Source organism: Myodes glareolus, chromosome X (assembly GCF_982192425.1).
Source record: "Myodes glareolus chromosome X, mMyoGla1.1, whole genome shotgun sequence".
Lineage (NCBI taxonomy): Eukaryota > Metazoa > Chordata > Mammalia > Rodentia > Cricetidae > Myodes > Myodes glareolus.
The window spans coordinates 2,576,624-2,647,229 of record NC_142053.1 but is presented as its reverse complement, the minus strand read 5'-3'; the positions used below and the strand labels follow the sequence as shown (position 1 = coordinate 2,647,229).

At 45.1% G+C, this 70,606-nt stretch overlaps 4 protein-coding genes and 1 pseudogene across 5 annotated transcripts in view; 1 reads left to right on the top strand and 4 right to left on the bottom strand.

The window, feature by feature from the left end:
* The window catches only part of Pnma6e (PNMA family member 6E), a 6,405-nt gene extending 5,703 nt beyond the window's left edge, over positions 1 to 702 (bottom strand). The window contains exon 1 of the mRNA XM_048457618.3: positions 557 to 702. The gene's annotated coding sequence lies outside the window, so the exon portion shown is untranslated. The remainder of the gene's footprint in view (positions 1 to 556) is intronic.
* An 11,976-nt stretch (positions 703 to 12,678) lies between these two features.
* Positions 12,679 to 26,142, top strand: Zfp92 (ZFP92 zinc finger protein). 2 transcript variants are annotated; one of them, XM_048457732.3, is made up of 6 exons: positions 12,679 to 12,785; positions 13,192 to 13,241; positions 22,352 to 22,421; positions 22,738 to 22,864; positions 24,061 to 24,159; positions 24,522 to 26,142. In XM_048457732.3, the coding sequence occupies exons 3-6, from the start codon at positions 22,389 to 22,391 to the stop codon at positions 25,730 to 25,732; spliced, it is 1,470 nt and encodes a 489-aa protein (XP_048313689.1). In that variant the 5' UTR covers positions 12,679 to 12,785; positions 13,192 to 13,241; positions 22,352 to 22,388; the 3' UTR covers positions 25,733 to 26,142. The 2 variants fall into 2 exon arrangements, with proteins under 2 accessions (XP_048313689.1, XP_048313688.1); XM_048457731.3 differs by having other exon boundaries at positions 12,679 to 12,923.
* A 14,929-nt stretch (positions 26,143 to 41,071) lies between these two features.
* Trex2 (three prime repair exonuclease 2) lies at positions 41,072 to 42,752 on the bottom strand. Its single transcript, XM_085684570.2, has 2 exons — positions 42,629 to 42,752; positions 41,072 to 42,009 (listed from the first exon to the last, which is right to left on the bottom strand). The coding sequence occupies exon 2, from the start codon at positions 41,979 to 41,981 to the stop codon at positions 41,271 to 41,273; it is 711 nt and encodes a 236-aa protein (XP_085540696.1). The 5' UTR covers positions 41,982 to 42,009; positions 42,629 to 42,752; the 3' UTR covers positions 41,072 to 41,270.
* A 1,748-nt stretch (positions 42,753 to 44,500) lies between these two features.
* Positions 44,501 to 65,316, bottom strand: Haus7 (HAUS augmin like complex subunit 7). The gene is made up of 10 exons (XM_048457529.3): positions 65,075 to 65,316; positions 64,193 to 64,308; positions 62,141 to 62,208; positions 59,638 to 59,699; positions 54,769 to 54,860; positions 54,129 to 54,287; positions 53,898 to 53,994; positions 53,000 to 53,209; positions 51,975 to 52,089; positions 44,501 to 44,760 (listed from the first exon to the last, which is right to left on the bottom strand). The coding sequence occupies exons 1-10, from the start codon at positions 65,189 to 65,191 to the stop codon at positions 44,690 to 44,692; spliced, it is 1,107 nt and encodes a 368-aa protein (XP_048313486.3). The 5' UTR covers positions 65,192 to 65,316; the 3' UTR covers positions 44,501 to 44,689.
* Positions 45,584 to 46,554, bottom strand: LOC148117195 (small ribosomal subunit protein uS5 pseudogene; annotated as a pseudogene).
* Positions 65,317 to 70,606: the final 5,290 nt, after the last annotated feature.

The following is a 70,606-nucleotide window of genomic DNA, read 5'->3' as shown; positions in this document are numbered from 1 at the left end:
GAGCGCGCATGCCTACTCCACAGTGAGGCGTCTGTGCTGTGTCAGCACCATTTGTTCAGGGGCTCGGCGTTTCACCATCATACCACACCCTTCCTTCCATAGCTAGGCATTCACATGCGGGCAGGCAAGCAGAGAACCCACACACACACGCGCGCGCACACACACGCGCGCGCACGTGAACACACACACACACACCAGGGCCCAGGGCCCAGTCCCATGCCGCCTGACATACTGAGCACCTAAGGCCTAGACCACGGCACCTCGTCACTCTCCCTGCGTGATTGTCTGCACGCAACGGCTCTGGCTCCGGCTCCCGTCTGATCTCTCCCTCAGAGTCTGCAGACAGACTACCACCCCACAGCCTTCTGTGTCCTGTACCCAAGCAACCTCTTCTCATCCACCCTGGGGCCACAAGGGACTAGACTAGGCCTGACCTAGTTCAGGTGGGTCCAACAAGGCCCTCGACACACCCTCGTCATACCCCACCCTGGCAGCCCCGGAGCACCCTGCCTGGGCGCCAGAGGTAACTAGTGTTTAGACCAACCAATGTCCCTACCTGACTGTTGGCTTTCCCTGACTTTGCTCTCCTCAGGAATCCCAAGCGCTAATGTCCAGTCACCTCGGCAGCGGAGCCGAGCGGACGAGCGGAGCGGAGCGGCGACGAGACGTGTTAAGCTCGCAATCAGCCCACGAACTCCCAGAATCCCGTGTTTCTCCCAGAAACCCCCTCTGTATCTTGAAGAAAATTCTGGACCACTCTATGGCAAATGATTGGATCAACAGCTCTCGGGGGCGGAGCCAGTGTTAACAGGGAACATATCCACCAATGTGAAGGCTTGACATGGCAAAGCTTGAAATGTCCAGAAGTAATAGACATGCTCATTGGTCCTTCCTCCGGTCCTTTAGAAACAGGCGTAAAGAGGCTTACTTTTCTGTAATCGATTTTGATTCTTATTTAGTTGAAAAACATGAATTTTACATGTTCCTAATAAATTTACCCACATATCATGGTGAAGTTTAATCTTAGCTGATAGGTTTTTGGGGGGATTTTTGTTTGTTTGTTTTTGTTTTTAAAGACAGGGTTTCTCTGTGTGGTGTCAGCTGTCCTGGAACTCACTTTGTAGAACAGGCTGGCCTTAAACTCACTGAAATCTGCTTGCCTCTGCCTTCCGAGTGCTGGAATTATAAGGCATGTGCCCCCTTAGCTGATAATTTTTAGTCTTTATTTCTATTATTAGCATTATGTTTAGATGTGACTTTCATGAAGCCCCAGGTTTGAGCACAAACCCAGGAGTGGCTGTGGACACTGGTCATGGAAGTTGAGGGAGGTAGATCAGGAGTTCAGGGTCATTCTCAGCTACACAAAGAGTTTGAGGCCAGCTTCGGCTATGTGACTCTATCTGTAAAAACCAAAAAGGAATAAAAAGTTAATCCTTGCCAGGCACGATGGTGCAAATCTACAATTCTAGGTGCTGGGAAGGGTAGGTTCAATTAGTCAAAGCTAGATTGCACAATTTAGAAGAGTTGATGAAATAAAGTGGAAAAAGAAAACAAATGAAGGTAGAGCTCACGGGCACAGATCCTGGGTTCACTTCTCAGGGTCACAGGAACGGGTACGAGTTGTTTCCATTTTCTTTTACTTACTTTTTGTGTGTTGTGCTATTGTGCATCTCTTACTATCACCCCATTGGAAATTTTTTACTCTCTTAGAAACCAAAAGCTTTAAGGTTTTTTTTCCCACCCATACCAAACTTTGGATCCTTCTGTCTCAACTCCAGAGTAGTTGGATTTACATCAGATCTGGCCGCCTACTTTTCTTCAAGAATTTTGTTTTTCCAGGGCTCTGTCCTCTCTCCTTGGATTCTTTGTACACATTTATTAGACCTTATATCTCACACAGAACATCACAGGCCTATTTTTTAAGTTTCTTTCTTTTTTCTTTTATTTTCTTATCTTTTTAAAAATCTCTTATCCTCTCAGCTATTCAGAATGGATAATTTCTCTACATCTATGTTCAGGAAATTTTATTCCTTTTTCTGAAATCTACAATCTTTTTAGAATAATCAGGTGAAAATTACACTATGCTTTTTTTTCAATTCTGGATTCATAATTAATTTTTTTATCTTTGACATGGTGGATTGTTTTAGAAATACTCTCAGTGTATAGCCTTAAGATGTCCTGTAACTCACTATGTAGCCCAGCCTGGCCACAGAATTGCTGCAATCCTTCTATCTTGGCCTTTGAGAACTGAGTTTACAGGCATATACCACTATACCTAACTCATAGCTGGTCCTTTTCAATACTTTTTCTCTGCTGAAATTTTTTTGAAATCATTATAAGCATAATTTATGTCAATAAAAATATATATTTAAATATTTCTTACTTTGTAAACTAGCATACAAGATATTACATATCATTGTGGAATTTTTTAACACAAGTGTATTTTAGTAGATTCTCCCTCTAGCCACTCAAATCCATCCTTGTAACCTCCTCTTAGTCTCTTTTCCTCATCCTTCTTATCACCTATTTTTAGCCTCACATGGTCTACTTTCTAATTGTTGTTGTTAGGTTTTACCTATATTTACACATTACATTTATATGTTACATATATAGAGTATAGTTTAGGTACAAAATATGAGAGAAAATACAGGTTTTAATTTTAAGTTTGAGTCACATATAACTTATTATACTTACCTAATCCAGCTACTTGCTGAAACTTTTATTTTTTTACAGAGGTATAAAATTCAATTGTATATACATTCATCTGTTTATGGCCATCTAGATTGTTTCCTTTTCCTTGCTATGATGGATAGAGCACCAATAAACATGGATATGCAAGTATCTCTATGTAAGCATCTCTATCTGATAGGTGTGCAAACTAGAGCAGCTATTATGTAAATCAGTAGTGAATAAAGGTTCCTCCCCCACCCCATCCTGACAAACATTTGTTCTCAGATTTCTTTGTGGTAGCCATTCTGACCGGGGTGAGGTGAAATTTCAAAGTGGTTTTAATTTGTATATCACTAATGGCTAGGGACATTGAACACTTTTTAAAATCACTTATTGGGCATTTATAGAACAGTTTATCCTTTCACTAACCAAATTTTCAATTGCCAGGGGACTTGTTCGTATGTTTAGCCTTTGTCATTCTTTTCAAATTCTGAATATTAGCTCTTGACTGAAATATAGCTGCCAAAGTTTCCTTTGCTGTGGAGAAACTTTCAATTTTCATTTTTCTCATACTTCTTTTAGTATTATTATTTACTTTATATTGTTGGCATTTTGACCTTGGTGTGTCATAGAGTTTCTTCTTTGATAATGTCAGGTGGGACTGTAAATGCCTCTTGTGTTTGTATTTATACTTCATCCTCTAGATTTGGGGAGTTTTCTGCTGCAATTTCTCTAGGTAATCTGTCTATTTCTTTATATTTTCTCTGAGCATCTTCTACACCATGAATTCACAGACTTAGTCTCTTGAATGTATCCCAGACTTATTAGAAATATTGTTCATGTTTAACTTTTATCCTTACTGCTTGTATTATGTCTTCACTAAGTCCTCCATCCTGAAATTTGTTCTTCTCCATGGTCTTATGTTTCCACAAAGTTTTCCAGTATGGTTTTATTTGATTAGCCATTTATTTCATTTCCTGAGTTTCTGTTCAGAACTTTTAAAATATTTTGGTTTTCTTACTGAATTTTTCCTTTAATTTTTTTTCCTCAAAATTGTTAACTTTTGCCAGGCGGTGGTGGTACACACCTTTAATCCCAGCACTCAGAATGCAGAGGCAGGAGGATCTCTATGAGTTCGAGGCCAGCCTGGTCTGCAGAGCAAGTTTCAGGACAGTTAGGACTGTAACACAGAGAAACCCTGTCTTAAAAAACAACAGCAACAAAATACTAACTGTTTAATTCAGTTTCACAAAGGTCTCATTCGGGTCTTGGATAGATTGCCTTAGTTCATTCATTTTCTTGTTTAAATTTTCTATATGGTTCTTAATTCTTTTTAAAGGACTGAATTCTTTCTCAGACATTTCAGCTACTTCTGTGATTTTTTTTTATTACATGTGTTGTGAATCTTCTGGAATGGGTTTATCTTCCTGTTTTCACTTTCCCTTCTTTCAACTTCATTTGACTATTTTTTTGTGAGTCTCCCTAAAAACATGTATATACACAAAGTTCAGCTATGGAGACTGATGAGGCTTGATGTTTATTCCAGGTAAGGTCACTAAGGTGATCTCAGTTAAGAGACACCAGGACCATTGTTGTGGAATATTATTCTAAGACGTGTTACATTGGTTTATGCTGTGGAATATTAGTTTAGTGATGCAAAAAATGTGTTGCATTCTTTTATGTTGCATTTGTTTAACTCTGTGAAACTGTGATACTTTGCCTGTCTAAAACAACTGATTGAGCTAATGAAGTACTGAACAGCCAATAGCAAGGCAGGAGAAAGGATAGGTGGGGCTGGCAGGCAGAGAGAATAAATAGGAGGTGAAATCTGGGAAGAAGAGATCAAGGAGCAAGAAAGAGGAGGAGAGGAAGACACTAGGGGCCAGTCACCCAGCTACACAACAAGGCACAGACTAAGAAGTAAAGAAAGGGATAGAGAAATAGGAAAAGTTAAAAGCCCAGAGATGAAAAATAGACAAGATAATTTAGGAAAATCTGACTAGAAACAAGGCAAGCTAAAGCCAGACATTCATAAGTAAGAATAAGTCTCTGTGTGATTTATTTGGGATCTAGATGGGAGATTTTCCCAAAAGAGTAAAAAAGTAAAAACAACCAACTATATTTCAGCGTTTCAACATGGGCCCAAATTTCCACTTAGGGCTGAGAAAGCTGGGAAAGAAAAAAAGAAAGAAAGAAAACAGCCCCTTTAAGAAACTCTGCCTTAGATATCCTGTCTCAAAAAACAAAAGAGAAAAAAAAAAGAAACTCTGCCTTACAGCACAGAACTTAAACAGCTTTTTCCCACACTAAGTAGAAACAAACAAACAAACAAAAAACTAAGTAAAAACCTGTCACAATGCAACCATCAGCCTTCTAGAGATTTGGGGATCAAATGCAGTTTCTGGTCTTGCACCTGTGACTGGGCTGCCAGATTTAGGCTTGGCTTTCACAAACCAAGAAGTAGGTAAAGTCAGCTGATAAAGCCGCATGGAGGACCCACCTGTAGCTTAACAGTTTTAAGTTTTCTCACAAAGGTCAAAAAAGACTAGAGAAAAGCAGTAAAAGAGGTCAAAATCAAAAAACCTTCAAACAGCTTCCAGGGTGTTTAACAGTGGCATAGGCTTAAGAAAGAAAAGAAAATGGGTATAGAGAATCGTGGAAAGAAAGAAATAGTTTAAAAATAATAAAGTCTTAGAGAGTAAAAGTAATTTTAAAAATTCACATAAAATGGTAAATAGACAGGGAGTCCTATATGTTATTGTGTTCATTTTGAATGCTTTGATTGCTGATAAATGGCAGCTGCTAAGAGACCTGGAATTAAGATAAACCAGCTTAGATACTTTAGGAATGCCTTACATTTTAAAATGGAAGTCAAGAACTGTATTTGTCAAATGGAATCAAAAATGCTTTGGGGAAAAGTTTCACGTTTGTTTCCACAGGAAACGAGAAGTGATGGGGAACCCACTGATAAAGCATATGGTGTCTGGACTGGACAAGCAGGACACAAGGAAAAAGATTGCCAAACCTTGCCAAGACAGGTTAAGACAGTTCTAAAAATTTTCCTGCCTCTGAAAATGGTCTGTCAGTTACGCTAGGCCTTAGCCAAAGTTGGTTGCTTCAACATTGCAAATGAGACTTTGGGTGACTACCCAGGTAGCCAGTTGTCTCTGTCATCTACTGCACGATTTGGAAGCTGCTTGATTGCACTTCCTGCCCACTCAAGTAACAATATTCTCCTTTTTCACATCTTCTATGGGTTGAAGATTAGATAGTCTTAGTTATTGTCCTCTTACAATCTAGCCAAGTCGTTTCCAATGCAAGACTTAGACTCCATAAGATAGAATGTTTATTAAAACATTTAGCACATGTTTCTTGTTTAATATTGTTTGTGCTGGATGTGATTCTAATTTTATACTTGACATCTGTTCCTAGTGTATATAATTTTGTATTGGATTTGGAACTCTCTTATTTAGACAAAAGGGGGAGGTGATGGGAAACCTCCATCAGCCAGTGATCTTTAAGAGGTTGGACCAGGTTAGGGCGTAGCCTTTTGGGTACCCAGAGAAAATTACTGACCTGCCCTGGGCTTGCTCTCTCTCTGGTTCCCGCATCACACACCTGAGGCTAGACTTATCATTCCTGTTCCGTGAATTAGCCTATTATAATAAAGAAAATATAAGTGAAACCTTTTGGTATTATCTTGGAATTCTTTGACCCACGTCCTCAACCCCAAACAGAGAGGTTGTGTATTCCTTCCATGTTAATATGGATCTGGTTTGATCAAGGGAGACATCCTGAAACTTGACAAGTGATATCTATCAGCAAAGATTACAGCTGGTCTTCTCAGAACTTGACCATTATCTCAAAGTTCTCTCAGGGACCCTTAATCATATCTTTACACACAGACAACAGGAAGCAGTCTGGAAAACATGACACCCACGTTCCCAAGAGATGGTATGGGAGGTTTTTGATTATTTTGTGGATCATGAATGTTTGTTACCATTTAGGGTAATATAGAAATATAGAATAAAAAGACAATTATTAATCTCAGATATTTTGCATTGGCATGGATTTTGGTATACTGATACAAATTTAAAGTTATTTTGCTACATTGTATATATGTTTCTACTTTTGTTTATGGAAATGTGCTTATGTGGCTCATTTAAAAATGCAATGTATAATTAAGAAATGAGGTTAGTAGTTAATCTATAAAATCAAACTTGTAGTCACTTAGGTATGTTTTCAAGGTTAAATAGGTTTATTTTAGACAGATAGATGATTTTCAAACTCTTAAAAGACCTACGGATTATGGCACTTAAACTGTTTAATAGACTAAGGTTTTTCATGACAATGACACAATCTGCTCTTGGCAGCACCAATTTACTTCATAAAAGGATGATGGGCATTAAAGAAACTCCATAGGAGTTTGCTTTCATTATGGCAAAGGTTAGCCACTGGGAAAGAAGCTGCTCTTTCCTTGACTTCTTGACTGTGTGGCTTGCTTACAATGTCAGAGGTTCACTATTATCATTATGACAAGGAGCATGGCAGCATGCAGGCAGACACGCTGCTGGAACTCAACATGCTACATCTTGCAGGCAACAGCAAGTCAACTGACATACTGGGCAGTATCCTGAGCATAGGAAACCTTAAAGCCCATCCCACAGTGACACACTTCCTCCAACACATTCCTACTTGAACCAAGTCACACCTCCTACTAGTGCCACTCCCTATGAGATTATAGGGGTAATTATATTCAAAATACCAGAGCCACACAGCCTGTTATCCTCTGAGTGCACAAAAGCAAGTAACCCAATTAGTGCTGGTCCCTTCACCAAAAATATCAGCTCCCCTGTGAGTTGATATTTCTGTCTCTATTGCTTTGTCTCTTGAACTGTCAGGGAGTTTCATTTCTAGTATTTTGTCATAGTTGTTGCCTACAGAAAGTTGGTCTGCCCGAGGTTATCTACCACAGTTGAAGGCAAAAGATGTGTCTTGGTTAAGTTTCTATTGTTGTGACAAAATACCATGACTGGAGTGGAGAAAAATATATAGCTCAATAAAAACAATAAAAAGAAAACATTAAAGAGCTTCTGTATTGGAAAAATACCATGATTGGCTTAAAAAGGAGTTTAATTGTGCATACAGTTTCAGAGCATTCGAGTCTATGATAGCACAGTGAAGGCATGGAGAAGCAGCTGAAGCTCACATATTGATCCACAATCAGGAAGCAGAGAACACACTAGGAATGGTGTGGGCTTTTCCACCCAAATGACACACAAGGACACACTGCCTCATCCTTCCCAAACAGTTCTACTAACTGGGGACCAAATATTCAAACACATGAGCCTATGGAAACATTCTCATTCAAACCACCACATTCCACTCCTGACCCCCATAGGCTCATGGCCATTTTATAATGTAAATCAGTCTCAATACCGTTTAAAGACACAAAGTTCAAAATCCCTCCTAAGACTCAAAGCATTCTCTTAACTGTAAACGCCTATTAAATCAAAATGCAAATTGCATACTTGCAACATACAATATCAAAGAATATACACTACCATTCCAAAAAAGGGGGAATTGGGGGATAGTGAGGAAATAGCTGGCCAAAGCAAGATCAAAACCTAACAGGGCAAATTCTAAATCCTGTTGCTCCATGTCTGATGTCACATGGCATAGGTGGCTCTACTTTTCCAACTTTGCTGGCTGCAACATGTTTCTCTTTCTTGGGCTGATTCTACTCCCTGTCTGTAACTCTCCTTGTCATCTGTCTCACAGCCCTGGAATCTCCAAGTTCTTAAGATTTCTAACTTCCAGGCTTCACCTTCACAGTTTCACTAAATGGCTTCTCAGGGCCCCATTGTAGGGACCCCACTGCCAAACACCTGACCTGCCTCAGCTGCTTTCCTTAACCACAGAAGATTCTACAACCTCTTCTTGCATGCATCCTTCATACTGTAAAGTCAGAACCACAAACCACATGGCAAATGCTGCCAAGTTTGGCTGCCTGGTTGGGGTAGATCTTGGCCCCATTATTGAATTATTTTTGTTTAACATTTGATTTGTTGTTGCTTTTTAAGAACAGAAATTCCACAGCCCTTTTCCTTTCACAGGGTGAAAGCTCAGCTGGATGGGGTCTTGTTCTGAGGTCACCACTCCCTTTATTCCATTTTGAATCAGGATTCTTCCTATCTATTTCAGCACAAGTCTTAGTTCCAATATTCAGTTTCCTCAAACTGTATATTTTGTGTTTCTTTTGGCCTCAATTGTTCTTTTTCACCATAGAACTCTTTGAGAGTGATTACTAATAACCATGCAACAGTGTCAATATTATGTTGTCTTGAGATCTCCTCTGCCAACAAATTAATCCAAAAATTTTCAAATGAGCCTAAGGCATATTTTTAGAATGAGGGCAAAAAGCAACCACATTCTTTGCCAAAATATCACAATAATAAATGGTCTCTAGTACAGTTTCTAATGCTGTTCCCCTCTGAGACCTCATAAACTGGGCCTCCATAATTTACATTGCTCTCAGCACTACTGCCTTCCAAGCTCCTGTTACGACAGCCCATTAAACCCCATTTCCTACATTCAACCACTTTCCTAGCCCAAAGTCCCAAAGTCTTCCACATACCCCCCTAAAACATCATGGTCAGGCCTGTCACAGCAATAACCCACTTCCTATTGCTGTGACAAAACACAATGACCAAGGCAACATATAAAAGAAAGAGTTTAATTGGGTTTGTGGTTCTAGAGGACTTGAGTCTTTGATGGCAGATTGAAGGTATGGTACATGTGGCTGGAGCAGCAACTGAGAGTTCGTATAACTGATCCACAAGCAGAGGGAAGAGGGTACGCTGGGCCCTTGATACCTCAAAGCCCACAACCCCAGTGGCATATCTCCTCTAACAAGGCATACTTCCTAATCCTTCCCAAACAATTCCAGCAGCTGGAGACCAAGCATTCAAATATATGATCCTATAGAGGCCATTCTCTTGAAGGAAAAAACTAACACAGGCTGAATCGATGTTTTATTTATTATATCATTGATTGGTTGGTTGGTTGTTGTTTTCAACAGACGTGCTTTGAAGCTCTGACTTGTCTGGAACTCATTATATAGACTGTGCTGACCATGAGCTATCAGCTATCGTCTCCTATCTCTGTCTCTCAAGTATTAATACAAATCTGAGTCACCATGCCTACCTGTGATTTAAATTTAACAAGAACACTTGGACCTGTACAATTGCAGGAGCCCACTAACTGGTTATGATGATTTAAATGAAAAATGTTCCCCATAGGCTCTCGTATTTGAATACTTGGTTCCTAATTGGTGTCACTGTTTGGGGAGGTTTTGGTGGTGTAGTATTGCTAAAGGAACTATGTTGTTAAAAGTGGGCATTGAGATTAAAAGCTTCATGCGGCTTCCAGTTCATTTTCTCTGCTTAATGTTTGCTGTTAAATATGAGAGCTCCCAACTCCCTGCTCCTATCATCATTCTTTACCACTATGATGAACTCTTACTCCTCTGGGACCGTAAGCCACAATGAACTCTTTTCTTCCACCAGTTGTTTTTGGTCACTGTGTTTTATAGTGACTTAGTCAGTGCTTTATTGCTGTGATGAGACACCAAGACTATGTCAGCTCTTATGAAAGAAAGCATTTAACTGTGACGTCCTTCCAGTGTCACAGGTTTACTCCGTCATCATCATGAAGGGAAGCATTGGTGGCACACAGACAGACAATGGTGCTAGAGAATTTTCTGGGAGTTCTGCATCCAGATCTAAAGGAAGCAGGAAGAGAGAGAGCCATTGGGCCTGTCCTGGACTTTTGAAACCTCAAAGTCCACTCCCAGGGACACACTTCTTCCAACAAGGTCATATTTAATCTTTCCCAAATGACTAAGCGTTCATATATATGGCTCTATGGGGTAATTCTTATTCAGACCACCACAGACAGCAATAGAAAAGTAACACATTAGCTTCAAGTATTATTTCTTCTAACTAACTCATTCATAGAACCTGATACAGAAGTTTTGCATGTGTCTCAATGTATTATTTTAGGGGCCAACAAGATGGCTCAGCAAGTTAAGATGCTCTCTTACAAGCTTGTTGGCCTGAATTTGATCCCTGGAATGTACATGGTATGAGAGAACCAACTCACACAAATTTCAAGAGCTGCAGCTTAATTCTGCTCTCTGGAATGGGGGTGGGGGAGTAAATTTCATGACTCACTTGTAATAGAATAGACCAGAATGGTTGCCCAGACTCTTTGGAATGGCCAAGGCCAAAGGGGAGGCATTGCCAAGGTGGTCTCTATACCAGTTTAGTGACCCTGATAGTGTAGGCACAAAGAGCACCCCAGCCCCAACCATTCCTAAAACACTTTTGGGGGATATTTTGCGGGGGATATTGAGACAGGGTTTCTTTTTGTAGCCTTGGCTGTCCTGGAACTCTGTAGACCAGGCTGTCCTTGGACTCACAGAGATCTGCCCACCCTGCCTCTCAAGTGCTGGGATTAAAGGTGTGTGCCACCGTGCCAGGCTCCTAAAACAAAGGCTCCCCTGATTGCTTTAGGAATATGAATCCTGGAGAGGCCACAGCAAATGAGCAGAGCCTGGAAGGACCTGACTCCCACACGCAACTCTAGAGATGGGAGTCTAAAGTCAGCGTGCACCCCTTCACAGGGACTAGGGGAGGACCCTTCCCAGCTCTCCTAGCAGCTCCCCGTGCCAAGGGATGGCTGTGGCCACATACCCTACCTCTGTGCTCTTCACCTTGCCTTTTCCTTCTGAGTCTCTGCTCTGCCTCTTACCAGGACCTCTTTCATTGGACTTGGGGCCACCCGGATGACCAGGATGATCTCATCTCTCCGTCTTTAATGGAGCCAACCTCCACAAGGATGTCTCTCGTGTGCGGCCACGGGCCCAGGAGTCAGGAGGTGCACACATTGTTCTGGGAGGCCTGCCTGTCCAGCAGCCCCAGTGAGCGGGCATCTCTTCATTGAAACCCTCAGCTGAGGGTCCCTGGGTCCCTCCCAGCCTGTTCCAGGAAAGGGGCTCCAAAGCAGAGCTTGCTTTTGCCCCCTTATGCTCTCCACTCTTCATTGTCAGAAGCATCTTTGCTGGGGGTCCCAGCCTTCCCCCTAAGCCTGGGACATAGGATAGTAGGATGAGGGACTTGCAGAGAACTTCTTGTCTTGGGCTTGGCCTGCTCAGTTTTAGAAGGGAAGATACAGCTCAGTTCCCACCAGTCGGGGTTGGGAGGCATCAGTAGAACCAGCAATGTGGTTGAGTTTCCTTATTCTTTATCCTTTTTCTCTTTGTCATACTAACTTTTCTTGGAAGATCTCAAAACTGTTCAAAGAGAAGTGTCCAAGTCTAGCCCTTGGGTTTCCAAATTGGTTCCACTATGTAGATAGTGATCTGTGGGGAAATGGCACTCCTAATGGCCTACCCTGGGGGGTCTGGCTTGCTGACCACATAGAGTAACCCTAGAGAAAGTCCATGTGCTCAGTAGGGCACCTCCACTTTTTGTACTTCCTCTCTTCTCTCCATCTCTACCTAGCCACCTCCCAAATCCCCCTTAATGCCCTATACTCCCTTTCTGATCCTTGTCCTTCCTGCTCACAGGCATGATCTTTTATTAGGAGACCATGACCCGGCCACTTGATGCTAGGGAAATGGGTGGATGGGTGGGTGGGTGGGTGGATGGATGGATGGATGGATGGATGGATGGATGGATGGAATGCTCAATAGTCTGATCCATAAGAGGTGCTTCACCAATGATATGGGTTTGACAGCGCTTCCCTTGTCTGCTTCAGGACTATGATATGGTGACCACTGCAACCTGTCTGCTTCAGAGTAACCCAGACGGAAAACGGAAGTGTCCCGGATGCGTGGGGAGTGAGACCAGATGCCTGAGTGGGCCGGGAGCCCGCCGAACCGCCCTCCTGCAGCGTCGCGCATGCTCTGTGCCCCCCCCCCCCCTTTGCGCCCCGTTCCCACGCCGCCGCTGCGCCCGCCTCGGCCCTGACTGTTTGCTCATCCCGCTCCTCCGCAGCAGCGGCGAACCTGGCCAATGGACAGCCACACAGTACAAACCTCCTGAACGGAGGTGAGATGGACAACAGTTTGAGAGCTCTGAGCTTTTCAGGGGCGCCTCCCGGGAGAGTTTCTCGGAGGCAGCATCCTTAGCCTTGGTTCTGCCCAGAGTAGGGTTGCAGAGAGAAGACCAAACCTGCGTGGCGCGCAGGTAGGCAGGCAGGTTGGAGAAGAGAGACGCTGCGGGTCGCAGGCCCATCTCAGCAGCGGTGCGGAAGGGTGGGCACAGGTGACTGGAGGGTGGAAAGTGGAGCGGTGGCAGAGGTGTTTGAGGAAGCCCTGGACTGTGAGCCAACACTGGAAGGACTGGGCAGGGTGGCTAGGGAATGCCCCTTTCTAGCGCCTCGGAAAGAGAAGGTGGCCTGGCTGGGCTCTAGGGAACTGAAGCCATGTTTTTACGTTTCTCTCCTGATTTTCAGACGCTGATACGGGGTCTGGCACAGGAGCATTGCACCGCTGATCTACCCAGGTAATTTGGGTTTTGCACCCCTGGGTGTGGGAACTCCTCCGGGCAGGCTCAAATTGTGTGATCATGGCACTGTTAAACAGGGGTGCCTGGCCAACAGTCCGCAGGCACAATCCTGGGACAGGACATCAAAATCCTGAACTTGTGGCTTTCAGGAGTGGAGGGTTGTGTGTATTGACCAGTGCCCAGCGTGCTTCCCCCATTCAAGGGAAGAGCAATAAGCTTAACCAAGCCAATGCCTAGGAAGGTAAGATGCCTAGGAGCAGAGTGAGATGAAAAAGGGGGTGAGAGAGTGGGCAGAGCTGAACAGGGAACTGCAGTGCTAGTATGACTAGTTCTGTCTATCAAGGAGATGGCAAAAGTCTCTGTTCTAAGGTTGGAGTTCTAGTGACAGCACAGACCATGAATCATAAACGACTTCAAATGGTAGCTGCATAGGTTGAATGAAAGATAGTAGGAGCTGAAAAAGGCCCAGTTGCAAGCGTAGGTGCTATGACTAGAAAAGGTGATGAAATAATAAGCCACGTGCTTCTGTTTTGGAAGAATATTCTAGACAGAAGGAATAGCTGGTACGAAGGCCCTGAGGCAAGAGTGTTCTGACTCCTGAGAAGCCAGTTTGACTACAGCTGAGAGAGGAATTGGGAAGGGCCTTGTGAGTTTACTCTGAGTGACAGTTTTGGTAAGGCTGTGGGCAGAAAAGGCCAGGATCTGACCCACCTATTCAGAGGACCAGCCATGGTTGGCCCTCTGTCTAGGCCAGCCTTGGTTCCCTCCTTCTAGAACTAAGCCTGGGGCCTGTAGTCACAGGGGAGACCCCTGAGGGCTTTGGCAGAACAGGCTCCTCAGATGGCCCTCTGGCTCTTCTACCAGGTCGGGAGTGAGGGCAGGAACAACAGGTGGGGGAGAAGAGGTATTTGAGCTGCTAGACCCCAAGGAAAAGTTCCACCCTAAGTAACGTACATCTCCCTTCTTGTAGATGAAAAGGCCCAAATTCCCCTTGTGATGTAAATAAGGAGGATTCTGAATGTTTTTCTTGCTGTTTATTTGGTGGGGTTAAGGTTTCTTTGTCTGGGAAAAGTGCCCCACCTCGTGGTAGCCTGTAGGATGGCGCTCCGAGGCTCTGAGCGCCACAGATCTCACCCTCCTCCCCTCCTGCTCCTTGCAAGCAGAAGTGGGGGAAGCTGGTCTGTGAGCAAGACCCCTGGCAGAACCAAAGTCTAGGGGAAGGGGTTGTTCCGTTTACAGGCTGATCTGTTTCCTAGATGATCGCCCTCAGACCCCAGCTTACTGTGCCTCAGGCAGGCCCAACCTTATATGGGGACAAACCTGAGCTTCCAGGCTTAGAATCACCTTTCAGCTTGTCCTGTGTTCTGGAGGCCCACAAAAGTAGCCAATGGGAGGAAGATGTTCTCCAGTTCCACCAAGCTTCTTCCAGGCCTTACACACACACACACACACACACACACACACACACACACACACACACGAGCATGCCATCCAAGAGACTGGAGTTACATAGTAGTTACCTGGGTTCCCCATGAGGTTTGTTGTGTCTTGGCAAGAGCTGAAATCATGCCTGACTTTCAGGGAGTAGATCTCAAGGACAGACAATGGTGTGTAGCCCCCTTGTGTGACTATCACTTCCAAGGGTCTATCCTTCCACAGGTAAAATCATGTCCATAGGCCTGACTCTAAGGACAACATAATAGAAGTGTACCACCTCAAATGTGGGGAGGGATGGGCTGAAGCAAGTGTACTTCTGACTTCTCTGAAATGGATAGTGTCAGCATGGTGCCATTATGGTGGGAAACAAACTTGCATTGTTTTTGTTTAGTGTGAGAGAGAATGCACTGTGGTGCACACAAGATCAGAGGACACTTTGGGGAAGTCGGTTTCATCTACAGATTTGCACCATCGTATATATGTTTTGTTTGGTTAAAATGTGAGTTCCAGAAATCAAATTCTAATTGTCAGGCCTATATGACTAGTGATTTTACCTGTGGAGCCATCTCCCTGGATCATGTTTGGGTTTTTTGTTTGTTTGTTCGGTCGATTGGTTTTGTTTTTTCTTGTTTGCTTGTTTTTGGTTTTTCGATACAGGGTTTCTCTGTGTAACCCTGGCTGTCCTAGAACTCTCTCTGTAGTCCAGGCTGACCTCGAACTCACAGATCTCCATGCTCCTGCCTCCCGAGTGCTCCACCACTGCCACAGATCATGTTGTTTCTTTAAAACTGTGTGTGTGTGTGTGTGTGTGTGTGTGTGTGTGTGTGTGTGTGTGTTTCAAGACAGGGTTTTTCTATAGCTTTGGAACTCACTTTATAGACCAGGCTGGCCTTGAACTCACAGAGATCCACCTACCTCTTCCTCTTGAGTGCTGGGATTAAAGGTGTGTGCCACCACCACCAGGCTTAAAACAGTAATTTTAACCTGAAACACTTGGGTCATCTCCTCCACACTCTTTTGGTGTTGTAGTGTATCAATAATAAAATGCAGATGTAACCTGTGGACATCCGAGCGATAAAAAGAACCCCTTTCCCTTCTTATTTGTGTATATGTTTTTGTGTGAGATTTTGGATGCATGTCTATGCAGGGAGGCCAGAAGTCTGTGTAGGGAGGTGTTATCTGGTTGTTCTCTTACCTCAGGTCCCCCTTCTTGGTAAGTAAGCACTTTATCAACTGAGTCATCTCCCCAGCCTCCTTTCCCTCCTTTTTTGATGAGGCAAAAGTCACTTACCATAAAAGACACCATTTGCAGGGCTGAAAAGATGACTTTATGGTTAAGAGCACTGGTTGCTCTTGCAGAGGGACCGGATTCAACGTCCAAAACTCACATGGCACCTCATAACCATCTGTAACTGCAATTTCAGGGGATCCATGCCCACTTCTGGTCTCTGTGAGCACCAATTATGCACTGATACACAAACATGCATGCAGGAAAACACCCATACACATAAAACAATAAAAATTTAAAAATTCAAACTTAAAGGCACTATTTTAAAGGAAGTTATCCAGTGGCATTCAGTGCATTCACTGTACTGTTCAACCTGCATCTGGTTCGAGAGCATTTTCATTGCTCCATGAAGAAACCCCCAAATCCACTAAGTCATTCTTCATATCTGGGCTCCCAGGCCAGTTTTCTGGCTATGAATTTGCCTCTTTCAGACTCAGCATATTCTATAAAGATTTTGAGGGGGTTCACTACACAGTGACACAGTGACATTGTAGCACAATAAAGGCAGCAAGAATTCTCTTATTTGCACCCCTGAATGAGAGAAAACAGCCACTTAGGGTCACATGGAGGTACATTTAGGGACAGGGAAACTGTTAGGCTATCTTGTGCATAACAGGAATTGGGCCAGTTCCCTGTGGGACTGTAGGAGCCATCTAGTTTTCTGGGATCTAGTCCCTGATTAAGAACCTGATAAGAAAGCAGCGGGGGCGGGGTGAGTATTTAGTGGCTGTAAAGACTGAGACCTTATAGGATGTAGTAGGAATGGGGGCTTAGCAACTGCCTTTAAAAAACAAAGATGTTAGCTACAACTAAAAACTAGGTCAAGTCAGCTCTTGTGAAATGTCGTTACATCATATAAATGGAATCATAAAATATGTGGCTATTTGTGTCTGGATCTGACATTTTTAACTTTGCAAATAATCCCCAAGGTTCATCCATATTGTAGCTTACATCATAATTTCCTTCCTTTCTAAACACAAATAATGCTCCATTGTTTATATATATACCGCATTTTGTTTATCCATTTGTCTGCTAATGGACATGTGGAGTTTCTGCCCTTTGGCTAGTGTGACTGCTATGAATGTGGGTGTATAGGTTTTTAGTGTAGACACCTGTTTGAAATTATTTTCAGTATGCACTCAGGAGTGAAATTGCCTGACCATGTGGTAGCTGTGCTTAACTCATTGAGTAACCATTCAGATGGATTTGTTTTCCTTGTGTTGCGGAAGAATAGGCATTGAGTGTATGTATGTTTCCGTATGTAAGGACATACATAAATGGCAGCGCATGTGCACATGCACATATGTATGTATGAAGGCCAGAGGTAGACATTAAGTATCCTCCTCAACAATCCTCCACTTTATATATGGAGAGATAGTCTCACTTGAACCCAGGGCTGCTCAACTGAGCTAATTAGTGTTAACTAACCAGCTTGTTCCAAGGATCCCTGTCTCTGTTTCCTGTGTACTGAGATTACAGATGGGTCAACACACCCACCTGGCATTTGTAGAGGTGTTGAATAGCCAATCTCCATTCTTTTTTTTTTTGTGGTTTTTAAAAATGTTTTTATTATTTTTTATATGAACAGTGTTTTGCCTGCACATATACCTGCAGGCCAGAAGAGGGCATCAGATTTCATTACAGATGGCTGTGAGCCACCATGTAGTTGCTGGGAATTGAACTCAGGACCTTTGGAAGAGCAGTCAGTGCTCCTAACCTCTGAGCCATCTCTCCAGTCCGCCAATCTCCATTCTTGACTGTATCCCTACTAAACAATCTCTCCAGCACAAATGGTGTGTGTGTGTGTGTGTGTGTGTGTGTGTGTGTGTGTGTGTGTGTGTTCCTGTGTGCAGGCACACATACATGCATGTGAAGGCCAGAGGACCACCTCAGATGTCATTCCTCCGGTGCCATTTCACTTTGTTTTTTGAGATGTCTCTCATTTAGCCTGGAGCTTACCTAGTAGACTAGGCTGACTGACCAGTGAGCCCCAGAAGTCCACCTGTCTACAGTTCTCCAGCACTAGAATTAGAAATATGTTTTATTTATTTTATTTGTATGAATGTTTTGCCTGCATTGTGTACTTTGTGTGTGCCTGATGCCCTCAGAGATCAGAAGATGGTGTCAGATCCCGTGGAACTGGAGTTACAGATAGTTGTGAGCCAACATGTGGCTGCTGGGAACCAAACTTGGGTTCTCTGGAAGATCAAAATTCTCTTAATCATTGAGCCAGGCCTACCTTTTTGAATGGGTTTTGGATATCTAACTCAGACCCTCATGCTTGGGAGGCATGTATATTACTAATGAACCATTTCCCAGACCTATGCAAATGATTTCTATAGTTCTCTTTTCCCTTTTGTTTTTGAACATTGTTATTCAGCTTCCCTAATATGTAGTAAGAAAATGCATGGTGCTATCAACTTATGGAAAGAAAAGGTTTCTTTTGGTTCACAGGTATGGAACTTTCAGCTTGCTAATAGACTGGCCATGGCTTTGGGCCTGGGGCACAGCACATCAATATGGCATAGCAAAATTGCTTTTGGTATGACAAAGGGGAAAAAAGAAGAGGCCAGAATCCTACTATCCACCTTGAGGGCACACTGACAATGGCATAAAGACCTCCCAGTAAGCTCCATTTCCTAAAGGTTCCATTGTCGGGTGCTGATTCATCTTCGTGTCAACTGGACTAGATTTGGAATCACCTAACAGACTTCTGGGCATGTCTGTCTGTGAGGATGTTTCCAGAGAGATTTAACTAAGGACGGAGAGCACACCCTAAAAATAGGTGGCACTGTCCCATGGGCTGTAGTCCTGAACTGAATTAAAAGGGGGAAGAGGAGCTAGAAAGATGGTTCAGCAGTAAGAGTGCTTCTTCTTTGACCAGAGGACCCAAGTTCAGTTCTCAGAACCCTTATCAGGTGGTTCACAACTATAACACTAATTCCATGGCAATCCAATGTCCTTTGCTGGCATTTGTAGGCAACTGTACTCAGGTGCACATTCCTCCACATAAATACACACACACGCGCGCGCGCACACACACACACACACACACACACACACACACACACACGCATGCACACACGCACACACACTTAAATTTATATAAAAAATCATTTTAAAAGGAAAAGAGAGAAATCAGACTCAGCACTAGAATTTGTCTCTGTTTCCTGGCTGTAAGCACAAGTGACCAGCTGCCTTATGCCTGTGCCACCAGGCCCTCTGTGATGGACAGTATATCCTCAAATTGTGTGCGAAAATAAACCCTTAAGTTGCATTCATCAGCTGTTTTATTCCAGCAATGGAAAAAACAATTCATGCACCTCCCGGTATCACTATGCTGAGGATAAGGATGATAATTCTTGGACCTCTGGGTGACTTTCATATCCAAGCTATAGAAAACATTGTCAAATGTAGAGGCAGACAGAAAGAGTGTGATGAAGTCCAGGTTTAATAGTGGTCACCATCTTGCCTTATTTGCTTCATTCTCTTGTGATTGTTATTGTTGTTTATTCATGGAATATTTTAAATTGAGCAGCAAGCACACCATTTTCTCAACTGTTTCAATATGCAAATTTCTTTAAAAGAATCTTTTCTTCTGTGCCTCACCGCCGTTATCTAGCCAACACATGAACACTGATGATTCCTCTGGTAGCCACCTCACAATCTCCATCATCTTCAGTGACTCTCATGAATCTTCTCCATACCAACATCCCAGAACTAAAACTCTTACCATCTACAGAAAAGTATTACTCCCAGCTTCCTTTCACATGACACTTAGCTTGTGAAAGAGTGCACCTTCTACATTGACCCAACTACACCTCTGGTCTGAAGATCCTCTTAACACTGGAGACTGAGTCCAAAGGCTCAACTCAGTTCAAAACTTGCAGTCACATGGCTGTGTCCAGAGTACTTTTCTGTTCATCTTGGTGACACATCTGTCCTACCCTCTCCTCCACAGTTAACTTAAGATTAACATTTTGGCGTGTGATGTTCCAGTCTCCCCCAATCTTTTACCTAATATTTATAGTATCTGTCCCTTTTAAAAGATCTGTCTTTTAAAAATATTTCAATTTTTTTCATTCTAGTACTGTTTAATTATGTATAGGTGTGTGTGTGTGTGTGTGTGTGTGCATAATATGAGTGTGTACTTAAGAGTACAGGTTCTATAAAGCCAGAGACATCTGATCTCCTGGAGCTGGAATTAGAGATAGAAGTGAGACATCTGATATAGGCACTAGGAATTGAACTCGGGTCCTCTGGAAGAGCAGCAAATGTTCTAAACCACTGAGCCATCTCTTTAACCTCTTAAATGATCTTTTTTGTCTGAGTCATAGAAAATTCATCAGAAGCCAGGTAATGGTGGCACACACCTTTAATCCCAGCACTCAGGAGACAGAGGTAGACAGATGTTTGTGAATTCAAGGCCAGCCTGGTCTACAGAGCAAGTTCCAGGAGAACCAGAGTTGTTACACAGAGAAACCCTGTCTCAAACCTCCCTGCAAAAAAGAAACTTCATCAGAAACATGACTTTATAATTGGTCAATGTTGAATTGACAGTTCATCAAGGGATCTGGGGGCAGTTTAAATTTTGGGTAAATATGTGGCTGTCCTGTGTTCCTTAGCCTTATCACTGGCAAACAAGCAAGCTTTAGTTGCCCACCAGGCATATGAAAACTCTTTCGAGCCATTGCCACACTGGACTTCCTCCTGGTTTCTCTGCTGCTCTACTCAGGACTCTCATGCCGTCAGTCTCAAGTCTGATTGAACAGCATCCTTGAAGCAAATGACCATTTGCCTGACAAGCTTGTACACTAACTGATGTACAGAACTCCGAGGCTAATGTAAACCTTGTCTATTCTGTCAACCCTCAAGCCCTTGGCATGAGAACCAACTTCCTGCTGTCCGCACCCAGTCTCATTGCTTGTGTCCATCATCTCAATTCTTAGCAACACAAACACCACTGACAGAGATGCATGTCCGGGACTTTTATTGCCTGTGTTCCCTTGCAACCACATTGCCACTCTCAGCCTGCCATCGCCTCATCAGAGTGCCCCACCCATCTCCTGTAGCTCACACTTCACTGTGCCTCACGGTGCCCCACTCTTCTCTTTCTGCTCACTAGAAGCTCTCACTCTGCATCTAGAAGTTGAATTGTGTGTCTGGAGTTTTTTGTTTTGTTTTGTTTTGTTTTTTAACATGAACCCAAACACTAAAGGAAGAGGAACCCATAAATGGAGCTTCCAGGAATGTCTGGAAACTTGGAGCGATCAGAAGAAAGAGATTTAAGAAAAGAAGGAAGTGAAGGGGCTTGCAGAGACAGCTCAGCATTTTAGAATACTGGCTGCTCTTCCGGAGGATTGGAGTTTGATTTCCACTACCCACATGGTGGCTTACAACTCTCTGTAATTCCAGTCCCAAATGATCTGACACCTTCTTCTGGCTTCCTTGGGTACCTTGGATTATATGTATGGTGCTTAAACATACATATAATCAAATTAAAATAAATAAAAATAACTTTTAAAAAGAAGACAATGATAAAGAGAAAGAGCATGCTCTTTTGGAAGGCTGGAGAGGGCGTATGAGCAAAGTTGGGATGTGATCCCTGGATTTTGGCTCACTTGGACCAAAATAGAAAAGCCTGAAAGCTAAGTTTGGGAATGTGTTGAAGACTGAATTGCCTTGTATCTCTAAAACATGATAGCTTCATGTCCCATTCCCAACTGCCTGAGATACCTTTACTTGGAAGTAGAACTTTGGAAATGTAAGTAAGGTTAAAGTGAGACCATATTGGAGTAAGGTAGACCCTAGTTCAATAAATAGTGTCATATAAGACTAGGGAAATTTGGATCCAAGTACACATAGAGAAGACATCCAGGTGAAGATTCAGGAAAGCATTGGAAGGATGCAGCTACAAGTCAAGGATCACTGGATACCACCCAGTGGCTGAAAGAGGCAAGAAAAGCAGCCTTCAGGATGAAAGGATGACACCCCCCCCCCCGGCCCCAGCACCCAGATCTCAGGCTTTCAACCTGTAGAATTGGGAGAAAATATGTAGGTGTGGTTTTAAGCCCCCCTGCAGCAGGTACCTTGTTGCAGTGGTCCCATCAAGATGTAAGGAAAGTGTGGTGATCTGTAGCCTAGATGAAGCTTCCAGAGTGAGAATACCCATTACCTCTTCCTCCAGGGAGGGCGCAGAAACTGGCCTCTGGAAAAGAAATTCATCCTTTCTTTGGGACATATCTCATTCATACACACCACAGCCTTCATTGTCTCACCTTGCTACTATCTGGCAAGAAAAATAAAGCAGGTTTTGAAACAAGCTGAGGTTGGCTGCACCGAGCCACCCTGACCTCACTGAACCTCTTTGCTCTTCTCTCAGCCTTTCAGCTGTGCCATCTGTGGTTAGAGCACTGACTATGGCAGCCATTCTTCTGAGAGCAAAGCCCAAGGTAAGTAGTCAGCCTCCCCCTTACTGTCCCTGAATTTGCCCTGAGCAGTCTCCCTCTGCTGCTTTGGATCTCTCAGGCCAGCAGAGTTCTTTGCCATCCCCGCCACCCCTAACCCCTGTGGCTTACTGCTTTCCTGAGTTCCCTTTGCTAGGTTTTCAGCATCTGTCTGTTCCTCTTTCCTATGGCAGTACAACTTGCTGCTGATTCTCTCCTGAGTGCTGAACTCTCTTGAGGCAGGGGGATTCACATGTTTTATTGTTTTCAACTAGGCTTAACCTGGAATTTAATTCCTTACTACATAAATTGTTTGTTTTAGGTACCAGTAACTTTTGAGGATGTGTCTGTGTACTTTACAAAGACAGAATGGAAGCTTCTGGATCTCAGACAGAGGAATCTCTACAAGCAGGTGATGCTGGAGAACTACAGTCATTTGGTGTCAGTGGGTAAGTGACCCTACCATGTACACACACCCAGTCCCACCTACTGTCTCTGGACTCCAATTCTGAATTCTTTTGCTTGTTGATGGCTATGAACCCAAGAATAAGTACATTTTTTTATTTGACCCATACCTTGTAGATCAGCTGTGGTATCAAAAAGAATAATTTGGACTTGTAAATGTTCAGGATAAATTTTATTTTTGCACATAAAATCATAGGTTGCCCAAAAATTTCTTTCTATTGAGAAACAGATGCCTATTACACTGGAATATTTACTTGCAGAATTTTAGACTCATTTCATTTTTTACAGCAGATGTATTTGACATTCAACTTGCTTTATAGAAGTTAGCAACATCTTTCACCTCCACTGCCTGTGAGGCCCCATGCTAGGGCCAGGCAGTGCACTTGGTTTCCAAGCCTGGAGAAATCTAGGTAAGAGCTGGGGCAACTCTTCTTTGCTGCTGCTCTCTTCTTTCTTCAACATGTTCCACCCTCCTGTGTTTGTGCATCTGTAAGAGGATGTCCATTTTGCCAATTCCAGGCAAAACCAGGATTCACAGGTTGTGTGGATGAACTCAAAAGCACCAGGAAGTGAGTGAGAAGAATAGTGAGACCCAACTTCCTCCTCTAATGAACAGTCTAAGCTGGGGCCATACTCTGCTCTGGTATCTTTCTAGCTGAGATGGCTCCCTGGCTGGCTTTGGGATGGGTAAGGATTTGTGAGAATGAGCCCTCTTCCATTTTCTTTCTGTCTCTACAGACCACCAATGTCATCTGACCCCTTGGAGGAAGACTGGTTCCTTCCCTGGGTTCTCTTTGACCATCAAGAGAAAGTTGGGGACACATCTTCCCATAAAACTTCTGGAATTCTCACTTGAGTTTCGTGGCGAAACATGCTGCTCCAGCATAAGACTAGGGCTAATCTTTCTTGACTATACTTTCTTAGGAGGTCTTTGCTCTCTGAAGACACAGGCTGAGCTCTGTTTAAAAATGATTCTGTCCAGCCGAGTGGTAGTAGCACAGGCCTTTAATTTCGGCACTCGGGAGGCAGAGGCAGATGGATCTCTGTGAGTTCAAGACCAGCCTGGTCAACAAGAGCTAGTTCCTAGACAGGCTCCAAAGCTACAGGAAAAAAAAGCTCGGGAAAAAAAAAATCTGTCCTTAGCTAGAAAGGTGCTGATTTTCTTCATTTTTATGAACAGGGTTTGCTTTCTCTAAGCCTAACCTGGTGTCCCAGCTGGAGCGAGGGGAGAAGCCCTGGATTACAGACAGAATGGGGACTGCAGCAGGATCCTATGCTGGTGAGCAAGGTGCCCTCAGCCAGCTTGCTAGTGTCAAGGGTAAAAAGTAAGGACTGGCCTAAGGAAAGTGGTGTAGACACTGGAACTTTGGGTGAAATGTCCTCTTTAGTGAGGGGTGTCAGCTTCCCTTGCTGGGGATGGGTGAAAAGAGACTTTACTGCCCTGGTGTCTCTCACCAGCTCCACCCCACTTTCCAGCTCACCCTCTAGAAAGAGCAGAAGCTCTCCCTTCTGCCTGCCTGATGTGTTGTTGTTGTTATTGTTGTTGTTTTATTCTGAAGTTTCTTGGTGGGAAAATGAAAAGGGGGAAGCGCTCTGGAAAAAAAAAACCTGAAGTGACAGTTTGTAGCTCTGTCATTACAGGAAATGGGATAAAGAGCAAGATGCTGACTTCAAGGTCAAAACATTTTGGAAGAGGGCTCCGCGGAGACACTTCGGGATCCATGGTGCAGAGATGTCCTCACGACTTCAGGCCAAATTCCATTGTAAGGTGCCAGCACTCCAAAATCACCGATAAGCGGTATCTGTGTCAGCAGTGTGGAAAATCCTTCAGCCGCAGCTCCAATCTCATCAAGCACCGGATCGTCCACAGCGGCGAGAAACCGTACGAGTGCAGCGAGTGCGGGAAGCTGTTCCGGCGGAGCTTGGCACTGCTGGAGCATCGGCGCATCCACAGTGGCGACAAGCCCTATGAGTGCGGGGAATGTGGCAAGACCTTCACGCGCAGCTCCAACCTTATCAAGCACCAGATCATCCACAGTAGCGAGATGCCGTTCGTGTGCCAAGTGTGCGGGAAGGTGTTCCGGCGGAGCTTTGCTCTGCTTGAGCATGCGCGCATCCACAGCGGTGAGCGGCCTTACGAGTGCGGTGAGTGTGGCAAGGCATTCAGCCGCAGCTCCAACCTTATCGAGCACCAGCGCACCCACAGCGGTCGGAAACCCTACATCTGTCAGGAGTGCGGCAAAGCCTTCAAGGGCATCTCGCAGCTCATCCACCACCAGCGCAGCCACCGCGGTGACAGGCCCTTCTCGTGCCAGGTGTGCGGCAAGGCCTTCCGCGGCCATTCAGGGCTTAGCCAACACCAGCGAGTGCACAGCGGCGAGAAGCCTTACGAGTGCAGCGAATGTGGCCGGGCCTTCGGTCGCCGGGCCAACCTCTTCAAGCACCAGGTGGTGCATGGCGGGGTGCGGCTCGAGCGTCGTGGCCGCTTGAAGGGACTTCGGCGCGGTTGCATGCTCCTGGAGCATCGACGCGGGCCGCACGGGCCGCGGTCCCAGGAAGCCGGGGAAGGCAGCTCGGCCGAGCCCCAGCTCATTGATGCCAATGAGAAGCCCCAAGTGTGTGAGCGCTGCGGCCAGGTCTTCAAGAACAAGTTGCTGCTGTGTCGCCATTTGCGCATTCATGACGACGAAGATGACAAGAAACAGAAGTCGATTACTGTGAGTACCTCAGGTTCGGAGGAGAGGTCGCTGCTCAGCCAGGGTTTGGAATCCCAGCCCGCACAAGGAAGAGACAGCGAAAGCAATGGAAGTTTCCTGTATGCCGAGAAGGCCCAGGGCTCATCCTCACCTTGAGGCCAGAAACAAGGTAGCAACTCAGAATGGCAGGGTAGCTAGCCCCTTTCCCCAGTGTAAAACAGAAGTAACTCAGAAGGACAGGGTACCCCCTGCCCATGCACCCAGTGTAATATGCCCTACTCTTTCCCTGATGAGTAGAAAAGGAAGGCTCCGTCCCTAGTCTTTGATGATACAATTGATACCTAGAGATTGCACAGGAAGGCTCCTCATGGAGTCTAGGTAGGGTACTCCTGTGTGTACTTGGGTGAATGAGTGCCTATGTGAATGGGGTCTCCAGGTGAGCAGATTTGCATAATACAGAGTTGGTCTCTACCATTCGCATGAGAATTGCTTGATGTGGTTGGGAAAGAAGGAGCAGAGTCCAGCCAACTCTAAGCACAATTACATTGAAGTTTACGGGGGGGGGGGGGGGGGGGGGATGACCCGTGTCCTTTCTCTTGTTAATGTGTTAGTGGGGGTGGTTGCCTCCCTTAAGAGTTGTTTGTGTTTCTAGTTAGAATATACTAAAAGCACTTTATTCCATTAAAAGTTTATAAATTAGCCTGATGCTTTTCAGGAAGGCACAGGGGCACCCTGCTGTCCTGAAGCAGACTAGACTGTGAAAACTTGGGCCCCTGCTGCTGTTTGGAGGGTCTGTACCAAATCTTGCAGAGAGGTTAAGACCCAGGGACCCTGAGTGTCTCCTTTTTGGGAATGGAGCCCCTATCCTCTGGTCCCTCACAGGAACAGGATCTAAGTAAGACATGGCAGCATCTGTACCTCCACTACCCTGCTGCCTTCAGTCTCCTCCCCTCCCACTCAGTGAAGGCCACATTGGCCATTACTACCCCCTGCCCCAGTGCCTAAAGCTTCCAGTTTGTCTGCTAAACCCTTTCAGGCCACCACTGTGTGGTGAAGGCAGGTTAAGAATTCGCACTTAAGTAGCCCCTGTAAGGAGTCTGGCCAGTTATCTTTAAGATGACATTTCTTAGCATATTAAAGTTGCCATTACTTTGATGTGCTTTTATTTGGGGGTACCATTAGTTGAAAATGGAGATTTTTGTTATGTGAGAGTGTTGGAGAGTTTATCTTTTATAAAAATTCCTCACACAGAAGGTGTAGCTCAGAGGTGGAGTATGTGCCTAGCAGACCACAGACCCTGTGTTCCATCCCTGCCCCTCCCCCAAGAAAAGCTTGGACAGGAGGAAGAGACCTTTCCAACCAATGACTGATGCGCATGGTGGCAAACCTAGCCCTGAATGATGATGTAACAACCCCCATCTCCTTTTCCTTAAGCCTGGCTGGCTCTTTAGAAGGCATTTTGCTGCAAAGGAAGCCAGTGGCAGTCCTATTCTATCTGTGCTGCCCCCAGGAGACCTGTCCCTTGACATACTCAGCTCAGCATCCTGGGTAGCAAGCTACTTTCCAGCCCTCTCCTATTGCAGAGGAGAGAAAGATTTTGTCCCAAAGACTGCCTGGGGGCAGTTTGGTAGTACAGGTGAAGTGGAGGCAGCTCTTGGGCACTCCAAGGAACAGTGGTGGCACCTCCCCTGCCAGCTGAGTGACATTCAAAGATAGCTGCATCCTGTCAAGAGATTATGGGCAAACCTGGAAACCCAGGATGCTGGTTGGAGCCCTGGTCATAGGAATATACATAGGGGCGGGGAGAGAGAGAGAGAGAGAGAGAGAGAGAGAGAGAGAGAGAGAGAGAGAGAGAGAGAGAGAAGATATTTTATGTATATAAAAATGTTTTGTGTAAAGTTCCAGTTTGTAACTTGCTGTTATCTCTGTGTCCTACAGTAGATCCCTGTGTCCTTGTCCTGTGATTGTTCTCTTGTCTGTGAGCCTGCAGCTGTATGTCATGCTCAGCCTTGTGTCTGCACTCCAAGTCCCATGCCTGGGTACTAGTGAAAGGGCCTTGCTCCCTTGATATGCTGGGTTTGGTTGACTTCAGTGGCCCATGGAAGCAGTTCAGAGTATGTGTCACTTTGGTTTCCCAATAGAAAAAGAAATGCTAGGAGCAGTGTCTCTTAAGTTCCTGGTAAAGTAATTGCTCGATCTACTAGGCCTCATGCAGAGCAGATGCCCATAGTGGGAGACTCTGCGCAAGCTCTGTCACATGCTCTTGGGTGTTCATTTCTATGGCTCTAGGAAATGAATGAATGATGCCTATCTTCCGAGACAGTCACCGGCTTCTTTACCAAAGGCTAAGTTCCTAGAGGAAAGGTCATGTACAGTCATTTTCAGCAGGAAGTGGGTCTGCAGGGAGAGCTGTAGAGCCCTTCAGAGTGAGGACCCTGAAATGCTCCAGGGTCCGCACTGGTTGACTACATACATAGCAACAGAGCTCTTGGTCCGTTTCCTCCTTCAGTTCCTGTTCCTAGATGTTTTTAGCAAACAAAGTAGTGTTCTCTCAGGTATATGCAAAATGAACAGAACAGGTTTCTCCTGGAAGAAAGTCAAAGTCACCAGAGGGACACTTGTGCTTCATCCCTCAAACTGGATGGGGAATGGGGCTGATCGTTCATTTGTGTGTTTTGAGGGGCAACTAGATTATAAAAGCTTAAACTATCAGAATCCCTGCTGTTTTCTAGCTCCTCCTCTTCCTGTCCCCCACCAAACTTTACTTTTGGACTATTTGCCTTGTAAAAGACTTTGGCTGCTTTTCAGGTGCTGTGGGAATGCCTAGCAGTGTCCCAGGAAACTCATAGATGCTCCTCTCGGAATTAATTTATCATGAGGTGGAATTTTCAACATCTTTGTTGGGTGAAAAGCCGACAGCTACTTGGAAAGGGGCTTCCCCATGTGGAGAGGGATTAAAGTAAACAGACAGGCAGTGGGTTCAAGGTTACAAGCAAAAGTCAACTCTAACCTAGAAAGAGCCTTGAGTGATGCTAGAGTTATTGGGGAGGGCTTGCTTCCCTTGTGGGAGGGCCTGTCTTAGTCTACCCAGGGTGCAGGCTTTTCACAGGACCCCATACTGCATCTCTGAGACCAGGATTGCCCAACAGGCTCCTTATCAGAAAACTCCATCAGTCTCCAAAGAGGCACCGCAATGCCTGCCTTCTGTTTGTTTCTGCTACCAAGTTTCAGGCAGCATGAAAGCACCCACCTTGCAGCTTTCCAGGCAGGGAATAGAATATAGGGATTTCAGGTGTTGGGGGCGGGAGGGGGCTGCTGAAAAGTGCCTAGGTTGGGAGTGGGGAGGATGTGTATTAGGGAAGCCTAGAATGCACACAGGACTAGGACAGTCCTGAGTCGGGAGGTGACCCCAGCCACCTTCCTCTGAGTCCCCACTAGCCCTGGCATTTGCAGCTGGCTTCATGTTTTTGTGAGCCCCAGTTCATCTGTGATTTCACAAAACGATTGCCCTCTGAGATTCCTGGATACTTTCTTCGTGAGAGGGTTTTTTTGGGGGGGATGTTGTTTTAAGCTTGTATAACCCAGGTTGGCCTTCGACTCTTAACCCTCCTTCCTCTAACTCCTAAGTGCTGGAATTACAGGTTTGGGCCACCATGCCTGGCTTCTGAAGATGTTTTACATTTGTATATTAAAGTAGCATCAAGTTCAAGGCCTTGCACGTTTGTGAGAACAGTGCCTCCTTTTGTGTTCAATAGGATTGATTAAGTCTGGTCTCTGTCCATTACCTGAGAATAGTGAGAGCAGAAATGAAGGCTTACTGTGCATTTGGAGGCTCCTGACTCATTAACATTCTTTGGCAGATTGGTAAGGGTATATACAGCTTAAAGTGTGCCATTGTGGATGGATTGTGATGGGTGTCTGTACCCTTAAAACCATCCTTATTGTCAAGTCAGTAAACATTCAGCATCTTATGATAATTCCTCCTTTCTGCTCCTCCGTGCCCCCTGTCCTTATAACCACTGCTTTCCATCACTGGTGATTAACTTCTTTGTAAGTGGACTTCCACAGTGTCTGTCTAGTCTCTCTGTGCCATTTTTTTTTTTTAGATATTTCCCGGTGTTTGTGTGTATAGCCACACTTCGTATTTATCCCATTGTATACATGCCCCCCAATGTCTGTTGATGCCTGTTAATTAGTATTTACATTCTTTCCAGTTTGAGACAAATAAAGCTACTATGAGTATTTGTATGCACATTCCAATGTGAGCGTGTTTTTATTTCCCTTGAGTGCTTTGTTAGGAGTGGAAGAGCTGGTTCACATGGTGACACATTGTTTAACTTGGGGGAAGAACTGCCAAACATTTCATATCCCTAATAGCTGTTGTACGAGAGGTCCAGTTTCCCCCACCTTCATCGGCACTTATTGTGTCTGTCTTAGTGGAACCACCCTAGTGTGGGGGAAGTTGTAACTAATTGTGGGTTTGATTTGCATTTCCTTCATGACTAAAACACTGAACATCTTTGCATGCAGTTGTTGGCCATTCACATTTCCTTTGAAAAGTATGTTGATCTTTTGCCCATTTTAACTGAGTTGTTTGTCTTCTTACAAAGAATTACAAACATCCCTTCACCAAATATAGTTTTAACAATATTTTCTTCCAAACTATGTATTTTAAATTTTTACTTTGTATTTTTTGGGGGTCCCAGTTAAGAACTCTTAACAACACAAAAGTCACTAAGACATTATCTTCTGTGTGTCTATAGAGCTTTGCATGACTTGGATTTTGTTGTTGAGAGTCTTGGGGTTTTGTTTTGTTTATTTGGGTTGGGTTTTGCTTTCTTTTGTTTTTCAGGCAGGGTCCTCCTATGTTGTCTGGGCTTGTTTTGAACTCCTGGAGTCATGTGATTACATTGCCTCCACCCCTGGAGCACAGGATTAGGCATGTGCCACCACACTCAGCTTTGAACTCCTGATAATGCAGAACGTTCTCCCCTTCTTCCTTCACACAGACTTTTTTTTAAATAACTATTTGAAAGCCAAAGGGTGCTAGGATGGAAAGTAGGCTATATATGATGGTTAATTACTCTAGGAACTGTGGCCAGAGCAGGTTACCAACCTGCTCCTGTTTCCTATCAGGGAGGAGTTTCAATAATCAACTTCAGGAGAAATTGGGAGAACTAAAAGATGATTTCCCTTTAACATCAAACAGCCCACACTGCAAAATTAAAATGAAACCTATATCATATTTAGTTTCTGGATTTTCCCTGGAAATTTCAAGGTGCCCCCAGGGACCTTAACAAAATTGAATGGTACTGGTGGAGAAAAGGAAAGAAAAAAGTAGGAAGTTACAGGTTGTACATTTATCTCTACTGTGCAGACTCACGGGAGAACTTCGAAAAGCATTTTTACTCAGCCTGAAGACTCAGACCAGTGTTCACTCACTGATTTGCCTCACTGACCCCTGGGCATTGCTAGAGAAGGAACTACCACCTTCATTTCCATCCATCCTCTCCAATAGGGACATACTTTGAAAAGCTCTTTCAGTACTTATAGAAAGTCTGTAGCTTTACTCTTAGGTTTAGGTCTCTAACCCAGTTTGTGTATTGTGTGAGATCAATTAAAAAAACATTCTGGAGTCTATTCTATTTGCCCAGCACCACAGTTGTCAAGACAGTCTTTTCCCCCATTGAATTACCTTGGTTCCTTTGTGCAAAGGCAGGTGGCCATATGTGTATGAGTCTATTTCTGCATTCTTGTGGTGGTAGCACCACATCATTCATGGCAAAGGACTGAATACTTGTCCCCAGACCTCTGATCATATTTGAAAATCCTGTCCCGCAAAGGGATAGTGTTAGGAAATGGAGTCTTTGAGGATAATTATGCTTCAGGGAGGTCACGAGTTCGGGGCCTTGGTAATGGGATCAGTGCCCTTGTAAGAAGAGACTTTAGCGTCTCCTCTCTCTACAGTGTGAGACTACCGTGAGAAGATAACCATGCACAAGCCAGAAAAAGGGTCCTTACTAGAAATGGAATCTTACAACGCCCTGATCTTAGACTTCCCAGACTCTAGAACTATGAGTCATAAATGCCATCAAGTCGATGGTATTGTATTTGCTATTGTATCCAAACTGACTAAGACAACTAGTCTATCTTACATCATAATCTCTTCATTACTGTAGTTATGTACATCTTTACATCAGATATTGTGAATGGCTGTTGTTCTTTTTCAAAATTGTTTTACATAATCCAAGTTCGTTGCATTGCCACAGATGTTAGAATACTACTTTGCTAGGATTTAATTGTGATTGCATTCAACCTATAAATTATTTTGGGGAGAGCTGATGCTAGCAATATTAACCTACTGAGCACTCTGCTTCCACAATTCCAGTTGTTCTAGGTTCCACACCACTGTCCTTTTGCTTGTCCTTCCTTTCCACCCCCTCCAATCATTCTTTCCTAAATATTTTTAAGAATTTCATATATGAGTACTGTATTTATATCATTTCCCCTCCTTCTCCCTCCAACCCCTCCCATGTTCTCACTCAAATTCATGGCCTCTTTTTAAAATTTGTGTGTGTGTGTGTGTGTGAGAGAGAGAGAGGGGGGGGAGAGAGAGGGGGAGAGAGAGAGAGAGAGAGAGAGAGAGAGAGAGAGAGAGAGATCTCAGGAAAAACTGAATCTCCCTCTAACAGTCATTAATACTTGTAGCTCTTCATGTAGGGTGTGGCCTTGTAAGATTTCCCCTATCCGCACTGGCATGTCAACTGTTGCTATCATTGTTCAGGTCTTGCTTAAATCGATATTGTTGAGATTTCATGGGTGCAACTTCCCCATCATATACAGAGGACACAATCTCAGAGCGAATGCCTAGGTCCTGTAGCTCTTAAAATCTTTCTGCCCTTTCTTCCATGCAGTGGTCTCTGGGCTTAGTGACAGGAATGGCCACCTGCTGTGATCCCTGGTGCTACTGATGCTCAGGCAGTAATATGAGATGGAACCCAGAACAACTAAGCCTGTTACAAAGACCTTAAGGCTAAGTGTGCATGGACAGTCATAGCTCACAGCTGTCACGGTGAGAATGCAGGGTAGTACACCCTGCAAGTGAACAAGCAGACCAGTGATGGCTGTCAATGGGCCTTCAGTGGACCCAAGTCACTCTGAAGTCAACTGCAGCCCTTGGCCCCGGAGTCTTCTGCCAGTTTTATCCACAAAAAAGCAGGGCCAATCACATCCTACAGCATTTTCCTGTTGAAAGATCCTTGCCCTATCCATTTCTTCTGTATTTTTTATAGTAACCTCTGTTTTGTAAGCCCTTTCTCTAGTCCTTGGAGGTGTGGATGAGTCCTTGTAAAGGCTTTTAGAGTGGAATGAGACAGAGTATCACTCTGCATTCCAAACTGGCCTCAAATTTCTGGTGATCATCCTACCTCAGTCTGGTTGTACCTATGGCTGGGATTACAGAGGTACACCACCAAGCCTGGTTTTGTAGATTTCAAACAATTTAAGCATCCCACAAGTTCTGCTGCCCCAGGAAGTTGCTGTGAGTATAATATCCCTTTGCCCTCTGTTTGTGTGCTTACGGAGAACACAATTAGAACTCTAGCTGGAAAGCTTGGGGACAACAGCAGCTCTTGGATCCTAATGCTAGCCAAGGCCACTCACTGCATAGGGGAGGAAAGTGGAAACTTGGAAGGCACCCACTAGAAGCAAAGCTGTAAAGCAGAGACTTCAGGAAGGAAGCAAAATATCACATCCGCATGTCTGAGGGCAAAGCAGCCAGCTGAGTGCTCTGTGAAGCTTCACTCTGGTTCTGTGGATGATAAGCACTAGGTTAAAGTCAGGGAACAATTTTATATACCACCTTGGCCAGGCTACAAAACTCAGGTTTTGGTTAAACAACAGTCTAGATGAGGCTGTAAAAATAATTTTAGATGGGACTGACTTTGAATAAAGCCATTCTTTTCCCTAGTGTAGGTAAGTCTTGTGCAATCAGTTAGAGGCTTTAAAAAGACTGAAATTAACCAGAGGAAGGGGTGCTGCTTCAGATGGCCCATGGACTTGAACTATATTTATCTTCACCCTCAGTTGCTAGTTGGCTTAACTGCCACTCAGCTTCTACATCATGTGAGCCAATGCTTTGAAGTCTCCTGATAGATGAAGAGATGGATTCCCAAGTATTGTGAAAAATAGATTTAAAAAAAGCCATGTAGAGGTGGAAAATGCACAGAGAATCTGAATGCTGTATGTTATTGTGTTGTCTTTGAATTGTTTAACTGCTGAGAAAGGAGCAAGAGCTGCTAAAAGACATTTGATTATAAAAGCTCCAGAATTAATTCAACATATATATTTTGAAAATGCCTTGACTTCAAAATTTAAGTCAAAAGACATGTTAATTTGGAAAAGAAGTTTTGCTTTTGTTTCCACAGGAAATGAAAGGCTGTGGGTTCATTCTGGGTTAAGAAAAATAAGCTTTGATCAAAGAAGATCCCCCTGAAAAATCTCTAGTAAGAGTTTATGTCCCAGATGATCCAATATCTCAGAGTACCTCTGTTGCAGTTTCCTCTGAGTTCTACATCCAGAACAGCCTCAAGACTGCTGGCTGAGATGATCCAACCTCACAGAATACTCCAGTAAGGACTTAATCATAATCCTACATTTTCTTTGGATCCCCATAAGTTTACCAGCACCCCCAATCTGAAGGAAGTAGCCTAGAAAACTACATCCACATTCCCAAAGAAATGGACTATGGATGTTTGTCTTTGGTTAGTGTGTTGTTTACAAGTTGTTATGGCTAATGGTCAGGAAAGAAGCTAAACAAAATAGATTAGATTCAGAGTTCTTGTTTTGAAAAGAAAAAAAGGGGGATGTTGTGGGATAATGCTCTTGTACACTGTAAAGATTGGTCACTCATAATGGTTTAATAAAATGCTGATTGGCCAGTAGCCAGGCAGGAAGTATAGGCAGGACATCCAAACTAAGATAATTCTGGGAAGAGGAAAGGCAGAGACGCAGTGACCAGACAGATACAGAAGAAACAAGATGAGAATGCCTCACTGAGAAAAGGTACCAAGCCACATGGCTAAACATAGACAAGAATTATGGGTTAATTTACATCGTAAGAGTTAGTAATAAGCCTGATCAATATGCCAACCTGTTTATAACTAATATAAGTGTTTATGTTTATTTGGGACTGAATGACTTTGAGACTGGGTGGGGCAGAAATTTCCATGTATGCATGTAACTGAAGAGATGTAATAGATAAACAAGAACAGAATTGCAGAGCAGTACAATTGTCAAACTATATTTTAAAAATATAGAGAAAGGTCAACATTTATTTTCTAAAATTTTATTGATTTTTATTGAGTTCTGCATTTTTCTTTGCTCCCATCCCTGCTTCTCCCTTTCCCTTCAACCTTCTCCCAAGAAGACCAACATTTCTTAAGGAGACATAATTTTCCAGCATCTAGAACACTTTATAAAGGTATGATGCTATAAAGAGACATGTGACACACACCTGTAATCTCTGTACTGGGAAGACTGAGAACAGAAGGATTGCAAGTTTGGAAATGAGATCTGTGCTAAAGCTCAAGTTAAGAGTTCTCAGGCAGAGATAAACACATATCATGTCATGTGAACATGAAAGAAGAAATGAGAGTCCTACATATGCCAACAAATCACAGAATGGCCAATGATACAGAATCCAGGGAAGGAAAATGAACTAGACTCCCCTGAAAAACTCAAAAGGAACACACCCTGCTGAGACCTTAATCTTGGCCTTTTAGCACTGTGGCATGCTTTGTTTTGGCAGCCCTAGAAAACATAAGGCCTGCCCCAACCCCCATTTAAAGGTGATTTGGGTGAGTGAGATGGTTCAGTGAGTAAAAGCACTTGCCACATAAGCCTGACAATCTGAGTTTGATTCCTGTAAGCCATATTGGAAGAGAAGACATGACTCCCTGAATATTATCCTCTTACTTTAACAAGAACACTGTAGTAAGTGTACATGGACACACACATCACACACTAATAATACTGAAGGAAAGATTTTTTTTAAATACTCAGAAGTTAGGATAAACTCTTCTATACAGCATTACATTATGAGGAAAACAAAAAGTAAAACCATGAGCTATCTCTAATACAAAGTGAAGGAGCTGTCCAATAGCAAACCTCTGAGATATGGTCAGACCCTTACTTGGGGGAAATGGTGATTTTTGAGGACCTCAGTTATTCAATAAAGAAGATGATCTAAGAGGTTAATCTTCATCTCAGAAAATAATCTAAAATTAAACAAGAGATGATAGATGGATATAATCAAGATAAAAACTGAAGTTTAATGAAGCAGAAAAAATTGAAAGTGTAAGGATAAATTTCAGTTTATTTTCCTTTGAAAGGGCCAATGAGGGGATGTGGAGATGGCTCAGCAGGAAAAGTGCCTGTCTCACAAACATAAGGACTTGAGTTTGTATCCCCAGCACCCATTTAAAAACTGAGCAAGTCAACACATATCTGCAACCATTGCAGTGACTAGGGGGAAATAAAAGACACCCTAGGTTTCTCTGGACAGCCCATCTAGCCAATCGGTGGACCCAAGTTTTAGTGAGAGACCCTGACTCAAATAAAATAAAGTGCAGAGTGATTCAGGAAGAAACCTATATGGACCTCTGGCATTCACATGAACATGTGGACACACAAATACACATATACACAGACTCAAAAGAAAGGGTCAATGAAACAGATAATTTCTCATAATCCTTATTATAACATGACTTAAAATAAGAAAGGATACAACAGTATAGATGATAGGAAAATGAAAGAGATTGTTAATAAAACCTTAAGCTGGGTGGTCATGGCACATGTCTTTAATCCCAGTAGTTGGAAGGCAGAGGAAGGTAGATCTTTGTGAGTTTGAGATCAGCTTGGTCCGTAGCTAGTCCTAATTTCTTAAAACATTTAAATGCCATATTCTGAAGGTCTCTGAAAAATTTGAAGAATAACTAACTGAAATATATCCCTATATATCTAGAAAACCTAACTAACATGACTACAAGCTTGACTATTATAGATGACTATCTATTAACCTATATTTCTTAATTATACATTACATTTTTAAATGAGCTGCACAAACACAATACCTTAATCAAGAGCAGAAATATACATATAACAAAATTAACTTTAAATTTGTATTAATAAACAAGATCCATACCAATGCAAATCTCTATAGCATATCCCCCCTCTAAAATGTAAACAAACATTTATAAACAATATTTGGGAATATGGTGTAGTTTTCTCCAAACTGCTTTTTTAATCTGAATCTGTCTTTATTGTGTATCTGTAATTATTTTCTGACCAGAAATGCTTCTTAAGATGCTAAGCACTTCTTAAAAACTTAAGCTGCACCATTACTAGGGTATATATGGCCTTCCTGCTTGTTCTGCCCAGTCTGATATGGCAGAGGAGGTCTGTTCACTGCCCCTGAGCTACGCATACCACCCCAGTTCCAAGTATGCAGCAGGTCTATGTCAAGCCATTAAGCAGTTTGTAACATGCTGTTTGCAAACCCCATTTAAATGCTCAGCCTCCTGAAAGAGCCAGAGTTCATGCTGGCAGCACGGCCCAGAAAGCTGGCATTTCAAAATGGTGCATCTTTTTTCCTGCTACCACTGAATCAGGAAAACCTCTTTTAAAGGAGCCATGCCTCTGCTTGCTTCTAGCAAACAGAACCCAGTGAAGAAAATGCTGCTACCAAACCATGTTTAACTCTGTTCTTTTGTGTCTAGAATTCCTTTTTAAGCTTTCTCAGGTTTTATATGGATTTAGTCCACCATGTTGGCATGCCAATTTGTTGGAAGGAGGGCTGCTTGTTTTCCTGACTGTCCAGAAGCTTAGACCCGAAACAATCATACAGAAACTGTATTAATTAAATCACTGCTTGGCCCATTAGCTCTAGCTTCTTGTAGGCTGGCTCTTACATCTTAATTTAACCCATTTCTATTAATCTGCGTATTGCCATGTGGCTGTGGCTTACCAGCTAAAGTTCCATCTGTCTTCGGGGTGGGGGGGGCTCCATGGCTTCTCTCTGACTCTGACTCCTTTCTCCCAACATTCAGCTTAGTTTTCCCCACCTAGCTCTGTTCCCCTATAGCTCTGCTATAGGCCCAAAGCAGTTCTTTTATTTATCAGTGGTAATCACAGCATACAGAGGGGAATCCAACATCAAGTCACCAAATAGCAAAGCTAAACCATGGAGGGGTAAAGCCTACCCCAGGGGTGGGGATTGTATCCAGAATGCCCCTTGCTTCTGCTGTGCTTCCTCCTACTTGCTTCTGTCATGTTCCTGTTGTATTTGGCATGGTGTGATGACTATATGAAAGGATCCCACTGTATCTAGTATAGTGTGATTGTTTTATGGAAAAAAATACCACTCCTCAGTGAGCAACTTACTTGCAGATCATAATGAAGATGATTTTTATAAGAGCAATGATGTTTAGTTACATCAATGACTTAATTGGACTTCCTGAGTTAGTCTATAAGATACTGATGGTTAAGACAGTGAAGATGAAGGAAATGGTTCAGGTTATTCCTGCTAATTGCTCCAATAAGAGATGCAAATAGAACAAAAATAGGCTAGAAGTCACCTTCCCCTTTGTTAGAGATGTGAGATTTGCAGAGGATGGAAAATAAGAACAAAGAAGTTTCATGCATTATAACTCCATGAATTATGCCTCTGGAAAAACAGGCTGATGATCAAAGAAAGCAATTTATACCTATACCCAAGGTTAGGCCTCAGATCCTTGGTCATATAACTTTTTCAAGGTGCATAACTGGGCTTTGTACATACTATACAAGCACTGTGCCAACTTAGTGACATCCCCAGGCTCACCAAGGAATTTTAAAAGGCAAATTAAAAGGTTAAGGGAAATCAAGTCCCTAATAGAAAGAGAGTGAGGAAGAGGTATGTTTGAACGGCAATCAAGAAAAGCAGAGTTCACATAATCCTGATGGAACTTCAGCTTGGTAACATTAACAAGAAGGGCAGTCCTTGCCATCTTTCCAGCTTCCTTCCAGGCCTGTGCACCCTGTCTGCTGCATTGATATCCCATGTTGCATCCAGTCTGGAGTCTCAGGAGCATCCTCTGTTCATATGTCACATATGCACCTGAGGATGCTGCTCAGCAATGAACAGAGGATGCTCCTGGGAAACATCTGCTTCTTTCTGGTTAAGGGGCCTTTGGAACCAAGATGTCTCGAATGTATCCTGAATGTCTCTTGGGGAAATATATATGGGTGAAAGTTTATGTATCTCATTATGGTTGCTCCATTAACCCTTTCAGACACTGCACAGTTGGTTCCCATTGAAGCTGCATCGCCTATAGTCTCACCAAAAGCACAGGAGCCCTCCATCCTCTCTCATCTTTAACAAAGCATGTTATGGTCAATCTTTTGTTGCTGTTGTTCTAGTCATTCAGATGAATGTTAAATGTTTGGAAATTTTTAGAGGCAATTGTTAAATGTTAACATCTGTTAGAAATAAAATTATGTAAACAAGCTGGACATGGCAACACCTGCTTATCATTCCAGCACTTAGGAGATGGGGGCTTGAGGATCAGGCGTCCAGAATCAGTCTTAGCTACATAGGGAGTATAAGAACACATGAGACCCTGCCTCCAGAAAATAAAAATAAGTAAGTAATATAAATGAAAAATTAAGCAAGTTATTTGAAAACTAAAGGAGATACCCAAAATCTATCCCATCTTAGCTGGCCACATTTTACTGTTACTGTGTATTGACGCACATCTAGCAGACCACAGTGAAAATCAATGCCATAGTGTGAAACCACAAATCTCTTCTTGGACAGTCTTGTGCATACTCTGTCCTCCTTTAGGCCACAGTGAAAGAATTCCTCCCATAGAGGTTGATGGGCCAGGGCATGGTAGTGCTCAATGTATTCTTACTTTGTTGACTGCCATGACTTGAGAAAATAATGGAGAACATTTTAACACTTCAGATTAAATCAGAGTGCTGCCTCTGTGGCCATAGCATTATGGGTAGTATGAAAATGTGAAGTGCTAAGATATATCTCTGCTGCTTTATTTTCAACTTACTCATTAAGAGAAAGGAAACTGTGAGCCAGCACGCACATGGGTGGAACACACACACACATGAGTGCATTTACTTTCCTGGAAAGCCAGTTGGCATGAATTCATCAGCATATTACTGCTTTGGAGGCAGGTCTCAGCTTGTCTGTGCTAAATGGAAAGGCACTTAGTGCTTAGCCTGACCAGTCTGAGTGGGCACGAAAGACTTGGGGACAACATTCAAGATCAGACTACCAGGAGGCCAAGGGCACTTGGATGGCTGAGGCAGAAACCTCAGCCTCAGGAAGGGAAAAGCATAAAACAAGACCACTGTGGAGGTGTCATAAGGCACAGATATTCTGGAGTTGAGTCTTTCTGACCTGTAGCAGGGACAGCATTCTAAGGGCACCACTTTCTGGTATAGGCTGTCCACTTGAGCCTGGCAAGAAGGTAAAAGGATCCAGCCTGAGAAATAACAACAAACACACAAATCAGATTTTGCCTCTCTTCTAGACACAACCCTCTGTTACCTCCACTGTCCTCCATCTCAGCCAGGTCAAGAGACTCTTCTGCTACAGCCGTCACCAGTACTCTGGCTTCACCATCCTGTCACATACACTGAAGTCTCTCTAGTCATTTTGACCTACTTAGGGTTCCCAAATGGGCCAGGCTGGCTAGAACGAAGCTGGAGGCTTTGCTCATACGAGTCACTCTGGGGCGTGGCCACCCCACCCCTTCTTACCTGCCCTAGCATTTGGTGACACAGCTCTCACCTGGTCTGACTTCCCACAAGACAGGAGTGCCTCAGGGTGGGGCCCCACAGGCAGCTCACCAGAAACATGCAGTCCAGCTGCAGCTGGTGAGAAGGTGCACACTCAAATCCCTCCATGAAAGATTTGAGAGCTGGAATGAGTTCCATTCTGGGAGGCACCTTATGTGCCAATCCATATCTCTCCTCTGTGCCTCAGGAGAGTTCAGCACCCTAGTCTGCTTGGGAGACCCCTCCTCCTGTGGCATACATGTACCATGTCCACAAACATAGAGATACCTGTTTTACCCTGTGCCCTGTATCAATTCACTGATGCTACTTCGCAAGCAGGGACAGAGCGGGACAAGGCTTTGAAGAAGGCATGAACTAGCTCTGCAGGCTCAGACTCCTTCCAGTCCACTCCCCAGAGGATCCAGCCTGCTCATCCCAAAGGCCTAGCAGAAAGGGGCAACAGTCAAGGGAACCATGAAACACACCAGAGAGACAGCCAGGGGTTCAGGGTCCAGCACCCCAACCTAACATACACCCCTTGGAAAAACCTGCATACTGACATCTTTACCCTCTATAGTTCAGAGTCAGGCCAGCATGGCCCCCATCTGTGCCTTGGTGTGATGGTTTTGGGTGTGGGCAGAGAGAAATCTGGACGATAAGTCAGCTGGTAAATAGTTGGTGATATTTATTGAGACATGGGAGGAAAGGCAGAAGCCCTGAAGGAGCAACCTGCAGGAGCCCAGGCTGGCCAGAGGGTGTCCAGCTGCAGGTAGGGCACAAAGAGGACTCTGGGATCCTATGGCCAGTTAGGCCGGGCTGAGGAAGCCCAGGTAGGTGCTACAGAGAGCAAGAACATGTCTCAGGCCTCAAAGTTTGGGCCATCAGATGGCACATACATGGGCTCAATGTGAGCCCAGCTGCGGGCCTGCTCATCGGCCCAGGTGAGCAGCTCAGCAGCACGATGCAGGAAGATCAGAAGCAGCGTGTGCACATCACCCTCTGCTGAATGGGCAGCACTAGGCTCAGCCTGGAAGTAGCGGTAGAAGAGACTAGCCAGGCTGTAGCTCTTGCGGCCTTGAGCCCTGGTGCCATGACTGTGAGCACGGTCCAGGGCCCTCAACGCAGGCAGTGTGTCCAGGCAGACAGTGTCTTGGGGCAGATGAGCACCCAGGCGTTGTAGCTCTGTGCAAAGCAGTGGGAAGTCATAATCAAAGCCATTGTGGGCCACGAGGCAGATGGGGCCTTCCTGGCGGCTCAGGAAGCCCTGCAGTGTCCGCACCACATCGTCATTGAAAGCAGCCTTTCGGCAGTGCATCAGGCCTTCGCTGCTCAAACCAGTAATCTCACTGGCCTTGGCAGTAAAGGGGCGCTCCGGGCACATGCACAGTGTGAGCTTGTCCAGCACACGGGGCAGCACCAGAGCACCAGAATCGTCCCTCTCTGGGTTCTCCAGGCAAGAGCGGTGAACAGCAAAAAGGGATATCTCCGCAATCTCAGGATCCATGTTTGGGAGCCCAGTGGCTTCCAGGTCCAGGAATACAAAGGTCTCAGCCCGAGGCGGCTCAGACATGCTGACGTTCTCACAGGAACAGTGAGGCCTAAAGCACCAGAACAAGTGGCATAAACCAGAGGGCTAAAGAAATAGGAGCAAGGCCCTCTTGCCCTCAGCTTCTCAGGTCAAAGCTCTATCACTCAGGGCCTCACTTCCTACTGCTCCACCCCACCTCATGAGACCTTTGGTGCTAGGCAAAGTTTCTAAGACTCATATCCAGGGACACTTTTAAGGGGACACCATGAGGCTGAGATCAAGTGACCAGGATGCTACTGCTGTCCATCCCTCCTCTTCCTTTCCCCAGGTCTCTCTGCAGCTAATCTTAGTTCTGCCACCTAACCAGGCACAAAAGAAAGGCCTGCTGTGCCCAGACTTTAGCCCAGGCCCCTCTCCCTTTTGCTGCGAGGCCCAGACCTAGCCGCTGTCTCCAGCAAGGAGGGAGGCAGGTGTAGTGGTGCCTTGGCCCAGCTTCTTGGTAGACACCTTGGCTGGGAGCCTCAGGCATTATGCCCTGCTTTCTACCTTTGGGTAGCAGACACCAGAGGAAACTTACATTAAGACCCTGATTTTCCCATTTTTCTACCAAACAAGTGCTGCCTTAGGTTGGCTTCTACCTGCCTCCTGGCTCATGGCACTGTCCACCTATCCCCACCACACTGGCTTACCTGGGGCGGGCTTCAGCTGGCTTCCTGGGCTGCTGGGCACCTGTCTCTACACAGGCTGCTCCAGGCAGCCTTTAATCAGAGGCCACAGCCCGCCCCCAGTCACCAGTTGGGCAACCAGGAGGCCTGAGGCCGCAGGACCTGTGCAGCCGGCTTGCTTACCACCCCCTCGTGAGCTTGCAGCCACCAGGACACACGCCCCATGTTTACAGACTGGGAAGCAGGGCTCTGGCCGCACGCAGGTTCCGATGAGTGATGAGTACTGTCATGGACCAAGAGGAATGTGTCCTCACAGGCAGGAGGAAGTCAGAGTGTGATGGAAGCCTGGCTTCCGCCAAGCCCTACCTCAAAGTCTCATAGGGTCTGGGTTGTGGTTGCCAGACCTGGATAAACCAGGTGTGGTGCTTACTTAGCCCTATGCTGGGACACATTACACACAGACAGCTGATCCTCTTCTCCAGGTCTTGGTTTCCTCCATCAGTGGGGATATGGATGCCCTTCATGAGATTATCATAATCTCAAGAATGACAGGGGTATCTACTTGTACTATGTTTAGTCTGTGAATGGGAAATCATGCTGAGGACAGGACCTTGGTCTTACTTTATTAAACAGGGGGTGGCCTCAGGGACATCTCCAATATAGAACTGTCTGGTGGCAGATCACCCCTACCTTGTGGCCCCACCTTCTAGCAGCAAGCAGGTTTGACACGCAGGGGTTTGACACCTAATGTTGTTGCAAGCATTTATTTAGTAGAGTTGTGGAGAAGGCAGGGAGGATAGGCAGGTAAAGGAAGGCCATGAGGTAATGAGGCCTGACCCAAACAGCCCTAAGGGTATAGCTGAGCTGAATCTTTCCATTTCAGAAGTGGAAAGAGGCTGTCTGGAGACAGTTGCTTTAATACAGTTGTGGTGACCCCAACCTTAAAACTGTTTTCATTGCTACTGCATAACTTTAATTTTGCTACTGTTATGAATCATAATGTAAATATCTGATAGGCAGGATATCTAATATGCAACCCTTGTGAAAGTGTCATTCGACCCCGGAGGAGATCATAACCCACAGATTAGTTAATTCTCCTCTAAGGCCTTTCTTTCCTGCCTCACCAGACTTCAGGTGAAGGACACCATCAAAACGTGAGAGTAGCTAGAAGGCCTCTCCTGAAGATTTCATTCCAGAGCTAGGTACCCAACACTGCGGGCCTGACCTTCCAAGGCTGTGTAGTCAATACTGTACCTGCCCACTGCAGGCACTCCTGAGTCTGTCATAGAGAACCCATCAGTGTCTCAGCAGGAAGGGCCTGGCACCCAGCTGTCTAAAACTACCGAGGGAGCCTGAGGGAGCAAAGGTGCAGTTACAGGAGCAGGGTGGGGCAGGCAGCCACAGGTGTGATAATGGGCCTCACCAAGTCATTCCTGTTCCGGTGCTCGAAGGGAGGGAGGTGGCTGTGACAAGTACACTACTCAAAAAGATACTAGGTCACTGTTTCCTGGACAGCCAGTCAGGTCCTGGGGAGAATTCCCTAGTACCCTAGGAAAGAAGGAAGAAATAGCCTGGCTCCCAAGGACATGGCAAAGAGGGCCTCTGCAGGACCCCGACGCAGGACAGGAGGTAAAAGGCACAGAGGCAGGAAGAGGTGTCATGACAAGGTGCAGTGGAGACCTCCAGGGCTAGGCATGGTCACCCTAACCAGGCAGTATCAGGAAGGAATGGAAGCAGCAGAGAGAGAAAAAGCCAAGGCCCACTGGGGAAGTAGAAGGGCTGCCATCAGGCTAATCTAGAATAGCAGGGACGAGGACAAGAAGAGAGGCTGAGCATCCCAGGCCAGAGGAGGGGAAGAGCGTGATAAGCAGAAACAAACAGTAGTCTGGAGGCAACTTCTCAGAACATAAGGTTTCTTTTATTTCTAGCTCCCATGTCCTACCCATCTCTGCCTGCCTTCTCCACCTCCCTCTTCCTTTTTTTCCTCCAAATTGCAGATACCAAGCAAGTGGAAATTCATGCAGGCCATGAACAGAACTGGAACTGCCCCCCCAATAGCTCCAGGGAGGGCCTTTTACCCCCACATTATCTTGTGTCTCTGTGCAATCTGTCAGTGAGGATCTTGTACTTCTGTGTTACTTCATCAATCCTTGCAGCTATACAGAAAAAGAAACACAAACAACAAAGTGAGTTCAGGGCTTGCAAGCTTGAAAGAGGCAGAAGCTAGGAGTCCATACAAGACTCCCCCGTCTTCCTACCAGAGTCCCTGTCCTCCCTATTCCGCTCAGGCTCTCATTAGGCATGACCAGGTGGTAAGGGGACCACTCCCACCTGGTCCTCAAAGGGCTTGGAGCTTGGGTGGGCAACATCTACCATGACCCAGAAACACTGATCAGGAAGCTGCTATGGGAGCCCCTTTGACTGGTGGTAGGCCAGCAGCTCAGGGGTCTCTGGTTGAATCACACTGACCAGTGTCAAAGCTCAGACCAGGATGGGTGTCTGCAACCTCAAAGGCCAGGAGTTACTCTGGTTTTGATGGTGAGTGGTTTTAATCAGATACCAATATGTGCACACAGTAACAAAGCCAGCAACACAGAACTGCTCTAAGGCTTTTACAGCAGTGCTCTCAACCTTTCTAATGCTATGACCCTTTAATACAGTTCCTTGTGTTGTGCTGACCCCCAACCATAAAATTATTTCGTTGCTAATTCCTAACCGTAACATTGCTACTGTTATGAACTGTAATGTAAATATCTGATATACAGGATATCTGATATGCGACCCCCAAAGGGATCACCACCCACAGGTTAAGAACTACTGCTTTAGAGGAAGGGCATTCCTGGAAGTAGTGCTACAGCCCAAGCTGCCCAGCTTTGATGGACACATTCTGTAAGAGCATCTACCTCCAGGGCCCTGACCAATTAGTGAATACCAATAAGGGATTTCTGCCCAATTGTAAGTTCTTTGTTTCTTTGTTTGTTTTTTTTTTTAACAGACTTGATTCACTTTTATTTTTTTCTTGTATAAAAACCCTTATGTGGTAGTCACAGCTGGAGCCTGGGTCCTCTGAACAGAGACTCTGGTGTGGGTTTTCACTAGGTGGTCAGTGAATTCCTGATAAGGAGACTTGGTGAACACAGTCTCTTTCCAGAGGTCGGGGGTCAAGTAGCTGTAGGTCTTAGAGATGGCATCAAAGGTGGCCTTGGCAAAGTTGCCCAGGGTGGCAGTGCAGCCCCTGGCTGATGTGTAGCAGTCATCAATGCCAGCCATCATCAGTAGCTTCTTGGGCACAGGAGCGGAGACTATGCCAGTGCCTCTGGGGGCAGGAATGAGACGCACCAGCACAGAACCACAACGGCCTGTCACTTTGCAAGGCACAGTGTGGGGCTTGCCAATCTTGTTCCCCCAGTAGCCTCTCCGCACAGGGACAATGGAAAGCTTGGCCAAGATGATGGCCCCTCAGATGGCAGTGGCTACCTCCTTGGAGCATTTAACACCGAGACCTACGTGACCACTGTAGTCCCCAATAGCGACGAAAGCCTTGAACCTGGTCTGCTGGCCTGCCCTAGTCTGCTTCTGCACGGGCATGATCTTCAGAACCTCACCCTTTAGGGATGCTCCCAGGAAAAAGTCAATGATCTCGGACTCCTTAATGGGCAGAGAGAACAGGTAGATCTCCTCCAGGGACTTGATTTTCATGTCCTTAACCAGGCGGCCCAGCTTGGTGACGGGAATCCACTCCTTGTCTTCAGCTTTACCTCCTTGAGCCCCGCGGCCGCGGCCTCGGCCTCAGCCATGGCCACGACCACGGCCGCGGCCCCTCAGACCGCTACCGAATCCTCCGTGGAAGCCACCATGGCCTCCTAATCCTGGGCCCCCGGGGCCTCCGGGCCCTCCTGCTGCACCGGCGTCATCCGCCATTGGTGTCTTCCAGAAGAAGAAGAAGTCTTTATTTTTTTTAACATATATTTCTGTTTTAAAGATTTACTTTATATGTATGAATGTTTTAACTGTATGTTATTATATGTGCACCATGTGCATGCCCGGTGCCTGTGGAGACTAGAAGAGGGTGTTGGCTTCCCCAGAAGTGGAGTAACAGATGGTTGTGAACTGCCATAGAATGGTGGGAACTGAACCCAGATACTCTTAACTGATGAGCCATCTCTCTGGCCCCATGTATTTCTTTTATGTATGTGTATGCACACACATGAACATACATGTTCTTAGCACATGTGTGGAAGTCTAAGGACAACTTTTAAGAGTTGATTCTCTCCTTCTGCCTTGTAGATTCTCGGTATCAAACCCAGGTTGTCAGACTTCGCAGCAAGTATCTTTACCCAATGAGCTATCTCACTCCACTCACTCCTTTTGTTCTTATTCTGTGTTTTACCAGGTTGACCAGGAACTTGACTTTCTAGCCAGAATAATAAGGTCACAGGTATGCCAGGCTGGGTATTCCCAATGCAAATGCAGACCTCTCCCAGGTAAGTGAAAGGTAGTTTTTCACAGAGGCTAAAACCTATAATTGGTCCGGTAGAAAATGAGCAGTCAAAGGTTCAAGTGGCTTTGGAGTAGATTTGGCACTGCTCCTTTTACCTGGGAATGTCTGCTGCCCAAGAATTTGTCTCAAGGCACATCAGAAATCTACACTAACAAGAGCTGAGTCAGGAGCCCAGCCCTGTTCTGCTCACCATCTCCACATCACTGAGACCACTAGGAACCAAAGCATGGGGTGGGGGTGCCTAACTCATACTGCCAAGCTGGCTACCAGTGCTAGTATGCCCTACTCACCAGTGAGCGGGCACAATGTTAAGACTATTAATGATCATTATTGCAGTAATGACAGCACAGATTATGAACAATTTACTAATAGTAATTATATGGACTATAGTGAGAGCAACAGTGACACTGGTGATTAGGGTAAATACTATAATAAATTTTAAGATGGGGGATCCTCTTGCAGCTCAATAAGTAAGAAAAGACTCCCAAGTGTCTAATATACATGTGGCAGGTGTGTGCCAGGGCAGACCATAGAAAGAAGGCCAACAGTCAGAAAGAATCCCAATAAGGACCTGGTTGGTTATACAGCTACTGGAGAGGATGAGGGAGGAACATCACAAGTTCAAGGCGAACCTGGGCAACTTAGTGAGACCCTTTTTCTAGTACAGGGGGGAAAATGTCCCCAAAGGAGACAACACAAAGGCTATGATCTAAGACCAATACTTGGGGGAAAATCAGTGAAAACAGCTATAGTCAAGTGCTTTACTTTCTGCTCACTAAAAACAGTTGGGGAAAATAATACACTAAATCAAAAAGCTTGGAAGGAAAGGCTGGGAAGTGATCAGTCCACAGGGTACCTAAAAGGACCTAAAAAGCCCAGCACTGTGAAAATTCCCAGGAGAATCTGAAGAAGTCTTTTAGTCCACCTCCTGGCTGACCCTGACTGAGCAACAAGAAGTGGAAGAGAAGGAAGCGCTGTCAACTGCTTAACTGTTGGTGAACAATAGGAATCTAGAAAGTCCAAAGACCTCCAAAATAAGTGTTAAACTTATAGGAGTTCACACCAAGACATATAACCGAACTGGCAAAAGCCAGGAACAAGCAGAAAACAAGAAAGTGAAGACACCTGTTACGTACAAGGGCCTTTAACAAGAATACAAGTTGGTTTCATATCAAAAGCTAGGAAGGCCAAATGGCAGTGGAATGATACAGTCAAAGTATAGAAGAACTGTCATCCAAGAACAAAGAGTCAAATGATCCTTCAAAAATGGAGACAATCAGATGCCTCTGAAAAGACTTTTGTGCAGTGGATGATGGATAAACAGAAACTCATAACTACTCAAAATGCTGTGGAGTGCTAACTCAAAAGCAGGAAACCTATATCATACCTCCAACCCCCAAGGCTCAGGAAACATCAAGATAGAGGAGATGGAAAGACCATAAGAGCCAGAGGTTAGAGAGTACTCAAGCAAAACAGGATCTTCTGAACATGGCAGGGACATTGCACTCATGACTCACAGTGACTGCAATTGCTTACACAAGATCAAGCATGTCGACATTCTAGCATGAAGCTGGAGCAGCTCACAAGTCCCCAACCCTAGTGATGGAGCTATTGGCAGTTGATGAATGCTAGGGTAAGGATAGGCAGTTTTCCTTAAGAATGAACCCCCTGGTACATCAATCATGCTCCAGTGAATGCCCCCCACCACACACACACACATGTGGACAACACAAATTAGCCTTGGTGGGATTTATCTTTAAAGAGGACATTATGTTAGAAGAAGAGTAGGGATGAATCTGGAAAACATTAAGGGTAAACGTAAGGATTGAATATGATCAAAATACATGTATAATATTTTCAGAGAATTAATCAAAATATTACATTGATTTTTTTTAATGAAGGAGAAAGTAAGGAAGGCATTCTAAGATCAACAAAAACTGAGGGAATTTGTCACTGATGGGCCTTTCCTACAAAGCATGAATGAACACTAGATAGTGATTATCAGCCTACATCAATAAAGAACTTGAGACCAGGCAGTAGTGGCGCATGCCTTTAATCCCAGCACTCAGGAGGCAGAGGCAGGTGAATCTCTGTGAGTTCAAGACCAGCCTGGTCTACAAGAGCTAGTTCCAGGAAAGGCTCCAAAGCTACAGGGAAACCCTGTCTCAAAAAACCCAAAAAGAGAGGTAGGAGAGTGAGGGAGAGAGGGAAGGAGGGGGAGGGGGGGAAGGGAGGGAGGGAGGGGGGAGGAAGAAAAGAAAGAAAGAAAGAAAGAAAGAAAGAAAGAAAGAAAGAAAGAGAGAAAGAAAGAAAGAAAGAAAGAAAGAAAGAACTTGAAAGCCAGGTCTGTGATTCACATCTGTAATTCCAGCATTTGGGAGGCAGAGGCAGGAGAATCACTGAGTATTTGAGGTCAACCTCATCAGCATAGTGAGTTTCAGACCATCCAAGGCTACAAAGTAAGACCTTGTCTCAGAGGTTAAGAGCACTTGTTGCTCTTCCAGATGACCCAGGTTTGATTATCAGCACCCACAAGACAGCTCACAATTATCTGTAACTCAAGTCACGAGGGATCTGATGGCCTCAGTGGGCAATGTATCCACATTGTGCACAGATATAAATGCAAACAAAACACCCATATACATAAAACAAAAATAAACATTTAAAAAATATTCCAGACTTAGTCATGATGGTTGTTCAACTATATGAACTGTGTGAGTATCCTTTTAAAAAAACACACAACTGGATTGTTCACTGTTGAAAGAGTGAGTTTTATGTTATCTCAGTAAAGATGTTATTAAAATAGGGCTTATGTGCAACTCACCTGTATAGCATATATAAAGTCCAGATTTAATCTCCAGTGAGGTGAGAAGAGAAAACAAAAAAACTATTTTTACCTTATGGATTTATTTTGTTATTTTTTTTCTTATCTCTATAGTACAAAGACAGAAAAGAAAGAGAAACAGGTTAGAATAGAGAACTCAGAGATTCTTCATTACTAACAGAAGTGATGGCTTTATAGACCAATGGGGAAAAGAGTGTATTTCCATTAAGTGCTCCTGGGAAGAAGTATATTCATATAGAATAGAATGAAACTGGACTCCCATCTCATGCTATAATCTGGGAAGATTACTAACCTAACCACAGAATGGAATGATATAAAGCCTACTCCTTGTCATAATAGGAATGCTATCTACAGTAAATATAAAAGATGCTTTCCATAAAGCAATTATGGCTACATTTGACCACACACAAGTTATGAAAAGATAAGCCACATTGTGGTGGAAGATGTGTATGCTATGTTAAGCATCCAAAGATCTAATGTACCATATATAAAACAAGCTACAAATCAAAGCTACATCAAGTTTTTACAAGTTAGACTTTAACAAGCACTTTACAAAAAGGAAAGCTTAAATGACCAATAAATGTATGCAAATGTGCAACTCTGTAAGCACTCACTAAAATACAGAATAAACATGCAGGAAAATGCTGTTACACATGCCCTACACATCATCAACTAAAGTCAGGCCATGACCAGTGCTGATGGGGATGCGCAACTATGAGACATCACATGGGGGCCAGGCAATGTGGCAGGATGGAGTAACTCTACTCCCAGAAAGACATCCTGGAGAAACTGGTACAAGTCTACACAAGGAGATATGTTCAAAAATGCCCAGAGTCGTGCCATCCGTAAAAATCTCAAACTGACTGGGTATGGAGGATGATGCTTGTCATCCCAACACTCAGGAGGCTGAGACAGGTAGGTTGTTGTAAGTCTAAAACAAGCCTAGGCTATATAGTGAATTCTATTTTCTATAGCTACAATATCAGGCCTTGTCTCAAAAACAAAGAAATAAATAAAAGAACCCCCAATTGAAAGAAGCCCCAAAGTTCAGAAAGAGTAGATGAAGATTGCAGCACTGACAGCACAGTGTGACACAAACTAGAGTCATGTGGGAAGAGATTGGAATCTCAGTTGAGAAAATGTCCCCACCAAATGGTTTGATGATTGATGTGAGAGGGCCCAGTTCACTGTAGGTGGTACCACTCCTGGGCTGGTGGTCCTGGGTGTTGTAAGAAAGCAGGCTGACTAAACCAGTAAGTATCACACCTCCATAACTTCTGCATCAGCTCCTCCTCCATGTTTCTGCCTTGGATTACTGCCCTGACTTCCCTCAGTGATGGACTGTGGTGTGGAACTATAAGATAAAATAAACCTTTTCCTCCCCAAGTTATGACCATGGGGTGTTATCATAGCAATAGAAACGCAATGACATGGGGTAAGATGTAGCATTATATGGCAGGATCAACAAACCAAGGCTGACTATGTATTTTCATAGATGAAATTTTACTGAAACACAGCCACACTCATTAATGAAGGACCAGGTACAGTGTTGCAGGCCTTTCATTCCAGTACTCAGAAGGCTGAAGCAAGAAAATTACCATGAATTCAAAGCAAACCTGGGCTATACAGAAAGACCTTGCCTCAAAAAAAGTTAGGGGAGTATAATTAAAATTAAATGCAGATACAATTTTGCTCCTAATAGCAAAATTATAAAAAGAAAGGAAATGAAAATAGGTTAAAGAATAGCAAGAAACTGATGAAAATTATCATATCCAGCACCTGTGGTTGCCAGAATGTGGTTTATTTCTTTTAGTTTTACCTCTATACATGTCTGAGTTATCCCAATTTCCTGTCAGGAATGCTGGAAGCATTTTTTTCAAGGGAAAGAAAACAAGCATTAAAATAAAAAATTAAGCAGCCAGTCTCCTAAGAACTGGCCCAGCACAGAAAGATAGAGGCCCTGGCACAGAGCATATTTGGGCTAAGTAGGCAGGGACAACTGCCCCTGAGCCCCAGGCACTTACCCAGACTTATCCCAGAGTTGCTGCTGCCCCAACAGTTTGCCTCTCCTTGTTGCTTCCTCACTGCTTCCATAGCTTCAGCAGAGGTGTCTGCAATCTCCATAACGACTCTCAACAACTGCCAAGACAAAGAGGACAGGCAGGCATCAGTGACGCTAGTCTGATGGCATCTGTTGCTTCCCACCGAAGCTTACACTGAAGCCCCAAAAGAGAGCCAACAGAAAGAGCCAGAACTCTCAGCTGGAGAATTTTCCTTCAAACCTAAGTCTCCTTCTTCTTGGCTCAGCGGTGACTACACACTATTATGGTACTTTGGCTGCCACTGCATGCTGTGACAGTCCGACTATAGCACATGGCAAGGTGGAAAAAGAAACACTCTACCAAAAAATGTCTCTGTAATGAGAGTTTCCCTCTACTGGGAGCCTTATGAAAGGTTTGGAAGTCTTGGGTTTTCTTGTTCTAACCTAAAATCAGCATCATGGCACTGTGAGCCAAAGTCAGAATTGTACACACTGCAGCTACAGTAATGGGAATTAAGCCCAGCTGCTGAGCCTGGTCTCTGAGAAGTGGAAATATGACCGAGCCATATTCACTCAATGGCTTAGCCTCCTATCTTGTTTGTTTGTCTGGCCTAGTACTCGGACACAAGATCAGAGATAGCACAGCATGTTTGGGCACGTGAAAACACTCCAGGATAGAAATTAGGACCAGGACACCAGACTGAGTCAAGTAGAACCCAATGCAGGGAATGCATGAACCCACCTAGAGGCACGAGAGGTAACAATGGAACCCTCCTAAGTCAGTGGGGGAGGAGAGAGGCTCTTGGAGATAATATCCATATCAGATCTCATCACCTCCCCAAGGTGCCAGGAATATCTGTCCTCACCTGACAAAGGTCCCAGACCCAAAGTACTACAATGTGATTAGTTGAAGAGCCCAGGCCAAGCCCTCTCAAGCTCTTTCCCAGCCCCTAGACCTGACATCAGGGGCTGTCCAGGAATAGATACAGAGATAGGGAGGTGTCTTACTTGACCACAGGAAGCCAGAGTCTGATAGACAGCTTGGATGATGGGGCCACTTGGGTGCAGGCTTGGTAGTGGGCGCTGGCAGCACTGTCCCAGCTCATCATCATAGACTTGGAGGAAGGCCAAAATGAGCTGGTAGAAGTCAGAGATGACCAGACGAAGCTTCTGATCTATGGGACTGCTGTCAGTCCCTGCTTTATGCCATGCAAAGCACTGCAAAATCAAGGGTAACAGTCACTAGAGGATGCCCTGCCTAGCCAGCCTGGGCTGCCACCAGCCTACATAACACAGGCTGATATAACATAGCACACCTTAGCAAGGAAGAAAGTTTCCATAAAGGAGGAGATTAGGGGTGTGAATGGAGCCTCAGCACAAAGAAGGAGATTGGGGGTGTGAACGGAGCCTCAGCCCAAAGGAGGAGATTGGGAGTGTGAACGGAGCCTCAGCCCAAAGGAGGAGATTGGGGGTGTGAACGGAGCCTCAGCGCAAAGGAGGAGATTGGGGGTGTGAACGGAGCCTCAGCCCAAAGGAGGAGATTGGGAGTGTGAACGGAGCCTCAGCCCAAAGGAGGAGATTGGGGGTGTGAACGGAGCCTCAGCTCTGAGGCTAATGTTTGCACAGGCCTCAATCCCTATAGCCTAATATCTAGCCTGGTCAACAGATGCCAGTAGGGCTAAATTTGAAAAGACATGTGAAGGCGTACAGTCAGGTCTGGTGCACAGCTGCCATCTGAAATCCATTATTTCCTTTCATGCTCAGACCCTCAGCACCTACCTTCGCACTCTCACGGCATCTCACTGAAGTCTCACAGCACACCATGCTGAGGGGGATACCACTTGCCCTAGAACTCAGCAGGGCCTGTTCCCCAAGTCCCACAGTCCCCAGAGCTGGTGCCCTTTACCTGGTCTCGGAGTTTCTGAAGCTTAGTAGCACTCTCTTGCAGCTGCCTGGCCAGATCTGCCACCTTCTCTCCCTCTGACTGGGCATCGGGGCCAGCCCTGCAGAGGAAAAAGGAGAGGACATTGTCAGCTCTCTGCTACTGCTGCTGTAGACAGAAGGCCACTGTAAGGTCTGCCTTAGTGAAGAGAAGCAAGTTACGGTGATACCAGGTAGGGCCCTCCTGGAGACCTACTCTGGAAGGTCATCACATTGCTTGTTGAGAGAAGACTGCATGTCCAGGGGCCATGGGTCATTCTCAGGCTTCAAGATTGCCCACAGGTTGGGGCTGTAGAAGAGATCCCCCAGCAAGGCCTCATTTTTCTTTGTGGTGTCTTCAATGTGTTCCTTCAGGCTGCAAAAACAGGACAGGCACTGAGTATACTATTATCAGCAGGAGCATTGGCCCAGCAGTCCCAGATGGGGAGCTCCACTGCCTACATCCCTAGCCTTTGCTTGTTTTGTCCTCGCTATCGCTAATAGTCTCTTGCCTGCAGACACCCAGGTGTTAATTCTACTCCTATACATATAGGTTAATTCCCCCAGAGTCTACAGTGCAGGGATCTCAGGCAATGGCCCAACATCCCAGAGACACAGCTATCCCTTGTTGGGCCACTGCCTGACCTCTAAACAGCTAGTCCAACCCCCAAGACAGTGACTAGAGGGAACTGTCTCAACTTATCAGTTCTGTAATTCCTGGACCAATATGTGACTATTGCCACCACAGGGATATAGAGACTCCAGATGAAGATATTTTCCCTTACCACCCTACCACCCTCTAGCTAAGACCAAGACTAGCTGTCAAGGGCATCCACCTGTGCCACTGACACCTTTACCTAGAACTACTGGAGCATCCAGTGGCCAGGCTCTTCATCATATCCAACAACTGGTCCATGAACTGCAGCTGCTTCTGGGGACATTCACAGCCCTGGCAGGGAAAGCCACATACATTTGCCACTAAACCCAGGTCAGGCCTAGACAACTGTTCCAGATGCCTGATCCTATGCTGCCCTTGCGGTGGCCAATGGCAAGCGACCTGGCCAGACAGTTCCTCTTTCCTGTCCCTGACCCTTGCTGGTAGCCTCTTGATTTGGCTCAGCAATAGCATCCTCAGACTTTTGCCACAAAGTGCTCCTTCTGAGGTCACATTTCAGGCTGCAATGACACCTGGAAGCACACTGCAAATGCAAAATGCAAAATGTTGTCAAAACATATTACAGTGTGAGTTTGTCACAGCCAGAGGGGGAAGACTTATTGAATGGGTGGGTGGCATGCAGCAGGGCCTACTAAAGCAGAATAGAGCTCACAGGGATCTGATGATGGCCTATTCCACAGGGACACCTCCAAGCAAACACCTCAGTCAATCCCTTCTGGCCATGATAGGCAGAGGCCAACAGGTACAGCATGAGGCCTGGAGGTGGCCTGTTCTCCAGCAGGGGCCCTAGACTTTCCATCAGGAAGGCCACAGGTTTCTGTACAGCAACTTGTGCAGGGCTGACCAGGTCCCATGCTTGCCCATCTGCCCAGGTGATGCAGGGAGCTGCCCAGTGAAGAGTCCAATGCTTGCCTTCTTCTAGAAAGTCGACGATTCCCCAGGAGCAGACACTATCTTAGAGGCCATGATCGTTCCACAAATTCCTGTGAAAATAGGGCACCAAGCAAGGCCTATTCCCTTAAGTGTACCTTCTTACCACCCTGGCCTGGCACACACAATTCTGAGGAAGACTAATGAAAGAGTCACACCATCACCAGTGCAAAATAACCTTGAAGAGCAAAGACTGAAAGCTGGTGGTAAATGCAGATGCTGAAGTGAAAGGGGCCAAGTGGTCCCTGGTGAGGGAGGAGTAGTCTCAGAGAAAGCACAGTTCCAAGATTCACTGCCACCTCCATGAGTTGATGTGGGATGTCCTTTTGTGTATGTGTTAGTCTTATTGATTAATGAATAAAACTGCTCTGGCTGGAAAAAATAGAGTAGGCAGAGTCAAGGAGACACCATGTAGCTGCCAAAGGAGCCAGATGCTGGAACCTTACTAGGTAAGCCTAGTATACAGAATAACAGAAATGGGTTAATTTAAGATGCAAGGGTTAGTTAATAAGAAGCCTGAGCTAATAGGCCAAACAGTATTGTAATTAATATAGTTTTTGTGTGATTATTCAGGTCTGGGCAGCCAGGAAATGAATGAACAATCTTTGGCTACGATGAGTGAGTTAGCAAAACACACTCCAAAGACCCCAACTCATATCTTCAACCTGACACTTGCTTCCGGGACATTTTTTTTTACTTTCTTGTTCACTCAGTCTCCCCATTTGCCCAAGAAACACACCTGCTTACACTGGAGACAGTCGAGACAAAAACACAAGTGCAACTGTCATTCAAGACCTCATAAGGCTTTGGTCAGTGGCCTGGGACACCTGAGTGTATCATCCCCACTTAGTAGAGAGTTAGCTCCATTACCTCCCCCATCACACGCTCTGGAATGGTTGTGTTAGTGTTTCATCATCACAGACTTGCCCCATGTAGTCCTGCTCAGTATCTCCCAATGAGCTCCCCAAAGCCACTTACAATCCTTCTGGATGAGCAGGATCCAGCCCTTACAAGACCCTAGGTAGAATTAACCTCTAGCAGGCGGGTCTGTGGTCACCTTATTAAAGCCCATCACTACACCATACCCTATCTGTCTCCTCTCTGCTCCCTAGCAATGGGCAAGACCCAATAATCACACTCTGGGATGATCTAGAGAAATGGTAAAGTGTGAATTTTTATGAATTCAATTCTTCAGACCTTACCAGAGTATGATTGCTGGGTCTTGCCCCTTCCTCTACCTTACTATATCAGCAAATCCAGTGAGTCTGGTCACTCCTCTACTTTCCCCATTACCACTGCCATTCAAGCTATTATTTCACATGCCTGGCCACTGCTGTAAACTGCCAACAGGTCCCTCAAGGTCTATTCTATCTATTCCATCTTCATATGTTAGCCATGGCTATTTCTGTCTGATGAAATAGAAATCCCTGTTCCTTAGCTCCAAGTTCCCTAGGCTACCACCTTACACACAGTAAACCCTTCTCTGGCCTACAAAGGCCATCACATCTGCCCAGTCTGTTCTATTCCCTTCCCTTGTTTTCATTCTGCTCTAGCCTAATCAGCCTTTTAACAGTTGTCTAAGCACATCAAGCACAGACCACCCCAGGGCCTTTGCACTTGCTATTTTTCTAGATGTTCTTTTTTCATTTAGATACACTGTTTTTTTGTTTCAGTTTGCTAAAATTTAATTCAGTCCAGAAATTTTAAAGTGTATAGTTCTATGACAGGATAGTCAAAGAACAAAATGGCCATCACCACAGTCAATTTTTTACAAATTTATTTACTTATGCTATGTGTTTGGTTGTTTTGCCTACATGTACATCTGTGTACCACATGTGTAAAGCACCCAAGGAGATGAGAAGAGGCCATTTATATCCCTTGGAACTGGAGTTACAAGTGGTTGTGAGCAACCATGTGGAGGCTGGGTGGAACTCAACCAACTCTAAACCTGTCCTCTGAAAGAGAAGCAAGTACTCTTAACCACTGAACCATCTTTCCATCCCCATAGTCACATTTTAGAAATATATCTAGAACCCCCAAAACAAATTCTAGACCCACTAACAGTCATTTCTTATTGCCTCCTACCTGAGCCCCTAGCAATCACTTTGTGCCTATCTTTCTTTGTGGGTTCACCTCTTCTCAACAGTCTACACAAAAGGAATCTTGTGACCTTTTCTTATGACCTTATACTACCATTTATTATCTGACTGATTTTCACTTAGCATAAACATCCTCAAAAACCTTCTATGTTGTCACATGTAGCTGTGATATCTTCTTTCTTGAAAATTATCTCACTAGTTAATGGGCATTAAGAGACACTTCTACTTCTGAGTCACTATGAACATTCGCAGTGAATTCTGGTACATGTGTGTTAACTGTCTTCTACAGTAGCTGCACAATTTTGTGTCTCTACTAGCAATGTGTGAGGGTTCCTGTCTCACCATCCTTGTCAGCCTGTGTTATTTTCCTTCTAACTCTAGACATTATGGTATCAGTGGAGCATAACACTGCAGTCCTAATTTTCATTGCTCTTGTGATCAGTGATAAAATACATCTTTCCGTGAACCTCTTGCTAGCTTTTCCTCTCTGCCCTATTGCTATTGCATCAATCATGCAAATGGTCTGTAGCTAGATAGGGGAACTAAAAGCCTTAGAGATATGGCATAGAAGAAAGAGATGGAGAAAATGACTACATAAATCAGTTTCAGAAAGTCTGAACCAGTCCTCTGGGCATAGCTGACTGACTACTAAGCCAGGGGAAAAGCCAGGCCCAGGTCTCAGGTTCACCACTGGGTGGCGCATACAGGATGCATGGTAAGAAGGTGAGCTGACAGTGGAAGTTCAGGCCAGAGAGGAGGGGTGGACCTGGCTGCATAAACTAAAGCAAGCCTAGAGTCGGCTGGAACACATGGATCTCAACTCTCCATGAAATTTAACAAGATCCAAATACTAGCCACCATGTCCAGTAAAAAAATTCATAATCATCTGACTTGTGAGAAACCATGAAGACCCCAATTTGCATTAGAAAAGATGCTGATTAGGCGCCAATTCAGGGATTATAGCGAGGCAGATGAACTGACAGTTTTAAGCAGCCATGAGAAAAATGCTTATACAAGTGTGAACAAGAAACAAAAAACATGAAGTATCAGCAAAGAACCGGAAGAGAAAGGAACCGTGTGACAACTTCAAGCAAAAAACAAAACAAGAGAAGTACAGCTCACTGCACATTGGGAGATACAGTTATACTTATCAGTGTTACTTTACTGAGGTAACAAATGTTCCACAGTGAGAGAGGCTAACATGGGGCCAGTGGCAGGAAACAGATGGGAATTCTCTGTTCTTAATCTTCAATTCCCTGTGAACCTGCTCTACTTAAAAACAAACCCTCACTGGTGAGACTCAACAGCACAAAGAAGTACATCCTCACCAAAAAAATGGTTCTTTAGTTCCTCAAAACTGAAAACACAGAATCACTACATACCCAGCTCATATCCAAGAGATATGACAATGGGGACCAAACAAAAACACACAGACTGTCCACAACCCCATCACCCACAACAGTCAAAAGTTGGAAACAATTATTTGAAATTTAGACATTTTAAGGGTAGGGTAAGGTTTCTGTGAATTAACTATGAGGTGGATCAGGGACCCTCAGGTAGGGTAAAGTACATAGGTTTGGGAGTCACAGTCCTGAGTTGTAGGCCTAGTTCAGCCACCACGTGATCTCAAGTGAGTTTCTGATACCTAGTTGGGAAACGGAGCTAAAAAACATTGTCTGCTCAGTATGGGTGTGACAGTGACTGAAATATATTACCTATCTTGATACTATATATTACCTACCATGATACTAGCCAAGTATGACATCAGCAAGTGAGGATGCACTCTGTCCTTTTGATCATCATGAACCAAATATCCGCCTCTATTTCCATTTCTACTACAGGCCTCCCCATTCTGTCTATCTCTGTCAGAGATTTCTGGCAGCGCTTAACCTAGGGATGCCTAGAGAAGCAGTCTTGCCAGGCATGCAGGCTCTGGAGCCAGAAGCCTCTCCCATCCACTCACCAGCCTAGGACAAAAGCATGTGCATCCTCTGTAGGAAGACAAGAGGGTCCTTTCTTACCATCAGAAGATCCCGGTCATCTGGTGTACATAACATCAGCTCATGGCCTAGCTTCACCATCTCTGTTAGAATACAAAGACCTTGTCACTACAGACACCCTCTCAAAAAGAGGAAGATACAAGACATCCCAGAACTAAGAGCATATAGGGTACTACTAAGGCTTCTCTTTCTAGATATGTTTACAGACACAGAAGTAAATGAGGGGTTATTCATCCTACTCTGTACACAAGACATAGATGATCAGTTGCCTGAGAAGTCATCAAAAATCAGGACTCCGGCATGCACCACATGTCACCCTTTTAGAGACTTCATGAGGTTAAAACAAAATGATCCATGGCTCACATCTGTCCATGTCCCAAATGCCTTTCATTCTCCTGACATGTCATCTTGAAGGTGAGTCTAGACTATATTTTACAGATAAGGAGTCTGAGGCCCCACAAAGAACAGGAAACATTTAGCCACATCTTCCAGGGTATCCAGCACATCTTTGCGTGGCTATCTAGTATATAAACAAAGGCCAGAAAGCAGTGTTTCGGAAGTACCTTCAACCCCTCATGGGCCAGGCTATGCCTCGGCAACAACAGAGCAGGGGCAAACCTGTGTAGGACATGTTATAAAAGACTCATTGGAAGAAGTGGCAGAGAGTATCTATGTGGTCCTAGAAATACTCTGCAGATGCCACTGTGCCCCCATGCCAGCCTGCTTCAACCACAGCCCTTAAACCCTTCTGACCTGCCTTCCTCCTCTCAACAAATCCTGTAGAGCACACTTTTCCACCATTCCCTAATACATGCCTCAGTCACTGCAAGAGCTGTGCTGCTGACTCGGTGTTCCTATGCTTACTACAGTATCCCCACAGAGCCTGATGAACCCAAAAAAAGACAAAGCCTGTAGTGGCATTTCATTCGTAAATAAAGCTTGCCTTAAGATCAGAGAGTAAAACAGCCTTACTGGTCAGCCTTATAGACTAGGCAGTGGTGACACACACCTTTAATCCCAGTAGCCACACTAGTTTGCCATAGAAACCTGGTAGAAGTGGTGCACGCCTTTAATCCCAGCACTAGAGAGGATTGTAAAACAGGAATAGGCAGCTCTCAGTCAGTCTCATTCTGAGAGTCCTGGAGGCAGGATCGCCATTTCAGACTGAGGGAGAGGGAAGAGCCAGTGGCTGGATGTTTTGCTTTTCTGACCTTCAGGTTCAACACCAATTTCTCTCTCTGAGTTTTTATTAACCATGTTTCAGCCTTCCTTGGAATAAAAGTCAATGCCCTTCCATGACCTATAAGGCCTAGCAGGAGCTAACCCTATCCCCTCCTGATTTCCAATCCGTCTCAGCCATCTTTGTTCCCTCCTCTTCCACAAAGCTGCCAAGCATAGCCCAAATCAGTATTTTGCATTTGCTGTTCCCTTGCCTTGAATAGTACTCTCAGCCTGGCTCAGTTCGCCCTTCTGCCATCTTCTGAAAATAAGACCACTCTTCTTCCAACTCTCCCTAAGTCACCTTTCTTTTTTAACCGCCACTGAGTTTAGTCTTCTTTATTCATCATCTGTTATCCATCATCTGATATTTAGGTTCCACAAGGGTGGCACAGTTCACTACTGTACCCTAGCACTTCAAACACTGCCTCACATGCCAGCCAAACTCGAGAACTAACCACTACCTGTCCTTGTTTCTACTTCCACTCTGACAAGTACTCAATACATTCTAAGGAGATGAACAAGGCAAAGGCCTTCATCTTCACAGAGGGAAGTAAGGCTGGATCTAGTGAAGTTCAGACTACAGGCTAGGGCTTTCCAGAAAAATCAAGTACTGTTTCCGAGCCTATGAGTGGAATCCTGCCAACAGGATACACAGAGATGATGAGACCTAACACTCTACTGAATCCAACAGGGCAACTCTCCCCAGATAACTGATTTGGCAATGCTAGTTGGTGCACAGTTAGGGGCTCAAGTCAAGTTCACCCACCCTGCAGCGTTCAGAATACACACAGGCTGATGGAAAGTCTTTTAAATTTTATCAATGTTTAGCCACATTACAAGGAAGGAAAAAACCCTACCCTTTTACACAAATTGCATTTTTGCTCATCTTCATCAAACTTTCATACCAAGTTAAAGAGATTTCCTACAAAAAACCATCAAACTAATAAGGTCACAAGGTAAATCACAACAAAGGGCAATAGGGGACTCATGGGAATACCATGTGGACAGATTATGCACACAAAGCAGTGAAGAGAGACCTCTGATAACATCAGAAACAATCATGCTCTCTACGTCTCAGTGCTATGATGGACCAAGGTACTATTTTGTCTTGTGAGAAGCCTCCCATACACCATATCAGGGAAGGCCCTGATTCTAGAAGGCTCTAATAATAACCACAGAGCATACACCATACAAAATAAAAGATCAGTTCATAGAAATTTCACTATTCAGTAAGACACTGTGACCAAGTTCAAAACTGTCCATAATTCACCATCAAATGTCACACTCCCATAAAGAGACCTACCCTGTATCTTCATATCCCCTGCAGTTCCTTTCAGTGAACTAAACTTGTCCTGCAAGGAGGGACAGACCCTGTGGGAAAATAGCAAAGTCAGTCAGGTGCCTGACTCATCACCCCTCCGTAACTATTCACTAAACAGAGAATTATCTGTACATGCTAAATGCCAGTGAAAAAATACTTTTAAATGATTCATTTAGTATCATGTGATGTAGCACGAGGGCCGGCTTGTTGGGGTATCTGTCCTGCCCAGTGCTCCACAGGCGCCATACCCCAAGGAAAATCACACACAAGACTCCATAAGGTTATAAACTGATTGGCCCATTAGGTCAGGCTACTTATTAGTTCTTATGACTTATTTTAACCCATTATTCTGATCTATGTTAGCCACACGGGCTCAGTACCTTTCTCAGTGTGTGATTTTCCTTGGGGTAAAAAGACTGACAAGGAGTATGCCAGGATTGAATGGAAAGTGAATGCCCCAGTAGGTGCACACTCAGGCCAGATTGTCAGATTCCAAAGTCTCACTCACTCCTTGTCAGTCTGGCCAGCCCTGATTCAAAGGTCTTCCAATGAACCATGACACCTCCTTGGCCAATGTGCCCTATACTTCCATGGGACTCTATTATCGTCTTGGAGTAAAAGCTGGCTAGGACCAGAAACTGGCTTTCCTTTAGGTATCTCTGGAGCCTAGGACATCTCTAGGCAACGACCAACACAAAAAAGGAGGCCAGTGAGTATATAATGAAGGAACAATGGTTGCCTCTATCATTAGTAAACACCAATGCTATATACCCTCTTTTTAGAGAAGTTCATTTTACAGTTTTCTTTTCTGTTGTTTTTTTTGGTTTGTTTTTCAAGACAGGGTCCCACTCTGTAGCCCTGGCTGTCCTAGAACTCACCAGTCTGGTTTGAACTCAGAGATCCACCTGCTTTGCTTCCCAGATTAAGGGCATTTGCCATTGAGTTCTGCTTCATTTTACACTTTTCAAAATCCCCAACTTAATCCATGTGGGATAAGCCCACATGTAGGCTCCCAGTTTGGGTTTCTAAAGAAGTTTATTGCTACATCATCTCATCCATTACTGATGATGCTGTCTCTGCTGCTTTTGTGCTACCCTGACAAGAGTGAGTTGAAGCAGCAGCAACTGGCCATTCATAGAAAAAAGTCTTGCCGAGTTTTGCTTTGAGACACTTGAAGGCTCCAATGAAAAAGGCTCTGGTCACTAGGCTGTGCAGCCCTGTCCTTGAGGGAGGCACACAGATAAGCACAACAATGAGGCCTCAGTAAGCAGCAAGCCTTGAAAGAGTTCTTAGCTGGGTAGAAAGGTTCCACAGAGAAAGGCAAGGGTCCTCCAACAACTCCCATTCCCTCAGAAAAGCCCATCCAGCCTTGATTTCCACCCCTGGTTTGGTTCTGGAGCCTTAGAATATGTGTTTGCCCCCCACCAGCCCAAGGAGCTAGTCACCTAAACTAAGAGCTTTGGATGTAGGTAAAGCAGGTATCCCACAGACAACAAAATGTTCTTTCTGTGGGACTGTTGTATCACCTAGGCAATATGTGTGGCCCACTGACTCAATATTGTGGGAAAAGGCACAGTGATAAAACAAGACTGACTTTTTCTTTCCTGGAGTCATACTTGCCCCAGGGTTGCAGCAGAGACAGCGATGGGACCAGGCTGCCTTAGAAACACTGCTCCCAGGATACACTAAGAAAAGCCCTGGTTCTTTGAAAGTTGGGGCGAGGAAGAACAATCTAGGATGCTATTTTCTGTCACTGGGTTTCTGCACAAGGTCCTTCCCTGATCATCAGGTGCCCACCAAGCCAACAGTAATCACAACTCAGTAAACATCAAATCCCCCAACACAATCACAAGCCCAGGGCTTTCATTAAAGTTCATCGTGTACTGTCAGGGCACCTTCTCCACCATCTTGGCCAAGGCTCTGTAACCAGCACTGTTAACTAACCAGCTGCTCTCCCAGAACCCTCTGAGAGGACACATTCCCATCTCCCCCCAGGAGACACCCCAAGAGAAGGAAAAGAATACAGGACATTACCGCACACACATCCATTCCAGTATGTCCATCCGGTACTTTGAGGGCCTACATAGCAGATCCAGAATTGTCTTTGGCTCTGCAATATACAGACCATCAAGGAAAGGGCAGCTTACAGCCTAAGCAAGGAAAAGGAAAGTCAGAAGAAAACCTGTTACTGTAGGGAAGCAATGCATTTCTGTCAATTCGTGCTCAGGACCCCTTCCTGACCCTTTCACACATTTCCCACCACCAAGAGCACGGTGCCAGTCAGAAGCACCTCCTGGTCTTGCCAAAAGTTCAAGTCCCTCTCATCTTCACCCCAAGTCTCCTATGAGACTTGCTGGACCACCACTTTTAAATGTGTTCCCTCTGGGCTCCATGGCCACAAAACTAGTAAAATGCCTAAGAGTGGGTTAGAAAAACTAAGATTAAACCTGAGGGCTGGTGGAGGGAGAGTGAAGGTGATCACTGAGTCAGGGGCAAGGAGAGATGGGAGGGAGGTTAGTGAGGGGGACAAGGGTCCTGGACTAGCTCTCTGACTTTACACTGCCGCATGTACCTTAAGTGCACCTGGAATCCCTATCTCTAATCCAACAAAATGGCTGTCCCCAAACCCAACTCCACCCACTTCTAACTCTTTGAGAGTGGGGCCTACGCCCTCCATTTCTTCACATACTCCAAGTTCTCAGCCTCAATCTTACAGAGTTCGGTGGAGACTGCATAAGCAGAGGTCCGGGAACCCCAAAGAGCTAAGACAGACAATCCACAAGTCGCCCCCAAGGCTCCGCCAGGACCCACCACTGTGGATACCTGTGGAGTGGCCAATTTTCACAGGAAGCTCCAGAAGGCCTTGAGGCAGGGCCCTGCCTGGTCTCCCATCCTGGAGTCCCTGGCTCACAGTACCTTTAGCTTCTCGAAGACCTCCACAGCCGCCTTGACCACACGGTCATCGCCCACATCATGGTAGTAGCTGTCACCAGGGTCGCCGCCGCTACCGGCGGCTGCACCCTTCTCCGCCATGTTTTTCGTTCTGAACCACAACCGGTTCACGCCCCCAAGCTTACAGGCCGTGGCCACGCTGAGTACAGCAGTTACTTGGGTCTTTCCGCTCACTCATCTGCGCGCGGCAGGGGCGGGGTCACCCGTCAGACCGTGGGGACAGAGGCCCACCCTCTTTCTCACTGAGCCTTCCTATTGGGCTGCAGCTCGGCCACTGTCTGCGCGTGCCTCAGGGAGCAGAGTGAAGCGAAGAGGATTGGGCGAGGACAAGACAGAGGCAGATTGAAAAGAGGCGGGGGGAGCGGGAGTCGGAGCGGCGGGAGGGGGCGGGGGCGGGGGCGGAGCGGAGGGGCATCCAGGCGGCACAGGAAGAACTTGGCAAAGCTAGAGTAGCTCTTTTAGAAAGCAAAAGCGTGGGACTCTTACAAGTCAGGTTCTTCCAGGAGGGGGCGCTCCTGCTTTGTTCGGGTTCTCTTTGGCAATAACAGTTGGGACCTGACGAGGAAAGCAAGGTTTGGTAGAACTAAGACCTGAGCAATCCATCTTGTTTCCTTTGCACACGAAGTCAGAGGGAAGGTTTTTAAATTCGAATCTGGCTGTGTCACTCACTAGCTGTATAACTTTTGTTTTTGTTTGTGTTGCGTGTTTTGTTTGGGGGCTTTTGAATCAGGATTTGTAGCTGAGGCTGACTTCAAATTTGTGATCCCCCTGCCTCAGCCTCCAAAGTGCTGTGATGACAGGCATGCACCATCACGCCCAGAAAACTGGATAACATTGAGCCAGTTACCTAACTTCTCTGTGCGTCCTTACCCTTGGATAAAGGTTGGATAATAAGACTGCCTGCTTCATTAGTTTACTAATGAGAATGACAAGAGACAATACTTTCTATGAAGTTCCTAAGGCCGAGCCTGACACGTTAACAGTAAGTGCTCATGTTAGCATCATGCTGGGTCTCACACACCTTCCTAGCTTTGGCCTTTGTGGATGTTCTTGTGCCTCATTCCTATCCTGTCCAGTTAAAAATCTATCTCTGGCCTTTCAAGCTCAACATATTTAGAGAAATAGTAGTCAGTCGCCTTATTCCTAGAACTCCAAAACCCCAGTTTGCTATCATTTCAACCCTGGATCAGGTTATTGGATAAGGCAAGAAGGAATTGAAGGGTGATTGTTGCTCAGGAGTTAAGATCCAGAAACCATCTATTGCACTCATGTGCACATCTTCTGTGCGTTGTAATGCCATCTCCTCAAAGAGAAATCATGGAGGCAGATCAAGAAGCAAGGAAAAATGAGGTATGAGGCACATGCTTGCAATCCCAGAACTTACATATGTACATAGAAGGATCACAAATTCAAGGCCAACCTCAACTACATAGTGAGTTCCAGTCCACCTTGAACTACTTAAGACTTGCTCTATAAACAAAGAAACAAACAAAAAGAGGCATAGAGTCTGGGGAGATGACTCAATCCATGTTTATTTTTAAGTTGGTATTCGGAGCATACCTATAAGCCCAGCTCTGAGAAGATAATTCTGTCCAATTGATAAGCTTTCAGTTCAGTGAGAGACCCTGTTTCAAAAAATAAGATGGAAGGCTGGAGAGATGTCTTGGCCATTAAAAACACTGCTGTTCCTCTTTCAGAGGACCCAGGTTCAGTTCCCAACAACCACATGGCAGCACACAACCATCTGTAACTCCAGTTCCAGAAGACTCCTGAGGCACTGTATGCATATGGTGCATAGGCATAAATGTAAGTAAGTGTTCATGCCCATAAAAAGAATCATTTACAAATAAGGTAAAGACCAACTGAAAAAGACACCCAGCATCAATCTCCAGCCTCTATATTCCCACATACACCCACATATATATGCATGAGCACACCAGAGGACTGAGGAGGGGGAGTGTCGTTAGCAGACAACTGAAATCCTCCGACTGCAGAGGGCTCTCAGTGAAGTCCTTGAAGGAGGGAGCAGGTAAGAGTTTAGGGCTAGCAGAAAGGGCTCCTAGACTGGCCCAGCTGAGAAGTCAGGACCTAATTCCTTACTAATAACTTGGAAAGTCACGTTCTTCAGAGGACAGGACATGGATCCTCCCAACTTGAGCTGAAGAAATCTGGGGAGAAGTCCCAGCAACTTGGCTCAGGGGCCCAGTTCATAGCAAAGTTCTTTAAAGGCCCCTTTCTATCCTCACATCTTTCTGTAATTCAAGGGTGGAAGGGGCTTTGGGGTGCTTGTTCTTCCTTTTATTTTTTGCTTTTTTACTTTTTTCTGTCTTTTTCTATTTTGTTATTTCTTCCTTTCTTTTTAGAAAAATTTATTTCAATCATGACCCCAGCTCAGACATTCAAATTCTTGTGGGTTTTTCATGTGGCTCTTTCCTAGGACTGGGGAATTTGGCGGGAGAAACCACTGCAGTGCAACTGCCTCCCTCCACCCTCCCCATATCCTCTGCTCCTAAGGAACGGAAAAGAAACCAGCCCCTGTGTATTCTGGAAGAAAATCCTCCTTCTCCACCTAGTCCCAGGGAGCCAGGGCACTGAGCAGGTCTTTCTCCAGCTCAGCAGCTTTGTCTGTATAGCTCCCCACCTGAGCGATTGGTGCGGCCTGGAGAAGCAAAATCCATCCACAGAAGCCCTGAAGGCTAACCTCCTGCACCAGGGTCACAGCAGCAGAGGGCAGCCTGCCTTCCAATTTATTCATGGTACCTCTCAGCCATCCTCCACTGGAAACTGGGGCAGAAATGTAGAGAGTCATGGGACCACTCAGTAACAGGAAAGAAGAGGACCAGACATAGAAACTTCTAGAAACATAAACTCAAGCTCAACATGAGGAAGCATATTTCCAAAAAAAGCCTTGTCTGTACATTAACTGGCTAGAGAGGAAGGGTGCTATATATCTTGGGAGGTGTGTGTGTCAGGGAAGTGTGTAGATACTTGGGGATGGGTTCCTACAATGGAGGAGGGGAACGTGGGCAGACCTCTAAGAGCAATCCTGCCTAGAAGATGCGAGTTCTATTAGGGAGATGGGATAGAGATGAGGCATCAAGAGTCCACTGTTAAAGACAGGGTGGGAAGCCTTGGACAGAACTAGGATTTATAGGAGTCATGAGGAACACTTGGCCATGGATTGCAGCAGGTTCTAAGCCATGTGTCAGTGTTTGGCACATAGATTGGAAAAGGAGAACAGTTGACAAGCACTAGCCCTACAGTTCAAGGGATAAGATGACAGGCTGTGGAGACATATGAGAGCCTTCTACTTTGCAGTTGGGCTCCTGGAATAAGCATTCTTGCCTCAGAGCATTGGGCTGACCCTGGAGGCTATTGGGACAAGACAATGTCTTGTAGCACTCATGTTGCTTTTATTATTAGACCCAGGGTCCTATGGAAACCTTAGCTGGGACCCCCCAGTGGAACAATCCTAAGAAAGCAGGCTGAAAAAGGTAGACCATCTTCTTCTGCCTCTGTCAGGAAATAGTAGCAATAGACCCTCCTGATGCAGAGCTCCTGTACAAAGATGCTGACATGTTAGGCTAGCTCAGAAGCCTTCAAGGGAACAAGGCAATGTCCACTCCCAGACAGATCTTCTATCCCTGAAGCTTCCCAAGAAGGACCATGGAAACAAAGTTCAGACTCAAAGAAACAGCAAGCATGGTGTAGTGGCACACGTCTTTAATCTCAGCACTCGGGAGGCAGAGGCAGGTAGATCTCTGTGAGTTCAAGGTCAACCTGGTCTATAGAGTGAGTTTCCAGAACAGCCAGGGTTACAGAGAGATGCTGTCTCAAAAAACAAAAAAAAAGAAAGAAAGAAAAGAAAAGAAAAGAAAGAAGGAAGGAAGGAAGGAAGGAAGGAAGGAAGGAAGGAAGAAAAGACACAAAGAAAAAGAAACAGTAAGTAGAGCCCTGAGAGTGTGGGCATGCCCACACATGTGCTTGTCTCAGGGGAAGAAATGAGGTCGCAGCAATGAGGTCAGGTTGAGGATAGCCCAAGTTGGGATTCCAATGAGATCCCAGACCAGTCCTGGGGCCAGCAAGAGTCTCTAGGGTGGGCCCAGCATTTCGTCAGGTGCAAACGGTCTGTGAGGTGGCATGTATACCCGGAGAGTGCACCTAGTCCCCATGAACTGGTAGTCTGAATAGCCATGAGAAGTGGGGAGCAAGGACTGTGTGTTCTTCTTCCCCGGGCCTAACAGTTTAGGGCAGGGGCTGGACTCCTGTGAACTGCTGCACTCAAGCACACAACTCCAAGCAGCCCCCTTTACTGTGCCTGCGATTGCCTAAAACAGGGGATAAGGTTCACAGCTGCACATGCATAGTGCTTAGCCAAGGCCGGTGAGGAAACAGCAGCAGCAGCAAGGGCAGCATCACCCCCTCAACAGGGAGGCTCTTGGGTCTAGACTTCTTGGCAAGGCCAACAGGGCTGAGTCACATGTGTCTGGAGCTAGAGACGCGGGCGCCAGGACTGGAACACAAGTGTGCCCACTCAGAGGGCCGCTGGGGAGGGGATGCTCGACTTTGAATTTTCACAAGTCCATCTTTTCCCCCAACCAAGCTCCAGTTTCTGTGTAGCCTCTGTACTGTGCCTGAGGCCCACCTGATGGGGTGAAAGCTTTCATAGAGAGTCAAGTGGAGCCCATATTTTTGGTAAAAATCAACTGGAATTTCAGACTGAGAAGGAAGATGGGAAAGTGGTCCCAAAGTCCCCCTTGTTGATGGTGCCCTCTACAGGCCCCCTTCCATTGGCACCCTCCCCAGGGACACCCACACCCCAGCCAAAGAAGGCCTCAGGCCCTCTTCTCTGCCCATCAGTCAGTGCCCTGCTCCCTCCATTCTCTCTCCAACAAAGGCTCTGTTCCCTCCCTTCCCGTCTCCCATTCTCATCTCAGGCAAGGCAGCACAGACCATGACATGAGTGTAAATATGAATGGTCTCTGTCTACAGTGCTCACAAAAGCATCTGCAAGAGTGTTTCCTTAATTTGGAACAGATTCTCTGAGGTTTTAATGGCATTAAAATAAGCTTAGTTTCCTCTAGGGAAGGGTCGCAGGCAGCAGGAGAAGGGCACGGAAAGTTTTACTTTTCTCTTCTGAAAGCTTTAAGGGGAAAAGGCCCCTGTATCTTTACTGGCATACAATAGCTGCCTGCATGTGCCCTGAGGCCTGCCCACATGTATATATGCAGACCTGGTATTCTTGTGTATCTGTGCATGCACGAGTGTGCATGAGTGCACACACACACACACACACACACACACACACACACACACACACAAATCTGCAGCACCCAGATAAGATATGAAAGACTCAAGAATGGGCCTGTTCCCTAACTGGTGTGCATGAGGTACCAAACCATTGTTCTGCCCCTCACCCTGGCAGAAGTGAGGGTATATGGGAGGAGAATCCATATACTGGGCAAATGCCAGAACTCGCTGTATAGAGTGACAGAG

What these genes read in the sequence shown, in the direction of transcription:
- Haus7 (XM_048457529.3), bottom strand. Translation starts at nt 65,191, where the DNA reads ATGGCGGAGAAGGGTGCAGCCGCCGGTAGCGGCGGCGACCCTGGTGAC. An exon ending in AGGTCTTCGAGAAGCTAAAG is followed by an intron (nt 64,309 to 65,074) that starts GTACTGTGAGCC and finishes TTCCTTGCTTAG; the next exon opens with GCTGTAAGCTGCCCTTTCCT. An exon ending in ATGACCGGGATCTTCTGATG is followed by an intron (nt 54,861 to 59,637) that starts GTAAGAAAGGAC and finishes TTTCCCTGCCAG; the next exon opens with GGCTGTGAATGTCCCCAGAA.
- Zfp92 (XM_048457732.3), top strand. Translation starts at nt 22,389, where the DNA reads ATGGCAGCCATTCTTCTGAGAGCAAAGCCCAAG. An exon ending in TTCTGAGAGCAAAGCCCAAG is followed by an intron (nt 22,422 to 22,737) that starts GTAAGTAGTCAG and finishes TGTTTGTTTTAG; the next exon opens with GTACCAGTAACTTTTGAGGA. An exon ending in TGCAGCAGGATCCTATGCTG is followed by an intron (nt 24,160 to 24,521) that starts GTGAGCAAGGTG and finishes CTGTCATTACAG; the next exon opens with GAAATGGGATAAAGAGCAAG.
- Trex2 (XM_085684570.2), bottom strand. Translation starts at nt 41,981, where the DNA reads ATGTCTGAGCCGCCTCGGGCTGAGACCTTTGTATTCCTGGACCTGGAA.